Source organism: Macaca nemestrina, chromosome 9 (genome assembly GCF_043159975.1).
Source record: "Macaca nemestrina isolate mMacNem1 chromosome 9, mMacNem.hap1, whole genome shotgun sequence".
Taxonomy (NCBI): Eukaryota; Metazoa; Chordata; class Mammalia; order Primates; family Cercopithecidae; genus Macaca; species Macaca nemestrina.
The window spans coordinates 80326772-80387702 of NC_092133.1; the positions used below are offsets into that span (position 1 = coordinate 80326772).

Consider the following 60931-nt stretch of genomic DNA (forward strand, 5'->3'; position numbering starts at 1 on the left):
AAATTCTGTCTCTACTAAAAATACAAAATTAGCCAGGCATGGTGGCACATGCCTGTAATCTCAGCTACTCAGGAGGTTGAGGCAGGAGAATTGCTTGAACCCGGGAGGAAGAGGTTGTGGTGAGCCGAGATTGTGCCATTGCACTCTAGCCTGGGCAACAAGAGTGAAACTCCGTCTCAAAAAAAAAAAAAGAAGAAGTTCATCCTTATTAAGGCAAAGGACAGGTGGGCACCACGTCACAAGGGCAAGCACAGTTCTGTGCATGACACAAAATTCACATTTTTTTCTTTTTTTTCTTTTTCTTTTTCTTTTTGAGACGGAGTCTCGCTCTGTCGCCCAGGCTGGAGTGCACTGGCACGATCTTGGCTCACTGCAACCTCCGACTCCCGAGTTCAAGAAATCTCAGCTTCCTGAGTAGCTGGGATTACAGGCACGCACCACCACGCCCAGCTAATTTTGTATTTTTAGTAGAGATAGGGTTTCACCACATTGTTCAGACTGGTCTCCTGACCTCGTGATCCACCCACCTCAGCCTCCCAAAGTGCTGGGATTACAGGTGTAAGCCACCGCACCCAGCCAAAATTCACACTTTTTCTTCAGCCAGGGACAACCCCCAACCCATGCTCAACAACATAGAAACAACCTCCCACGCATCTTAGCATTCTCATTGCTGGAAGGGAATTTGCATGCTCCTCAATTCTTATATCCTCTAAGCATTTGGCTGCGTTGCCTCCTCTTGCCCAAGTCTGACCTCCCGGATGACAGCTTCCTGGGGCCAGATGGGCAAGTGTCACAGTGGACCTTCAGCACACCCAAGACATTGCAGAGCTCTGCACTGCTCACAGCTGACCAGAGAGGCTCAACCAGGCATAAAGGTGCAACTGGCTCACATGGCCTGCCCCAACTCACAGGGATTCTGCCCATGATTTGCCCTGGGCTCAGGTCTTGAGTTTCCAGGAGCCCACCATCCAGTGGCAAACAGCAGGCTGAGGTAAAGGTCATAGCATGCATTAACACTACCTGTACCAGGGGCCAGGGAAGGCTTCAAGGTAGGGAGATTCTTGAGCTGGGGCTGGAAGGTTGAGTAGAGCTGGTTTGGGAGTGGAGGTTTGAGAGCAGCCCAGGCAGAGGCTCATCAGGGTGCATGGGAAACATCCTCATTTCTCCCAAAAAATATTCCTCCTACCCACCATCTCTCATAGGCCCAGGGGCTCTGGATCCTCTGACACCATCTGAGGCCAGAGCCTAGCAAGTGTTCAGGCACCCATGCACTATTATTAAAGGGAACTCAGACCCGCTCTGATGGAAAAGGAGCCCAAAGCACTCCTGGAAACAGTCTCTACCTGGCTAAAGGATCCCCCAGCCTCCCTTTTGCCAGTCTGATTCTTCTGCTGGTCCAGGAAGCCCACCATGACCTGACCTACCATGCCAGGCCATCCCCCACCCAATCTCAGTCCATCTCTGCAGAGCGTCCCCTCCCTCCCCTTGCTGACTTCATCTGACTGAGCAACCTACCTCCCCTTCCTTCAGTATAGACAGCACTTACAATGCTGTGAGACAGTCACTCGTCTGCACAGCTTCCTCCACCAACAGGAGCTCCTTGAGGCAAGGCACAGTGTCTTCTGTGTCCCTGGAGCCAAGTGCACGGCTCAGCCCAGGTCACATGTCCAGCGAATGGCTGGCGTCTGAGTCTCCTGCACCTGTGGTCAGACTTTCCCCATGCCTGCCCTGGGCAGAGGCTCCTCTCCTCCAGGCCTTATTCAGTGTGATCCTGTACTTGAAGTGCCTTCTCATTTCATCACTGTCTTAAACATCAAAGTCCAGCCGCGGCCTCACCTCCTTTAAGAGCTGTGTGAACACCTTGATGCAGATGGCTTCTCATACATGCCTCATACAGGCTTGTAAGAGAGATAGTCCTGTGCCCATTTCACAGATGGGAAGCCGATCCAAAGACATTCAAGGACAAGTTTGAGGTCACACTGCTAAGTGGCAGAGCCAGGACTCAAACCCAGGTCATCTGACTCCAGGGCCTGTGCTCCCTACATCTCATTGGTTACTCAAGGCTCATCCTTGGATGAGAACCTGCAAGGGTTTTATGATCCTTTTCCCAGACACAGCTGAGGAATGAGCAGGAAGAGCTGCATTTGATAGGATGATTACTGACACTAAAAGTTAACGTTCAACTCTAGACAGTGGCTTTTCCTGGACAGTTGGTTCCTGCTCTCACCACTGACTGAAGCCAGTGCTGAAACCTCTCTGGGCTGGGCATTTACAGCTTTCTGTGTTACAGGTTACTAACTGCATCTCGAAAGGCTGGTTTTCCTCTTGGGAGGGGCTGACTTCACCGTTTAGGAGAATTGCAAGGCTACCAGGGCCCTGCCCATTGGGAAACGCCTCTCTATGACTCTATAAACGTCCAAGGTGGCCCCAAGGAGGACTTCTGCAGCACAGCTCCCTTCCCAGGACGTGAGAGTCTGCCTTCTCACCATGAGGCTTCTAATACTTTCCAGCCTGCTCTGCATCCTGCTTCTCTGCTTCTCCGTCTTCTCCACAGAAGGTAGGGCAGCCCCCAGGGTGCAGGTCCCTGAGCAGGATTTCAGCATCTGGGAAGACTCTGATCAGGAATTGTTGGAAGGCAGGCCTTGGCAGGCAGTCCTGAGCCCTGGAAAGACGAGCTCTTGCTCCTGAACCTATAGGTTTGGGGTTCGGAACTGCCCGCAGGTGGCATGGGGGCTCCATTCACAGCCCCTGTACCCCCAAATACATACCCAGCCTAAGTAAAGTGGTGTATTCACCATGCAAACACATATACAAAACCTCTCATCTAGATTATTGTGCTTAAGTCCTACCTATCTAGAATTTCTGGAGCCACTCTCTTGTACTTGTACTTGTATCATGCTTGGAGCAGAGTAAATTAGTGTTGGGCAAATAAATACATTAATTAGTAGACTATCTAAGTCTGAACATCCCAAAACCTCATGCACAGAAAATATCCATGAGCAGCTGGAATGAAGGTGTGTGTGGTGGAGAGGTGGGGTATGTTTACGCATGTTTAGAAGAAGGGGACACCATCTTTTTACCTCTATAAATATGAATATTTAGCTCTGTTGCCTTTCTTTCTTTCTTTCTTTCTTTCTTTCTTTCTTTCTTTCTTTCTTTCTTTCTTTCTTTTTTTTTTTTTTTTTTAGAGATGGAGTCTTGCTCTGTTGCCCAGGCTGGGGTGCAGTGGCGCGATCTCAGCTCACTGCAAGTTCTGCCTCCTGGGTTCATGCCATTCTCCTGCCTCAGCCTCCCAAGTAGCTGGGATTATGGGTGCCCACCACCAAGCCTGACTAATTTTTGTACTTTTAGTAGAGACGGGGTTTCACCATGTTGGCCAGGCTGGTCTTGAACTCCTGACCTCATGATCCACCCACCTCCGCCTCCCAAAGTGCTGGGATTACACGCGTGAGCCACATCGCCTGGCTGCCTTTCTTGATTCAGTTAGCTGAGTGTTTCAATCCGTTTTTCTCTTGTCTTACCCTCTAGAGGCTGCCTACACTTGTTTTTTGTTTTAGTGGTTATGGTTATTTAAACTTTTTGGTGGGGGGAGCTGGAGCTATATTAATATATAAGGAGAAGAAAAACGCTTATAATTCCATGATTCAAGAGTAGCCATGTTCAACATTTTGTTTATTTCCTTGCATGTAGAATTTTAAAAACTTAATTGATGTACCTCTGTATGTTCAAGGTTATATCTTTTTTTTTTTTTTTTTTTTTTTTTTTTGAGACGGAGTCTCGCTGTGTCGCCCAGGCTGGAGTGCAGTGGCCGGATCTCAGCTCACTGCAAACTCTGCCTCCCGGGTTTTTATGCCATTCTCCTGCCTCAGCCTCCCGAGTAGCCGGGACTACAGGCGCCCGCCACCTCGCCCGGCTAGTTTTTTGTATTTTTTTAGTAGAGACGGGGTTTCACCGTGTTAGCCAGGATGGTCTCGAGCTCCTGACCTCGTGATCCGCCCGTCTCAGCCTCCCAAAGTGCTGGGATTACAGGCTTGAGCCACCGCGCCCGGCCAGGTTATATCTTTTTTATTTATCACTATATATATTGTTATAATCACCCAAAATACTTAGGATTGAAGATATTCTGGAAGCATTTACAACACAGTGTCAGCAGCAGCCATCTCTGAGTAGTGGGATTATAACAAGTGTTTGTTTTACAAAGTTTCTGCAATGAAAATGTGCCACATATATAACAAGGAAAACAGTGATTAGAATTCCTCATAAACACAGCCCATGACATGCAATTTATCAGACCTCTATTTTTGGACATGTTGGAGGTTGCCAGTGATACCCTAGTGACAATTAAATGAGGATAGATATCTTCCCCCATAAAGTTTCCTATCCGTTTAGAACTATCTGTGGCAGATTGTTGAAGTAGCATTAATCAACTGATATTTTCAGGTATAACTTGCTATCAAGTGAATGTACTATGATGAATTTACATGCTTAGACATTTAGATAGTTCACAATTGTGTGCTTTTCTTTTTTTGAAGCAAGATCTTACTCTGTTGTCCAGGTCGGAGTGCAGTGGCATGACCATGGCTCAATGCAGCCTTGACTTCCAGGGCTCGAGCGATCCTCCCACCTCAGCTTTTCCAGTAACTGGGAAAACAGGTGTGCACCACAATGCCCTGCTAATTTTTAAAATTTTTTGTAGAGACAAGGTCTCTCTCTGTTGCCCAGGCTGCTCTTGAACTTCTGGACTCAAGCCATCCTCCCACCTTGGCCTCCCAGGGTGCTAGGATTACAGGCATGAGCCACCACACTCAGCCTACTTTGCACATTTGAATTATGTGGTAAAAGGTATATGTGTACATAAAATATGTCCTTTATTCAGGCTTATTTTCTTCTTTCTTTCTTTCTTTTTTTTTTTTTTTTTTTGAGACGAAGTTTTTGCTCTTGTTGCCCAGGCTGGGGTTTAATGGCATAATCTTGACTCATCACAACCTCTGCCTCCCAGGTTCAAACGATTGTCCTGCCTCAGCCTCCCGAGTAGCTGGGATTACAGAAGTGTGCCATCATGCCAGGCTAATTTTGTATTTTTAGTAGAGATGGGGTTTCTTGTTGGTCAGGCTGGTCTCGAACACCCAACTTCAAGTGATCCGCCCGCCTCAGCCTCCCAAAGTGCTAGGATTACAGGAATGAGCCACCACACCCGGCTCAGGCATATTTTCTTAGACTAGATTGCCAAGGGGAGAATTATTATGTCAAAGAAACTACTTATTGGACAGAAACCTGAGAAGGATGTGTTTTGGGGCCATTGTGTCTCTCAACACTGTTATTTCTGAAAAGTAAACCACAACAAGGCCCACCCTTTCCCTGGGACCTCTCATAGCCTGGCTTATCCTGAGTTTCTCTGGATAAATATTCCTGAGCCCTGTGCCTCGGAAGGGGAAGCTCACTCACTCACAGACAAGCCTGCTAAGGACAGTCTCTCTCTTTCTTCAGGAAAGAGGCGTCATGCCAAGCCCTGGCCAGGCAAGAGAGCCAGGCTCTGCTGCCACAGAGTCCCCAGCCCCAACTTGACAAACCCGAAAGGTAAGTACCCGCACGTCGTCCAGACTGTGGGGGAGAAGTTCTGTAGTGGCCGTGGGACCAGCCACACGTGCTGATCAGCCCCCACCCATGGCTAGCATCAGGCTCTGGCTGGGAGGACATCTTTGTTTTGTTGATTAATTTGATAACTCCCCCTAAAAAGTCAACAAATTAATCATTTTAAACTGAATACATTCTACCATGGAAAGAAAGCAGGGTGCAATTAGAAAACGTTGTGTGGAAACACCCTTACTTTAGGTGGGAGGTGTCTGAGGAGGTGACATTTATGAGACCTGAGCAAAGGCCAGGAGCCTGGCTGAGGACTGTGGAGGTGGGGGATGCAGGCAGAGGAGGCAGCAAGGGTGAAGGGCAAGAGGCGGGTATGGAAGACAGAGGGCAACAGAGCTTGTGAGGTGCTCCCAGAAGCTAAGGACCAAGGCTGTCTGTGGACCCTGTGGACCTGAGGCTCAGACCAGCATGCAGGTCACCAGCAGGGCAGTGGGCGTGAGGATCCAGAGAGCCACAGCTTGGCAGGAGGTAAGGCAGTCCCAGAGATGCCAGCAGGCAGCATCCAGGCTGCATGACCAGGGTGAGGCCCAGAAGAGCAAGGCTGTCCTCTCTCTGAGCCTGGGGGCACTGGGAGGCCTGTGGCGGACAGGCCCAAGCCCAGGAGGGCTGTGGGCACCCAGTTCCCTGCACAGGGGCTCCAGGCCAGGGCAGGCATTCACTGGAGTTGCCCAGCCTAGGTGGAAGAGCCAGGCTGCTGGAGCGTGTGTGGGACAGGCAGATCTCCAAGGGGAGGCTGTGGAGCCTGAGTCAGACAGCCTGACACCAACCTGGGGCTCCTGCCTGGACTCTGCAGCCCCAGTGCCCTCTCTCAGGAGGCTGAGGAGGTCCCAGCTCCACTTGCTTCTCTGGGACCATGGCCCATGGGGTCCAAGACCAGCGCCGGAGCCTCCATGCCTTTCCCAGCTACCAAGGGGATGCTCAGCTGTGATGCAGGGGAAGGACAGAGGGAAGAAGCAAGACAGGAGCAGCCGCAGACCTTCTTCCGGAGATGTTGACATCCTCTTCTTCCAAACTGGAATCACACCCAGCTGGCCAGGGTAAAAATAACCAGCTCTCACACACCTCTTGCTGAACCAGTGCGAGGTGCTAGCCCAGGAAGGATGCAGGGTGAACGCAGGCTGTGGCTCTGCTCCCCCAGTCCCCTGGTTCTGTGAAAGAAGGTAAAAACCTTCCAGAGAGAGGTGAAGGTGAGCCCCAAGAGCTCACACACCCTACCCCTCCTCTTCCCCTCTCTTGCACCGACTGCTCAGAGGCAGGAAGTTGAGGGAGTGTGTGAGCTCCCACCACGCACACACACACAACAAACCCAAACACACAAACACAAATACCTACACACATAAGTAGATACACACCACACAACCACACACACACACACAAATACATGTGCACACAGACTCACACCATTCACTACAGATGCACAGACACATACACACTACACAACTACACATAGACACACAGCATATACACACAATACACAGTATAGTGATAGACACACACAGCACAAACACACACCACACAACTACACACACAGACACATACTACATGCATTCTACACACACACACCAGTCACTATACATACAGACACACGGACACATACACACTACACAACTACACACACAGACACACACTATACACACAAACACACTACATGCATATACACACTGCACAATCATACACATATAGACACATGCACACAGCACACACACATATACCACACAGACACATACACAAATACGTCTACACACAAACACAAACACATACCACACAACTATACACACAAACACACATAAATACACACAAATACGTAACACTACACAACTATACACACAGACACACACACAAATACATTCACACACAGACACACACCACACTACACACACAGACACTACACACAGACACACAATCACACACACACGCTACACAACTACACACACTACACTCCTATGCTACACACAGCACACACACACTACACACACAGATGGACAGATATACACCCAAGCACACACAGTGCACAGGAGACGTGGCCAGGTTAACTCCTGCGCAAGTACACATGCATCCATTTTCTCAATTTTGTTACTTCGGGAGAATAAATCTAGGTGTGTGGCTCCTGTGCTGAGACTGGATTTCTTTTTGTGTGTATGTTTTTAAAATTCCATTGTAGAAATATATGAACAACTTAGAACAAGAAGAGCAAAACAAACATATGTATGGGGTCCTTGTCATGTGATCTCATTTAAATCCTTGAGACCACCGTGGGGAGGTCTTGTCACCATTGTATAGATTGGGAAACCGAGACTGAGAAAGAAACTGAGGCAGAGCCAGAAACCAAGATCTTTCCACTACAACAAACTTCTTCCCCTGTAGACAGAAAGTTTCCTGCAGCCTGTGTATGAAGACATGCACTCGCAGGCCAGACGGCTGACTTCCCGGAAGGAAACAGCCCTTCTGGGCTGGGATCTCAGCTCCACCGCCCGCTGGCTGTGTGCCCTGGAGCAAGTCACCCATCACTGCTAAGCCTCAGTCTCCCTCTCTGTGAAGAGGGAGTGATAATAGAATCTCCTTCACTGGACCATGATGAGCAGTGAGTGGGGTCATGGCTACATAGGACTTGGCATCAAGCCTGCCACGTAGTGCCCTGTAAACATGTCCTGCTGTTGCTATGGAGACAGACCCAGCCCTGCCAGGGCTGCTGGCACAGGAGATGAGCAATTCCAACACTGACAACCAAAGCCTGCACGTTCTTGTCCAGGCTTGGTGGTTGCACCTTGTGTCTTATGGACTGATGCTGGGGTTCAACAAGGATGGAGAAGATGAGTCAGTGTTCGCAGGGTGTTGTGTAAGCAACAGCGGGATTGCTGAGTGTGCCAGGCTCCAGAAATCTGGCCTCGTGTGCTCCAGTTCACTGATGTATGACAAAGCCCATGCGTCTGTCTGTAGAAACACAAATTAACTCAGGGTTGCCTGGAGGATGTTCCTGAGCCAACAGCAGCAGCTATGACACACACATTTGCTAAATACTGACTACTCCTCATTCTGTGGTGTCTTTCTTGAACACTGCTTTATATCTCAGCACCGTGGTAGGTCCATGGGGATGACAATATGTGGAAGGCCCAGGACTCTGGGTCAATGTGACAAAACCATCTTTGAAAATCAACATGCTAAATGGCTGATTTGCTGAATGAAGGGGTGACCTGCCCCTCCACACCTGTGGGCGTTTCTCGTTAGGTGGAACGAGAGATTTGAGAAAAGAAATGAGACACAGGCCGGGCGCGGTGGCTCAAGCCTGTAATCCCAGCACTTTGGGAGGCCGAGGCGGGCGGATCACAAGGTCAGGAGATCGAGACCACAGTGAAACCCCTTCTCTACTAAAAATACAAAAAATTAGCCGGGCGCGGTGGCGGGCGCCTGTAGTCCCAGCTACTCGGGAGGCTGAGGCAGGAGAATGGCGGGAACCCGGGAGGCGGAGCTTTGCAGTGAGCCGAGATCGCGCCACTGCACTCCAGCCTGGGCAACAGCGTGAGACTCCGTCTCAAAAAAAAAAAAAAAAAGAAGCAGGATCTTGCTCAGTCACCCAGGCTGGAGTGCAGTGGCACAATCATAGCTCACTGCAGCCTCAAATTCCTGGGCTCCAGTGATCCTCCCTCTTCAGCCTCCCCAGTAGCTGGGACTACAGATGCATGCCATCTCACTCAGCTAACTTTTCTATTTTTGTAGAGACAGGGTCTTACTATGCTGCCCAGGCTAGTCTCGAACTCCTGGCTTCAAGCAACCCTCCTGCCTTGGCCTCCCAAAGTGTTTAAAGTACTGGGATTACAGGCGTGAGCCACTGCATCTGGCCCGGTTTTTTTTAAAGGAAGTTTCAATGTGCTGACTCTGTTGGCTCTTTACGGGCATCAAGCACTAGCCCCAAGCCCAGGGGCTGCTTAGGCTTAAGCTGGGGTCAGAATGATGGCTGTGAAGGCCCCACCAGCCAGGAAGTGCTATGGTCCTGAAGCCTCAGTCAGGCCACCTTCCTTCTATGCATCCTGGGCCCACTGTGAGGAAGCTATTTGGGAAGACTGGGAGGTCCTGAGGGAAGCCTGGAGCCTGAGAGGCTGCCTAGGTCCTGAGAGCTCCATGCCACCTCCCTGTTTTTGAAACCCAGCAAAATGGCTGAGCCCATAGTGGGAGACTCAGGCTGGAAGGGGCACAGCGAGGTTCCTCCCTCACCATAGGGTTGTCTCTGCCTTCAGGAAGGGGCTCGGACTGCATGGACAAATGTTACCCATTGAGGACATGAGGTTTTCAGCAACAATGATACCAGGATGGACATGAGTGCCCAGAAAATAGACCCTTGAAAGGAGGAGGTGAAGAGGACTGGCAGCCCATCCTGCCCAGTGGCTCCATCAGAGGGGCCTCAGACCCGTGGTCTTGCTCCTCGTGATTATATCTGTTAGCCATAGCTGCAGAACAACCCACTCCCAATTTTAGTGACCCAAAGCAGTATTTATTATTTTCCATGAGTCTACAGGTCAGCTGGGTATTTCTTCTAGTCTTGGCTGGACTCATTCTTCTAAGATTTGGATAGGCAGCTCTACTGATCTTGGCTGGGTCTCTCATATTTTTGGTGTCTGTGAGTGTAGAATGGTCTTGGTTGGAACAGCTAGCCTCTCCTCCGTGTGGTCTTCCACGCTCCCTGCAGGCGAGCCCAGAGTGTTCACATGGTGTCTGCCGAGTTCCACTTATATAAATGGAAACACGTCAGGCCTCTTGAGATATGGGCTCTGAACTTCCCGCCTTCATCTCTACCACATTCACTCTGGCCAAAGCAAGTTTCAAGGCCAGTCCAGATTTTAGGAGCAGGTAAATAGACTCCATATCATGATGGGAGAAACTGCAAAGGAGAGATGGAGAATTGCAACCATATTTGCAACCAGTCAACCACAAAATTTATTGTAAGAGCCAGAGAAGATAGTCTTGGGATCTGAGGCGAGGAAAGGAGGTGGAGGAGGATCAGGGGTCAGGAAATCATGTGTCTCCACCAGAAACGCTGGTGGAAAATGCTCATGAAATGATATTAATGGAAAAGAGTAAGTTATGCTATATATTACTAAGATTATCACTCTGGGAAGAGCAAAGCATTTACCAATAGAAAAAAAAAACAGAAAAACACACCAATATTATCACTTATTTGTGGTTAAGACATGAGTGGATGGATGAATTATAATTAAATGTATTTCTTTGTATAGCTAGTGCTTATATAGCAATTACTAGGTGTGGCACTTACATCCACTAACTCATTTGATCCTTACAATAATCCTAAAAGTTAGACAGTATTACTCTTGTCACTTCTACAAATGAGGGACCAAAGCACAGAAAGGCTAAGTAACCTGTTGCAGGTCCCACAGCCAGTAAGTAAGTGATAGATCCAGGCTTTGAATTCAAATAATCTGGCTCTCTTCAGATTTCATGATCTTAATTACCACACCACATTGCATATAGTAATAATCTGAAAACAGAAGGAGAAAAAAGTAATCTCATGGTCATAACTTAGTAACCCTTCTCATTCATTTGTGTGTCCTTTGCTTTCCGTACAAACATGTTTACCTGGTTTTATTTTTTATTAATTATATCTCATTTTTTCATTTTTCAATTTAAGTCTGCAGCGTTTTTCTTCTTGTTGCTACGCGGTGGTCATAACCACAGGGTTCTGTCCCCATAAACATTTCCATCATCATGAATTATCATTAATTTTTTATTTTTTTTTTAATTATTTATTTATTTATTTATTTTTTTGAGACGGAGTCTCGCTCTGTCGCCCAGCCCAGGCTGGAGTGCAGTGGCGCGATCTCGGCTCACTGCAAGCTCCGCCTCCCGGGTTCACGCCATTCTCCTGCCTCAGCCTCCCGAGTAGCTGGGACTACAGGCGCCCACAACCGCGCCCGGCTAATTTTTTGTGTTTTTAGTAGAGACGGGGTTTCACCGTGGTCTCGATCTCCTGACCTTGTGATCCGCCCGCCTCGGCCTCCCAAAGTGCTGGGATTACAGGCGTGAGCCACCGCGCCCGGCCAATTTTTTATTTTATTATCTATTTATTTATTGAGACAAGGTTTCACTTTGTCACCCAGGCTGGAATGCAGTGGCTTAATCATGGCTCACCACAGCTTCGACCTCCGAGGCTCAGGTGATCCTTCCACCTCAGCCTCCTGAGTAGCTAAGACCACAGGTGTGCACCCATGCCCGGCAAATTTTTGTATTTTTGGTAGAGATGGTGTTTCATCATGTTGTGCAGGCTGTTCTTGAACCCCAGGGCTTAAGTGATCCGCCCGTCTCAGCCTCCTGAAGTGCTAGGATTACCAGCGTGAGTCACTGCGCCTGGTCAAATTATCATTACTAATGAACAAGTTCTCTATTATAGGATATTCAGATTGTTTCCAAGCATTTTTTTTTTCTGCAATTAAAAACAAAACTATGGGCCAGGCATGGTGGCTCACACCTGTAATCCCAGTACTTTGGGAGGCTGAGGCAGGAGGACAACTTAAGGCCAGGAGTTCGTGACTAGGCTAGGCAACATAACGAGACTCCTATCTCTCTCTCTTTTTTTTTTTTTTTTTTTTTTTTTTTTTTTTTTTGAGATGGAGTCTCGCTCTGTCGCCCAGGCTGGAGTGCAGTGGCGCGATCTCGGCTCACTGCAAGCTCCGCCTCCCGGGTTCACGCCATTCTCCTGCCTCAGCCTCCCGAGTAGCTGGGACTACAGGCGCCCACAACCGCGCCCGGCTAATTTTTTGTATTTTTAGTAGAGACGGGGTTTCACCGTGGTCTCGATCTCCTGACCTTGTGATCCGCCCGCCTCGGCCTCCCAAAGTGCTGGGATTACAGGCGTGAGCCACCGCGCCCGGCCCTCCTATCTCTCTTAATAAAAAAAACAAAAAAACAAAAAACAAAAAAAAAAAACCTATAAAGAATAGTTTAATGCATGCAGCTTTTTCTTTCTTGTGGATGATTCTTCCCATAAATGGGACTGGTTTGTCAAAAGATGCAAATGTAGTTTTGGGACATATTGCCTGGCATGTGCCATCTGGAAGGAGACAGCCAGGGGGCCCAAGGGCACACATCCATGTGCAGACCCTCCTACCAGAGTCATTAGACACAGGCCTCCCAGACCCGAGGCTCTTAGGTGGGCTCCACTTAGGATCATCCACCTTCTCTTCATCTTCTACCAATCAATTAGATTCCCTTTGATGGGACTGAAATAACCTGGGCTGGTCATGTTTGCCATGAAAAGCCACTCCTAGGCCTCTAGGGAAAAGGATAAGATCTAATTCTTGCTTTGATTTTTTTTTAAATGTGTTTGAAAATGCATCTTAATTGTGTTTTCCTCTCTCTCCCCCCAACCTGGCTCTGACCTTGCCACCTTCCTGTCCTTGTCCCTCTTGTCTACTCATTGCTCCTCCCAGGACATCATGTGAGACTCTGCAAACCATGCAAGCTTGAGCCAGAGCCCCGCCCTTGGGTGGTGCCTGGGGCACTCCCACAGGTGTAGCACTCCCAAAGCAAGACTCCAGACAGCGGAGACCCTCACACCTGGCACCTGAGGTACCCAGCAGCCTCCTATCTCCCCTTTCAGCCTTCACAACAGTGAGCTACAATGTTGGAGGGCTTCATCTTGGGCTGCAAGGACCCTGGGAAAGTTCAAGAACTGCATGTCCTTGTCTCAATTGTGCCATCAACTTTCAGAGCTATCATGAGCCAACCTCAGCCACAGGGCCTCAGTCGCCACCACGTGGGTCTGTCCAGTGCAAACAGCCGAGCATTCCACCATGACTGGTCACAGCTACACATCCAGAGACCATCAATCCTGCTAGGGTGCAGGGTAGCAAGCACCCAAGGGTGGCTGACTAAGACTGCAGAGTCTCCTCCATCTTCAGGTCCATTCAGCCTCCTGGCATTTAACCACCAGCATCCAGTGACCCCCCAAGGAATCCCCTCCTAGCCTCCTGACATGAGTCTGCTGGAAAGAACACCCAAACAAACAAGTAATAAATAAATCAATCAACTCAATGCAGACACATCCTTGTTTGACAAGGTCAGTGATAGAGCCTGAGGCACAACTTTCTGCTAGAACAAACCTGTCCCTAAAGCCTTCCCTGCAGGCCACTCTTGGCCACAACACAATGTAACTATGTGAGGAGCAGGGACAGAGTCCCTGGGTCTGGCACATCAGGGCTTGAAGCCCTGCCCTGCTAAGGGTGTTTTGTGTGAGCTGAGCATGTTGGGTCTTTTCTAGAAAACTGAGATTACAGGACCTACTCAGAGGGCAAATAGCCAGGTGTGAAGTGCCCGCAAAGGGCCTGGCACACCGAGGGACTTGGTTCAGGGAAATCCTTGCCTCTCCTTCCCCATCCTGGGGGAGGGTGTTTATGCCCACGGTGAACACAGCGCTGCAGGGCTGAGGCTCAGAGAGCACAGATGGCTCAGGTCTGAGCAGCTTATCTCTCAACAAAGCTCCCTTCTAATCCGATTCTCACAGCAAGGTTGGAAGCCCCATCGCTGCACCCTCCACAGCCGCGTAGGAGAACGCCAGGCCCCCTCTGGGCTGATGGGCAGAGGTTCCCTGGCCCAGGGCTCTGGGGACAGTGGTACCCAGGGCAAGTCAGAGTCTGTCTTGTCACAGGCCAGACTTTTCACATCCCTTCCGTATGTTCCACTCTCAGGCTCACTCATTCACTCACTCGTTCCCAGGCTCTGCAGTGCTGTGTTCACCACGGGCATAAACACCCCTTCAGGTGGAGCAGGGGAGGCGGGGACTTCCCTGAACCCAGCCCCTCTGTGCTCCAGGCCCTTTGCTGCACTTCACACCTGCCTACTTGCCCTCTGAGCAGGTCCTCTAATCTCCATGTTCATCTATCCCGGGGTAGTAATTGTCAGGCCCTGAGCTGGGTTCTGAGGCTCGGAGATGAACAAATATGGTCCCTGATGTCTGAGAGGCAATCATTTGTTCCACAAAGTTGTGGGATACCCAGGTAAGAACAGAGGGCTGGGACTGTAGGAGAAGGAGTGGAAGATGAGAGGGAATGCAAAGACTGCTCAAACTTAGCAGAGGCCAGCCAGAGAAGGGGCGCAGGGTGTGTGTGTGTGTGTGTGTGTGTGTGTGGGGTGTGCAGAGGGGTGTGGAGGACGTGGGAGGTGTAGGGGGGTTTGTGTGGTGTATGTGGTGAATGGTGTGTGTGTATGGTGTGCAATGTGTGTGCGTGATGTGTATGTGAGGGTATAGGATGTGTATATGTGATGTGTGTGTGATGTGTGCTGTGTGTGTGACAGTATGGACTTTGTGGTGTGTGTGCAATATGTATGTCTCTAGCGTGTGTGTAGTTTATACAGTGTGTGTGATGTGTGTTGTGGATGTGTGGTCGATGGTGGATGTGTGGTTTGCAGTATGTATGGTATGTGTGCATGTGGCATGTGTAATGTGTGGTGTGTGGTGTATGTGTGTAATATGTTGTGTGTTGTGTTGTGTGTGGTGTGTGTGATATGTGGTGTATGGTTGTATGTGTGGTGTGTGTTTGTGATGTGTATGATGTGTGGTGTGTGTGATGCATTTGTATGGTGTGTGGTTTGTGTGTGGGTTATTTGTGTGTGTATGGTGTGTGGTGTTTGTGTGATGCATGTGTGTGTTGGGGCATGTGGTTTGTGTGTGTGTGTGGTGTATGTGTGCTGTATGGTGGATGTGTGGTTTGTGGATATTGTTTGTGGTATGTATGGTGTGTGTGTGGCATGTGTGATGTGTGGTGTGTGTGGTGTATGTGTGTAATGTGTGTGGTGTGTTGTGTGCGTTGTGTGTGATGCAGTGTGTGAATGTGGTGTATGGTTGTGTGTGTGATGCATTTGTGTGGTGTGTTTGTGTCTGTGGTGTCTGTGTGATTGTGTGTGTGTGTGTGTTGGAGTGTGTGGTGAGGGGTGTGTGTGTGTGGTGTGTGTGTATGTGTGTGTTGGGGTGAAGTAAGGATGTAGCAAGGGCCAGGCAGGAAGCATGAGTGTTGAAGGAGAAGTCAGCAACTGGACAGCAGCATCAGGACAAAAGGGAAGCAGAGGGTTCAGCCGGGACCTAGGGAAGGGCCTGGAAAGTTCTCAGTGTTTGGGGTTTATCTTAAGAGCAATGAAAAACCAGAGATTCAGTAAGCAGGAGAGAATGCCATGAGAGAGGGCCATTAAGAGACAGAAGGAAGGGAGCTGAGGCAGGAGTGGCAAGTGTGGCACCAAGGGCCAAGGCTAGGGTGTTCAGAACAGCAGTGGAGAGGCTTTGGAGACGTGTTAGCTGCGGGGCTAACAGGTCCACACTGGGAACTCCGTGCTGTGTCAGACCCTCACCAGGAGCTCCTTTGGCAAGGTGGATCACCTAGCAGCAATGCAAGAGCTGGCCATTTCTGTGTCCTTCTCTCCCTTCTCTCTTCTCCACCCCAAGCCCAAAAAGTAAAGAAAAAACCCACAGACAAAAAAATTAAACATGTGTGCTGGAGAGTCAACCAAAAGGAAGACTCAAAGGCCGTGTTCCCCACTGATGAGCTGACCTCCTTCTGGGAACCATGGAGAGGAAGGGGAGCAAGAGTTCTAGAAGCCTCAGCCTCTGTGAGGGGTGCAGGTGAGGAAGACCAGATATTTAATACACGCAAATAAAAGGAAGACACAGCCTGGCCTGTGGGAAAGAAGGAGCACCTTCTCTGAGGGCCAGGATTGCAGGGTCACGGCTGTGAGCCACTCACAGTGAAATGGTGCTGCAAAGAGGCTGGCCTTGGGCCATATGAGCTGTATGAGCAGCGACTCCAAGACCCCAAGAGGCCCTCAAGGGACACCAGCCCCTCAAAACAGCCTAGGTCAAAGGTGAGAACATAAAAGGAGCAGAGGACCCTGCACCTGCTCCACCCCAGCCTGTTCTATCTGCCCTTCTGAGGAGGGACGGAAAGCCTGTGATGGGTTCCCAGGCCAACAGAGATGCTCATGCAGAGCTAGAGGGCCGTGGCTCCTTGGGAGCAGGTGCTGCTTCCCTCAGAAATGCCAAAAACTTTCCTTCCCACTCTCACTGACCACCTTCAAAATTTGCAACATGCAGCCAGGCGCGGTGGCTCACGCCTGTAATCCCAGCACTTTGGGAGGCCGAGGTGGGCAGATCATGAGGTCAGGAGATAAAGACCATCCTGGCTAACACGGTGAAACCCTGCCTCTACTTAAAATACAAAAAATTAGCCGGGCGTGGTGGCGGGTGCCTGTAGTCCCAGCTACTCAGGGGGAGGCTGAGGCAAGAGAATGGCAGGAACCTGGGAGGCGGAGCTTGCAGTGAGCCGAGATCACACCACTGCACTCCCTTCTGGGTGACAAAGCGAGACTCCGGCTCAAAAAAAAAAAAAAACTTGCAACATACACTTTTAAACTTTCTCAGCATCTGCTTGAACCCGGGAGGCGGAGGTTGCAGTGAGCTGAGATCACACTGTTGCACTCCAGCCTGGGCAACAGAGCAAGACTCCTTCTCAAAATAAATAAATAAGTAACTTTCTCAGCAGTGGAAGAATTTTGCTCTAAAAGGGAGGTTGAGACTAAAGGTAAACTCTTGTGAATAACATTTTTTCCAGCTTGGAGAGAAAACCCAAACATCTGGAAGTGGCTTTAAAATAATAAAAGTGGAATTCTTATGTTGCCCTGGTTGACTCTTGAAGAATCTAGACCAGTTTGCAGGTTACAGTACCACCAATAGAGGAAGTGTACAGTCTCCATGGCAACTGAAGGGGTCCATATTCCCTGAAAGGGTGGGACACCGCTGTAATTGATAGAGCATGAGCTTCAAAATCAGATTTGGGCTCATATGATGATATGATGGCTCTGTCATACACCCACTTTGTGACATTGGGGAGGTCAGATGACCTCTCAGAGTTTCTCCCCATCTGTAAAATGAGGCTAAAACTGTCTATCGCACCTCCCAGCTCATCTCTGGGCAAATAGCCAATGGTAAACCACCTTCTGGAGCCCTGCAGGGGCCATACCCTGGCCAGTTAATGCTCACACAGTGACTCCCCTTACCGACTCTGCGGCATTTTCCCTGCTTTGGGAGCATAGGTGTGTCCAGGGCTCAAGTCTGGTCTCCCCAGCCATGGCTGGACCTTGCCCATTTACTAGGAGCCTGGTAACATGTAGGTGGCTCTAGAAGCAATGAGCAGACTCATGCTATCAACAGCTCCATCTCAGGAAGAGGTCTTTGGCACTCATCTGCTCTTTAACCTCAGTTAAACTACACTGTCCCTCAGGACACGCAAAGTTCAACCAGAATATGGGGGACGGTGTCAAATTATAAAATGTCCACTCTGAGAAGTCCCTTTCCACATTAAATGCAAGAATTTCAACTCAATGTTTAAATATGCTGTGAATGTAAACATTTATATATGTGCCATAGTCTCCACCACTCCCTATTGCCTTTCACCCAGCCATTTCACACATTTCCATTTCCTGCCTGGTTCAGCAGGGATTTTCAGTGTATACCCCTGGTTGCTCCACTCTGCCAATTTATGGATGGATGGATAAGGAGCATGACAAAGGTCACGACCAGGAACCAACGCTTATGACATTGTCAGATGTCTCTTCATTCATTCATTCATTCATTCATTCATTCATTCATTCATTCAATGTTCCTCTATTTGGCTGGGCACAGTGGCTCACTCCTTTAATCCCAGCACTTTGGGAGGCTGAGGTGGGCGGATCATCTGAGGTCAGGAGTTCAAGACCAGCCTGGCCAGCATGGCGAAACCCCATCTCTACTAAAAATACAAAAAAATTAGCCACGCCTGGTGGCGCACAGTTACTCGGGAGGGAGAGGTATGAGAATCACTTGAACTTGGGAGGCGGAGGTTGCAGTGAGCAGAGATCATGTCACTGCACTCCTGCCTGGGTGCAGAGCCAGACCTCGTCTCAAAAAAAAAAAAAAAAAAAAAAAAAAAATCTATCTATCTATCTATCAATCATCTATCTATCTATCTATCTATCTATCTATCTATCTATCTATCTATCTATCTATTCCTCTATTCATTCAGCCAGTCAATAATAAAATAATTACCCATTGAGGACCTACTTTGTGCCAGACCCTATGCTAATGCTGAAACACACTATGAATGAAACACAGCCTCTTCCCTGGTGCACAGCCTTCTAGGGGAGACACACAAGCAGACTGCACAAAATACTTTTTCTGTTTTTTTTTAAGACAAGGTCTTACTGCACTCACTCTGGAGTGTAGTGGTGCAATCATGGCTCACTGCAGCCTCAACCTCTCAGGTTCAAGCAGTCCTCTCATCAGCCTCCCGAGTAACTGGGACTACAGGTGTATGCCATCACACCCAGCTAATTTTTTTTTTTTTTTTTTGGTAGAGACAGGTTTTCATGGTGTTGCCCAGGCTGGTCTTAAACTCCTGGGCTCAAGTGATCTGCCCACCTCCGCCTTCTAAAGTGTTGGGATTACAGGCGTGAGCCACTGAGTCAGGCCTACTAAAGTCTTTTAAAGGCTCTGTTGAGGTTCCAAATAAGGAGCAGTTCTGCTTGGAGGCAGAGGTATGCTGGGAAAAAGAACCTTCTGGAAAGAGAGAGATGTTTCGATGTGTTCCTCTACTCAGGCTCAGTCATGTGGCAGGCTGAGAAAGCACAGGAGACTACTGTAGGATGGAAACAGGCAAAGTCAGGGTTAGAGGAGGCTCTGCCCACCTATGTGAATGCCCATACAAGCCAGGAGTCACAGTCAGTGGGCAAAATGGTTACTGGAGCCACTAACCTATTAGATGGGTGTAAGGAAACAGGTGGCACCACAGAGTCCCTCAGTTAAAGAGATAGGCAAGGTCTCAGACAGATAGGAAAGGAACCCCATCTTCATGTCAGAGGAAACTGAGGCAGCCACTCTACACCTGGCCTGGGTACAGCAAGGGGGCAGGGGAAGTCACATGTCACAGTAGATGGGTATCCAACCTCCCCAGGCACACTGAGCCCACAGCTGAGCTAGTAACATCAGAGCACACTGCTGTGGGGCGGGACTCTCAATTTCCAGCCAGGGGAGGACATCCTGGCCCAGACCTGCAGACGAGAGTCTTCAGGACCTCACCTGGACTGGGACAGTACCTGACGGAATTGTATCCAGAGACAGTATGTCCAGTACACAGTTGACACATCCAGGCCTACTCAGAAACCCTGACCCTATTCCGTCAAGCTCAGTACCAAACTCTGCCTTGGGCCAGGACTTCCTTATCATGAGCAATCACTTTGTTGAAACTTTGGACAGAGCAGCTCAGGATGCCAACACACCAGGACAGAGGTCAGTCTGTCAAATGGTCTCACCATCACTGTCTCAGACTGCTGAGGCAGAAGCAGGGCACTAGAGACCTACTGCGACTGTCTACCTGACTTGCTCCCTCCTCATATTGTCAGGAAATGAGCCTGAATCGCAGGCACGTGCTGCTCACCACATCCTCAGTACCAGATGGAGCCTGGAAGGCACCTGGCCCAACTGCTGTCAGTGCAGGTATGCACGTGTGTCTATGTGTGGAGATAAGACGTGAGTGGATTCACACATTGTTGGATATGTGTGTATGTGTGTACAAATGGGACTATGACTCGTGTGTATGTTTGTGGGCAGCTGTGTGAATTTGTGTCTATGCACACGGGCAAGGGACTTTGGGTTGGCACACTCAGGTAGATCAGATAAAGGCAAAGACACGGATGTACACGTGAGCCTGAGTTGGCATGTTGGCAGACTTAGAACACACGCGTGCCCAGGCTAACAGCTGACACGCACTTTCTTGCTTATCAATAGCTGGAGCAGAGGAAGAGGTCCATCCACCAGAGGAAGAGCTGTCAGAAGTTGACTTTAAGATGACACTATGTGGTACTGCACTGCAGGTACCATGGCAGGGAGGTCCCAGGAGACAGGGAGCTCACCACCCTTCAGGGGTGATGGGCATTTGCAAGACAGGGTGACTGGTGTCCCTGAGGCTGCCCAGGCTCTGTAGGTGACAGCCAAGTCCCATGTCTCATGACAGATGAGTCCTACTGAGCCTTGACAAACCAAGACCCTCCACACTGCAAGGTCAAGATCAGGGTCCATGGTGAGAATCACCATAAAGAGCTGCTGTTTTCCCAGGTCCTTAGGTGATTTGAGGACAGGGTTGTATCTAGGGTGACCGCCAAATACCAGGTTACCCTAGGCTTTGCTGGTTTTAGCATTGAAAGTCCTGCATCCCTGGAAACCCTCAGTCCCAGGCGAACTTGGGCAGCTGGTCACGTTAGCAGATCTAAACCCAGTACAGCTGAAAGAAGCAGCAGGAGCTGGAGTGGGGGGTGTGGAGGGTCTTTCTCGGAAAAGAATAGAAGTCAGATGTAATGGTGCTGCCTGTATTCCCAGCTGCTCAGGAGGCGGAGGCAGGAGAGTCTTTTGATCCTAGGAGTTCAGGGCCAGCCTGAACCCCATCTCTAAGAAGAAAGAAGAAGAAAATACAAAGCAAAATACAAAACTGGAACTCTGGAAGGAATGTGTGATGTGTAAGTGAGAGGCCCAGAAGCTGAAGCTTCAGTAGCTTCAAGATCATCTACTTCTGCCATGAAAAGGGTTTGAACTGGGCAGGCACAGTGGCTCATGCCTGTAATCCCAGCACTTTGGGAGGCCCAGGTGAGTGGATCACCTGAGGTCAGGAGTTTAAGACCAGCCTGGCCAACATGGTGAAACCGTATCTCTACTATTAAAAAAAAAAAAAGAAAAACAATTTGTTGGGCATGGTGGCATGCATCTGTAATGCCAACTACTTGAGAGGCTGAGGCAGGAGAATCACTTGAACCCAGGAGACGGAGGTTGCAGTGAGCTGAGATCGTGCCATTGCACTCCAGCCTGGGTGACCGAGTGAGACTCCGACTCAAAAAAAAAAAAAAAAGAGTTTGAACTTTGGAGCCAACCCAAACTGTATGTGAATCCATGAATCCAAGCTCTGCACCTCAGAGAGGGAAAGTCACTTGCTTGGACTCACACAGCCAATGAGAACATCTCCTTCCTCTGTAAAGCAGACAAAATCACATTGGGAGTGTGGTGCGGGTCAAATAAGATAATATGGGAGAATGTGCGTAGGCGCGTATGGCGTGTAGGCTACTCCTTCCCCTTCCCTCTCCAGTGCATGGCTGTTGATAGAGGGAATGGAGGAGAGAGAAATCAACAGCCCTAGATTGGTGAGGAGCAGGGCTAACAGGACCCAGGGAAAGCTGGCTCTTCTCAGCACACCGAGACATCTTGGCTCTGCCTCTGGCTCCTGGGAAATCCACAGCAAGCCTAAGTCTCCACATCCCTATATCGGACTTGCAGAATACTTGCCTTAGCTTTGTCCCAGCACTTTGTGAAGCAGATTCAGAAATGTCTGTGCAATTTAAAGTGTGTCTTTTCAGCAAAAGAGCCAAGCCCGAGGAGACTCAACAAGGGTTTTGGCCAATTAGGCCTGAGAACTGCTGCACATTCTAAGACCATTGATTCATCTTCCTTCTTCTCTGCAAATCCCTGACCCTTGCTCACAGTAGATCAGGTAGGGCTAGACCAAGGGATGGGGGGTGCTCTGTTCCCTCAAAGGCCCCTGGCAGGGAGAGGGGGAAATGCTGAGACCTCAGCTGTGGAGACCTCTCCCAGGATCCCAGGAGCACACAGAAGAGGGGTCTCCTCTATCTGAGAACACAGCCACCCAAGGGCATCCTGGGAAGTGACCTGGCTTGGGCTTGAAGTGACCACCCTGCACCCCCCCATAAATGGCCCAACCAAGAGAAGGAGGACAGGCTGCATTTCCAAGCACCCTCCAGTGTCAGAGCAGGAGAATGAGGGTCTAGCCCAGGGAGTTTTACCAGCAGCCAAAAAGCTTCCTGGGCTTACCTGTGTCTTCAAGTTATCAGCATCCAGGACCCCAATAGTGCCTTGCTTTGTGTAAATATCCTCCAGGAATGAGATCTCACGCCTCTCAGGCAGTTCAGATCTACTTTGGCCAGCTCTGTGCAAGTCTGTCCTAAGATGGGGCTTGACTCTGCCTTCAGGCCCTTCACTCTTCATTGGAAGGTTTGAAGAGTGGGTCAGCTGCCCCTTCATGGTCCCAGACTGGGCACTGACTGGGGATGGGGAGCAGAACTGCCTCTCACCCTGGTGGAGACTCGAGGGTCCTCCCTGCTGCCCACCACACAGATCAGACCCTTTGGGAGAGGTGGTCCAGCCTCGGGAACACAGCAGGAATGGGTTGAGATCACAGAGAGGGGGTCCTGATAACCCCTCACCATCTGCTGCCCACTCATCACCCTTTCTCTTTGCTTTGGTCTCAGGCCGCTCATGGAACCTGCTTAGACTGCTAAGGCAAGGCCCTCCCGGCCGCTCCACTAACTTTTCTTCTGGAATGCTTAGCTCAGAGAGGATGGCTGAGCCCCTGAAAGTCACAGAGGAAGTTCATGAGAAAAGAAAATTCCCATGAAGCCCAAGCCCCACCAGGACTTAGGGACCCTGGGAAAGCCCAATTTTCGAGCGCCCTCCTCAGGACAACTTGGGGAAAAGACACTCCACTCCTCCACGGTGTCCTGTCCTGCACTGGGGACCCCGCCAAGGGGGCGTGGTGGGCGGGGAGTCCTCTTGTCACGCCCTCCTGCCCCCGCCCGCGGTTGGGAGCCTGTCTCTCCGCTCTGCACCGCTAATTGGTCTTGTCAGGTGGCCGGCAGGAGCAGATCCGAGCCGTGTCATCCTCTTAGCGCCCTCACACCACCCGCCGCTCCTACCCCACGCCCCCACCCGCCGCGGCTGCAGTCGCCGCTACCTCCATTGTGTTCTCTGCCCTCCCCGCGGGCCCAGGGCATGCTCTGTGCCCCTGCGCCGGGCCTCGGCGGCGGCAGGAGACACTCCGCGCCGGCGGAGACATGAGGCGTGGCCGGTGGGCCGCCCTGGCCCTGGGGCTGCTGCGCCTCTGCCTGGGTGAGTGGCCGCTGGGCCCCGCTGGCCGCGTGGATGGCAAGGGAGGTGGGCGCCGGCGTCACCCAGGTGGCCACAGGGTCATGGTCCTGGACCACTTCCAGAGTGGGACTCGGGCTGGTGGACGGGAGCGGAGAAATCCTTCCATCTTCCTGGCCCATTCGGTAGTGGGGAGCGGGGTAGCGCAGTAGTGGGGAGCTCCGGGGCGCTTCTCCAGAGCCGGCATCCTAGATCCCCAGGGTTTGGCGTCCGGACCCCCGCTGCTCTCCGCTTGCTGGGAAGCGGAGCTGTAGGCTTGGTGGCAGCTCCAATACTGCGTGGGGCAGGGGATAGTGCCCCGACTCGCGGCGTGACCTTGGCTAGGGCACTGCCCCTCTCTGAGCGCGGGTGCAATCTGCCCATTGATGAAGGAGGGGTTGGATATAGAGCCCACATGCTAGTGTCCCTGACAAGCCCGAGCCCACTGGAGGTGGAGTGGGGGTCAGGGGCATCCTCTGGGCGGCGCCCCAGGGGGGTCCCTCGGTGCACTTGGGTTGGGGAGGCGGAGCGCCCTCCTGCCCAGTAGCGGGACCTGACGCGGGACCGAGCTGGTGTGAAGCTCCCTCCTGGTGTCTGGGTGTCCGTTGTCTGGGTGTCCGTCTGTTCTGTGTTCTTTTCCCAGCTCAGGCCAATTTCGCCCCGCACTTCTTCGACAACGGGGTCGGCAGCACCAACGGAAACATGGCTTTGTTCAGCCTCCCAGAGGACACCCCTGTAGGTGAGTAGCCCTGGCGCCGGCTCCCGATAGGTCTCTCTGAAGGGTGACTCGCATTCCCCTGGACGCAGGGACCAAGCCCGTGATTCACCCAAGCCTATATATGTGCCCAGCGCCAAGTTGCTGCGCAAGGCCGGGGGCTCCTGGTTTTTCTCCGAATTCCCCTAGGCAATGGCGGGAAAGAAGGTCATTGCTGCCATGGCGACTTAAGCCTGGCCAGTCCTGGAGACCAGGGCTCCCGCCCACAGACAGGGTCGCCCTGCGAGGCAGGCCGCTGTAGGAAGTAGGTGATAAGGTGCTGCCCCTTTATGGCTGTGTGAACTTGAACAAATGTATTTACCTCCCTGAGCCCCAGGTCTCTAGGCTTTAAAACGGCCGAAGAACATCCAACTTGCTGAGATCTGCAGACAGAGGGGAGGAGAAAGGGGAGATTTCACACTCCCTCTCTCTCACTTTGTGGGCATTGGGAACCCCGGGAAAATGGAGAGCAGAGCAAAGCAGGCATCTGGCTCAGAAATCCCTGCAGAACCAGGTCCAGGCATCGGGGACAGTGCTGCACTGTGGGTCACCCCTCCTGCCTTAATGGCTGCCTTATGGCCTCTTAAAGGCCTTCATTCCCCTTCCCTAAACCCAGGAGTCCCTCAACCTTGGATCCTGAGAGCAGAGTTATTACCAGGCAGGGCAGAACACAGGCACTACAGTTAGGCACAGCAGACCTGCACCTGCTCTGTAACCCGTGTTATAGATTACAATCTGGAAAGTGGCTGATCATCACATCCAACCGCTGTGAAGAATAAACATACAAAGAGGCAAGCAGCCAGCAGGGGTGAGGCCAGCGATGAGCACCCAGTTCAGGGCAGTACCTTTGGCACTGAGTTGAATTGTCACTTTATAAACAGCTGAATCGTTGGTCCTGAGCAGCTGCCACTTTTAGGAAAAAGTTGGGTCTCAGATTCTATGTCTCTCCACTGTGTTTCCTTCCAGGCTCTCATGTATACACCCTGAACGGGACAGACCCAGAGGGAGACCCCATCTCCTACCACATCAGCTTTGACCCCAGCGCTAGAAGTGTCTTTTCTGTTGACCCCACTTTTGGAAACATCACCCTGGTTGAAGAGCTGGACAGAGAGGTATGGGGAGGTGTGGGAAGTGCTGCAGGGCCGCTGCCTGTAGATAGACCTCAGTGGGCTGAAGTTCCCCTAGAGCACTTTGGTTAGAACCTCTCCGTAGAGTAGGGGATGAGGGGGCACACCCCAGGCACATCCAGTCTGTGAGATCTCTGGGCCTTTTCCCATCAGCAGAGTGGGCTTTACTTTCACACTCCTCGTTCACACAGAGTGAAGAGTGGGCTTCTTTAATGAGCACCTGCCAGTCCTGCTAATCTTTTAAACATGTTCCATTAAAAATAAATCTGTTTGCACTTTGAGGTTTCTGAAAGAAACCTCACAAAGTGATTTTTCAAGCCTGTCCTGGGAGAGGTGCTATGCTGCACAGGAACTCAGAGCAGGTCAAGGCTTAAAAGGCTGGTTGGGAGTGAGTCTGAGTTCGGCAGGGCTCCTTCGCTCTACACATTCGTGAACTTGCAGGCGACAGGGCATGGCCTTTTTCAGACCGTACAGCAGCCTAGTGTGTGGCTAACTGGACCTCAGCTGTGGGGATGCTGCCAGTTCTGGTGACAGCCTCCATTAGCTGCAGGCCAGGGTAGAGAAAGGAAAGGGAGGTCTCAGGGACTGCTGTGGGGACACAGCAGTGGAGCCTGACTGTGCTGCCAGTACCCCACTCCCTGGCACCCGCAGGATCTGGCAACCTCCGATACCCCACCCCACTGAGGCCTCACTATATCCTGGGGAGCACTGAGCCACCATGGATGTGAGCCTCTGCAGAGACCTGGAATGTGGAGAGGTGTGGAGAGAGAAGGGGAGAAAAGGGAAAAGAAAGAGGAAAAGTCTTTATGGGACCTTGAGCACACTAAGGTCGGCGTCTCGCCTCACTGTGGCAGGAGAGTATTTTCTGTTGGAGCCCCAACAGACCCTCTGGGTCTCCGAGTTTATAAGAACCCCGGACACAAAAGTCCCAAAATAAGGCCTCAAGCATGGGGGGAGGCAGCTTTCTACTCTGCCAGGCATGCTGTCGCCACCACTCACCCTGCTCCAGGGATCCACTGGCACGCCCAGGCCTCCTCTGATGGGTGCGTGGGGCAGGCAGAGCTCCACCCAGCCACGGGGGTCCTGTGGTGTGTCAGACCCCTGGACACTCGCTCAGTCCCTGTGCTTCACAGAGGGAAGATGAGATTGAAGCCATCATCAGCATTTCTGACGGCCTGAATCTGGTGAGTGCATGCCCAAGGCAGTCCCTGGCAGCCTGCAGTATTCAGGCCTGAGAAGGGTGAGGCTAGCATGATTCCTCCCCAAGCCTTCGTGGGGGCTTTTCTGCAAGTTTAAGCCAGGGCCCCGCAAGACTTGCCCAAAGTGCCCGCAGGAGAGGGCTGCAGCAAGGCCAGAGAGAAAGGAAGGAAAAGAAGGAATGGAGAGATCAGGCTCTCCGAGCTGAGCTTCTGATGTGTCTAACCCACATTCCACAGCATCTCCTCAAACTTGCCCTCCCCATCTGCCTCCCTGACCCAGGTCTTGGCCTCCTGCTCAGTCACCTGAGCTGAACACCCCACAGCAACCACTTTCTCTCAGCGATCATCAGTGCTCCCTGGATAACTCAACAAACCCCAGGGGCTCACTGGCCTCCAGGCTCCCCAACCCCAATTGCCTGAAGTTGTCACTACAGAACAGAGTCAGATCTGCCCACTCTGAGGCTCAGAAAGCACTAACAGCTGGCCTCTGCCACTGGCAGGATGAAAACCAAGTTTCGGTCTGGCGTTCCGGGATTCCCCGTTGGGCACCATCTGCCTCGCTGCCTTTTCCCTCACATCCACCCCACCCAGGCCATAATCTAGCCATAAATCTACTTCCATCCTCTCAGCTCACCATGCATTTCACTCCTCTTTGCCTTTGCACATGCAACCCCTTCTTCCCGGCACACCTTTCTACCTCTTTCCTTCTGGCAAACCTGTCTCATAGACTAATTCTCACTCCTCTGAGAAGCCCACCTGCTCTCTGCCACCACAGCCCAGGAACTCTCAACCCCATTGGACGCATTTCCGCAGGCCATGTGTGTGCGCTGGTGCAGTGCAGGGGCCCCGCCCTCTGTGCCTGGCATACTGCTGCTTTCACCTTGAGGAGATCATAACGTATCTTTTTAATATGCTGATCTTTGCCCTGATATCCCAGCCACCATGACTACTGCAAAATAATACACCATTAGACTGTCTCCTGCCTTCAGGATGAAACACAATGTTTGGCACTAAGAGGCTGCTTAATGTTTATTGCATTAATGAATAAAAGAAGGAAGGGAGGGAGAGAGAGAAAGGAGGGATGGGCAGGGACGTGTACCTTGGAGTGTTAGAGGTCACTATCCATTCAGCCCTCAGAAGGTCTCATTGCGCTGGCTCTTGACCCCTCTGCCCCTTCTCAGGTGGCCGAAAAAGTCGTGATCCTGGTGACCGATGCCAATGACGAGGCGCCCAGGTTCATCCAGGAGCCTTATGTTGCCCTGGTTCCTGAGGTGAGTGAGTAGCTGCTAGAGGGGCCAATGGTCCCACCCAGGCCCATAGCCTACCCCTGGGGCTGCTCTGTGGCCTGGCCATGGCTCACTGCCCTGTGGAGAACCTCTCTGTCACCACCTACTCCCTCCCACATTCGCTTTTATTCCAAAGGCATGTTCATTTACTTTTTTCCATTATAGTCATAATACATGTTCAGTGTAGACTTGTGAAATATGTAGAAAAGTAAGAGAAATGAGAGTTTCCAAAGTCACCCTCACTTTCTCCAACTTGAGACATTGTTAAATTTTGGTGTATTTCCTTCTAGTCTTTTTGTCATTATAGAGCTTTGTTTTGTTCTGCTTTGTTTTGTTTTGTTTTGTTTTTCTGTTTGTTTGGCATAGTTGTGATTATACTAAACATATGCTTTCTATAACCTATTTGCACTTAAGTTATAACGTAAGCATTTTCCTCATTAATTGTAAAGTTTGGGCAGCTATTGTTTTTTTTTTTTTTTGAGACGGAGTCTCGCTCTGTCACCCAGGCTGGAGTGCAGTGGCGCGATCTCGGCTCACTGCAAGCTCCGCCTCCTGGGTTTACGCCATTCTCCTGCCTCAGCCTCCTGAGTAGCTGGGACTACAGGCGCCCGCCACCGCGCCCGGCTAATTTTTTGTATTTTTAGTAGAGACGGGGTTTCACCGTGGTCTCGATCTCCTGACCTTGTGATCCGCCCGCCTCGGCCTCCCAAAGTGCTGGGATTACAGGCGTGAGCCACCGCGCCCAGCTAAGCTATTGTTTTAATAGCTTCCATCAAGTGAACGGTCTATCATTTACAGAATCATTCCCTGATGTTTGGATATTTAAGGTGCTCTAAATTTTGCTGTCATGGACACATCAACTTCTGAGCATCAATTTTGTTTTTCATTAATTAGGATTCTTTCCTTAAGATACAGTTCAGGATCTGAAATTACTGCATCAAAAGCACACATGCCCATAGGGTGTTGCCAGACTACTTTTCCAGAAGGCACCTGTTTTCTCCTTCCCTGCAATGGGAGGGTTTTTCTCCCCTGCCCCTTGACAACACTGAATTCTCAAAGTTTAAAATGTTTGCTAATTCAGGCCAGGCGCAGTGGCTCACACCTGTAATCCCAGCACTTTGGGAGGCCGAGATGGACAGATACCCTGAGGTCAGAAGTTTGAGACCAGCCTGGCCAACATAGTGAAACCCTGTCTCTACTAAACATACAAAATTAGCCTGACATGGTGGCGGGCACCTGTAATCCCAGCTACTCAGAAGGCTGAGGCAGGAGAATCGCTTGAACCCAGGAGGGAGAGGTTGCAGTGAGCCAAGATCACACCACTGCACTCCAACCTGGGTAACAAAAGCAAAGCTCCGTCTCAAAAAAAAAAAAAAAAAGTTTGCTAATTCAATAGGAGAAAGATATCTCATTCTTGCTCTAAAATGTAGGTACATGGTCCCTGGTGATCCTAAATATGTCTGTGGTTATGAACCATCTCCTCCTTTTTGAATTGCTGTTTCATAGGTAGACCCTTTATCTGTTTGGGGTCTTGGTGTTTTCTTCTCCCTCTCTCCTTGAGTGCATCTCCCAGCCCCTCACCAAGTCTTTTTGCTCAAATTTCCCTTCCCTCTTTCCTGCACCTCCTCTGAGCCCCAGCCCCCATTAGGTGCTCACACACTTAAAAAAATTTTTTTTTATTATTATACTTTAAGTTCTAGGGTACATGTGCACAACGTGCAGGTTTGTTACCTATGTGTACATGTGCCATGTTGGTGTGCTGCACCCATTAACTCATCGTTTACATTAGGTATATCTCCGAATGCTATCCCTCCCCTCCCCCCACCCTACAACAGGCCCCAGTGTGTGATGTTTCCTTTCCTGTGTCCAAGTGTTCTCATTGTTCACTTCCCACCTATGCGTGAGAACATGCAGTGTTTGGTTCTCTGTCCTTGTAATAGTTTGCTGAGAATGATGGTTTCCAGCTTCATCCATGCCCCTACAAAGGACGTGAACTCATCCTTTTTTATGGATGCATAGTATTCCATGGTGTATATGTGCCACATTTTCTTTATCCAGTCTATCATTAATGGGCATTTGGGTTGGTTCCAAGTCTTTGCTATTGTGAATAGTGCTGCAATAAACACACGTGGCTCACACACTTTATCCTCAATTGTTCGCCTCTTTTTGGTGCTTCACTCCCCTGACCCCACTGCTGCATGCCTCTATGCGTCTGTCCCCCTGAGAATGCTGTCACTGTCTCTGACCCTCCCCTGTGGCTGTGACCCCCTTAGGACATACCTGCTGGGAGCAGCATCTTTAAGGTCCATGCAGTGGACAGGGACACAGGCTCTGGAGGGAGTGTCACCTACTTCCTGCAGGTAAGGCGGGACACACAGGACCTAACCTGGGGCTGGGCCAGAGGGGACTCCTGGGTGGCCCCTACCTCCATCACCCAGGCGCTTAGGTCAGTGCCTCTACGATTCCCGAGGAGCACACGAAGGGGTGGCATGGGCTGTAGGGGATGTGAGAGGGACAGAAGCCTTCTTCCCCTGATGGGCCCATCGTGGCTTTCTCTAAGTCAGTCTGTCCCCTCCTTCTTCCCACATCCCCAGGACCCTCAGCCCTCCACATCCCCAGCCCTTTCCCCAGGGACTGCCACATGGGTGGAGAACCCCGTGTAGGCCCAGAATGGTCAATAGAAAAAAAGAGCAGAAGAGACAACACTCAAAAGAGGCAGAGCTCTGATGCCCCTAACAACACAGGCCCAGAAGTCCCCTGGACTGCACGGGTGCTGGAGAGACCCCACCCCTCACCACTCACGTGACCTTCAGCGCATTATCTAACTCTCCCAGCTCAGTTTCCTCATGTTTCACAGGGGAGAGATAAACACACATCCTTGTTGCATTGTTGTGAAGACTACATACGTGTAAAGCCCCCACTAACAGCACCTGGCACAAGCGCCCGACACTACCCAGCCAGAAGGGCCCCCAGGGACCCCACCAGAGGCTGGTGCTCCCTGCCAGCCTCCTTCAGGCTGCACACCCTCTCCCCCGATGCCAGGCTGCTTGGGACTGCCCCACAGTCACTTGCTTGGTGTAGGGTTTGAAGGCCCCAGCGTTTCTCTCCTTCACTGTGACTTTTAATCCCTGGCTCCCTCCAGGTTAGATCACTCTGCAGACGTTGCCACCTGCTGGACCCTCCAGGCCAGAGCTTAGCCCAAAGCTTAGCCAAAGAAAATTTGTTTTCCAGCTGAGCAGGAAGAAAAGCAAAGGCCCAAAAGGGAACGTTGTGTTTTTGACTGAGGGTGTGGAAGGGAAAGCCCCAAGTCCTATGAAGGAGAACCTGGGACCAGAAAAGCTGAGCACTCTGAAGCAGGAACCTCAGTCCTGAGGCCCTGTGACAAGGGGCTGTGAGGACTCCCTTCAGAAAGCAGAGCGGGCATTCCTGGGGCTGGCCTGAGCTCTTGCTGAGGTCCAGCTGGCCCCTAATTCTTATAGAACCTGCACTCCCCATTTGCTGTGGACCGTCACAGCGGTGTGCTGCGCCTCCAGGCTGGGGCCACTCTGGACTACGAGAGGTCCCGGACGCACTACGTCACCGTGGTCGCCAAGGTAACACAGTAGGACAGGAGAGCATCCAGTCTCTCCTCAGCCCTTGGGTTGGAACGGAGTTAGGCTCTGCAGGGGAGTGGGGGCAGTTTGGAAAGCAGGAGACATGATGGGCGTGGGAAAATAGGGAGCAGCTGCTCGGAATCTTTCCTGCCTGGACATATTCTCCAGGGAGGCTGGGATCTGTGGGCTGCGGGACGGCATATGCCTCGTCAAACCTAACAGGCCAGGATCCCCTAGGTAAGACCAGGTGGGATGTCCAAGAGAATGGTGTCCCCCTCACATCCTCAACAACATGGCCTCCAGGCACCTCCATCTTGCTGGCCAGGCTTGCTTACCCACCTCCTCCTCTCTGTGTGCCCAGTCACCCCTTCTGAGCCTCAGTTTCCTCATCTGCCCAGCCATGAAGCTCAACTAAGTTCCTCATATTTCTGAAGTGGTGGTGTGGGAAACATTGGAAACCAGCAGATGCCCACCAAAGCTTCTTCTCCTGCAAAGAGTGCAAAACCCCACCTGTCCCTCTAGGCCCAGCACTTTCTTTTGCAAGCAGGCCCTTGCTGGTCACAGCCTGGCTTACAGGCCATCCCACTGCAGCCTGTACCCGCAGGCCCGAGTCAGCCTCGCCTGCCCATAGCTGCACGGGCTGGGCTGGGCTGGGTGCACATCTCTGTTATGATGCTCAGTGCAGGGCCCAAGTCTTGCTGTTGTGGGTCCCTGACACTCAGCACAGGCCAAGCACAGAGTAGATCCTCAGGAGGTGCTTGAGGCTTGGTTCCTGGCTGGGAGGGGGAATTTAGCTGTGAATGCCCCCTCGCCTGCCACTCACCTGATATGATTTCTCTGGAGAGAGAACTAACCCCATTTGCAAAGGAATGGTGGCACTTTTACATTCCCAACACTCCCGTGAGAGAAGTATCTCTGGGTGACACAGAAGCAAACAGAAACTTGGAGAGGACAGCTGGCCTCGCAGCCATAAGGGGGTAGGAGCCAGGTTCTCATAGTTTCCGTCCAATTCCACATCCCAATTTGCCTTCACTCTCCGTCTGTGGCCCCCGATTCTTCCGCAGGATGGCGGTGGGAGGCTTCATGGGGCTGATGTGGTGTTCTCAGCCACCACCACGGTCACGGTCAATGTGGAGGACGTTCAGGACACGGCCCCTGTCTTCGTGGGCACACCCTACTATGGCTATGTGTACGAGGACACCCTTCCGGTGGGTGGCTGTGCCCCTCCACCAGCGTCCCCTCCAGATGCCTCCTGCCCTGACCCTTGTGATTTTAGGGACCCCCTGCTGGAGATGGCTGGGCTGGCCTCGGTCACCCTCCTCACACAGAGGCCAGCTCTGGACTCACCCAGCCTCAGGCCATGAACTGGACCTTTTGCTCCCAACTAGACCATGAGCTCCCCGTGGGCAGAGATCAGGCTGGAGCCTGGCCTCACTAAGCCACAGCTTAAGATCTCTGTGCAATTGAATTGCATTCTCAATTTGCATTTGTCTGATTATACTTTACTTTTCTTTTGGAAACGGAGACTCACTCTGTCACTAGGCTGGAGTGCAGTGGCACGATCTGGGCTCACTGCAACCTCTACCTCCTGGGTTCAAGCAATTCTCTTGCCTCAGCCTCCTGAGTAGTTGGGACTACAGGTGCACACTGCCATGCCCAGCTAATTTTTTGTATTTTTAGTAGAGATGGGGTTTCGCCATGTTGGCCAGGTTCGTCTGGAACTCCTGACCTCCAGTGATCCACCCGCCTTGGCCTCCGAAAGTGCTGGGATTACACGCATGAGCCACTGTGCCAGGCCTAGTATTGACTTTATAAAGCAAAAGGAAACACTTTTTGAGGACCCAGTGGTGGAGACAAGCTCAGAGTGAGGGAGAAAGATGCTGGACTGCCCTGGGTGGGGGCTGCAGGGTGGGCCAGGGTGGGTCCAGGCCATCCCACTGAGGAGCTAAAGGGAGAAGGAGGTGCTGAGGGACAGGGCTCAGGGCAGGCTCCAAGGGAGGAGGCAGCACCTGGGCTGGGTTAAGAAGTAGCCTGGAGTTGACCAGAGAGAAGGGCCTGTGTAGGGGGCTTAAGAGGGGACAGCAGGCAGAAGTCAAGCAGGCCTTATACAGTTGGGGCAGCCCTACCCTAAATCCTTCCAGCAGTACCAAAGGCCCACAAGATAAAATCTTAATTCTGGGACCTTGCATTTGCGATCTGGCCTCTCTCCCATCTGTCTTTCCCCTCTCCCCTCATGCACGTCAGGGGTGGGATGAAAGCAAAAGGTGGAGAGGGCAGTGAGAGTAAGGCTAGAGAGTAGAGAGCAGTAGAGGCAAGGGCTGAGTGTGATGTGTGGGCCAGAAGTTGGTGCAGGAGGCCTGAGAATCCCTGGGCAGCCCAGTTACTGACCCTTACTGGCAAGGAAGAAGCAGGGGCTCAGGTTATCCCTCCAGCCCTGGAGGCCAGTGGGCGCTTAGAGCCCCTGCAGAGGAGAGGAGGGCCATGCTCCACGGCCACACAGAGGCCTGACTCTTTCCTGGGTAGGGGTAGCACCTCCTTTTCATCACGGGGACATTGTTTGGGGAGGGGAGGGTCCCCATGTTGCCCATCAGGCAGCGGCTGCTCCTATTTCCCCGAGGGCTCGGAGGTACTGAAGGTAGTCGCCATGGATGGAGACCGGGGCAAACCCAATCGAATTCTCTACAGCCTTGCGAATGGTGAGTCTGAGCAGCTTTGGGGGCTGCAACTTTGACTCTCTAGGTGACCTGAACAAGGTTCCCCAACCTCTCTAGATCCCAGCTCCCTCGCCTATAGGACCAGGAGTACAAGATATACGGAGAGGAAAGGCTGTGCCCAAGACAAGCAAGTGTCTGTGTTGTGTGCTTTGGCCCCTGCCTGTCATGATATCCAACAGCCAGGAGAGCATGGGCCAGGGGCGCTGAGAGCAACATGGAGGTGCTCACCCATGCTCCTCTCCCCCTGGATATTTGCTCCTTGATGGGAATGCATGGCAATATTTCTCACACTTTTTAAGTGGCTATATATTTTCCTCATTCTTTTTAAATGTTATCCCACAGCATATAGATGAATTAAATGAATCAAATGCAGTGGTGATGTGGCATCTCCCTAGTGCTAGCCCTATATATGGACAAGAAAAATGAAGTTCAGAGAAGCTAAGTAGGCATCCCAAGTTTCCATCATTGTATTTGAACCTGAGCCTGCTAGCTCCACAGTCTGTGCTCTTCCCACAGCTGGGCAGCAACTGAGCCAGATGAGCTGTCCCTGGGCTAGGCCAGGGCATTGCACCTGGTGCCTGGTCCCAGACGTGTGCATGTCTATGTGCCCCAGCCTTTCTCTAGGACATGCCTGTGCATACTCACCTTCCAGCAGCTCACATGTGGGCAAACCTGCCAGCCTCCTTTCCCCAGCCTCACAGGACCTCAGCTGCCTTCCCTCCCATCACCACTGCAAACCTTTACCCAGTCCCTTAGCACCCACCCCATCTCCTGCCCGTCCCACTCCACACCCTCCCTCTCCTCTCTTTATTCCCTCCCTCCTATCCCTTCTTTCCCCACTCCCCTTCCATGACCCTGTCTCACTGTATGTCCTCCTGATTCCTTTCTCTTTTCTTCACACGCACACACACACACAAACACACACGTGCACACATGCACACAGGCACACATATTATTATGCATAAGAGAAGGGATGCAGTATGGAACCTGGGAGCTGGACAGAATTGAGTTCAAGTCCCAGATCTGCACTAACTGTGTAGCCTTAGACAAGTTACTAAGCCCCTCTGAAACTGTTTCCATGTTGACAAGACACAGATGACAGGATTTCAGTCTATGAAGACTTCGCTAGGCAATGCAGGAGGAGCCTGCGGCATGACTCCCCTGCGCCTCCCTGTGGTCCTGTGCAGAACTTCAGGGTGCATCTCTCTGTGACAGGGAGCGATGGAGCCTTTGAAATTAATGAGACATCTGGAGACATCTCCATCACTCAGAGCCCGGCCCAGCTGCAGAGAGAGGTGTATGAGCTGCATGTACAGGTACCCTCCCTCTAGCTTTGTCTTCCCTGCCCACCTTTGACCCTGGAAGGCTATAAAGGTGATGAGACCCAGGCCCTCTTTCCTGGCACCCATAGTCTGGGGAGTGGGCTAGATGTTGTTCTAAAAAGCACCTGTGCCAGACATGAACTCACAAACAGGGAGTCACAGAAAGGCAGGAGAAGGTGCAACTGAAGCAGCAATGCCTGAGCGTGGGTGGGATCCTGCAGGTGCATGCTGCCAGAGATTGGCACTGGGTGGGTCAGGGTGGAGTGAAAGCATTCCAAGCCAGGAAAGTGCAGCAAGCCCAGGCTGGAGGGGAGAGCACTGATATATTGGGGGAACAACAAGGAGTCAGGTGAGGCCAGAGCAGAGAAGCATGGGCAGCCTGGAGAAGGAGGAAAGGTGGACTCCCAGGCTGGGGTCAGAGAAGCAAAGGTCCTGAATGGGAGGTATGGATCTGTCGCTAGAGCTGGGCATGTGACCTGTGAAGTCACACGGGGACTATACTTAGGAGGATCCCACACTAAGCTTAATGCTCGCTGTTTGCTGTCTTGGAATTCTTTTTTTTTTTTTTTTTTTTTTTTGAGATGGAGTCTCGCTCTGCCGCCCAGGCTGGAGTGCAGTGGCCGGATCTCAGCTCACTGCAGGCTCCGCCTCCCGGGTTCACGCAATTCTCCTGCCTCAGCCTCCCCAGTAGCTGGGACTACAGGCGCCCGCCACCTCGCCTGGCTAGTTTTTTTTTGTATTTTTTAGTAGAGACGGGGTTTCACCGTGTCAGCCAGGATGGTCTCGATCTCCTGACCTCGTGATCCGCCCGCCTCGGCCTCCCAAAGTGCTGGGATTACAGGCTTGAGCCACCGCGCCCGGCTGGAATTCTTAATAATTTCACCAAGGGACCCTATATTTTTATTTTTCACTGGGCTTGCAAATTATGTAGCTTGTCCTACTCAAGAGCAATAAGGAGCCATTGGAAGGTTTTCAGCAGGATTACAGTCACTTGGAAAGTTCACTTGGCTACTCACCAGACCAGTGGGGTTCCCACATTTGGAGAGTTGGGTCAACCAAGATTTTCAGGATCCACTCCTGGGCATAGGAATTCAGTGTGTTTGGGGCAAACCCAGAAATCTGCATATTATAAGCACCCAGGTAATTCTGGCACCAGTCCCAGCCAGAATTTGAGGACTCTGGTCTCAACTTGTGTTCAGAGGGAACTGGATAAGAGGTAGAGCCATTGGCCAAGGTAACAGAGGAAGAGAGCCTGTGAGGCTGAGGGGAGGTGGGATGGAAGAAAGGGACAAATTGAAAAGTATGCATGAGGCAGATTGCACAGAAAGAGGAAACTGGCGGATCTTGAGGGAAAGGGATGGGAGAGGGGTAGATGAAGCCCAGGTGGTCCCGTGCCATCAGGAGTACAGGACAGCACACAAGTGAAGTAAGTGAGGAAGGATGCATTTGAATGCTTGAGGGACATGCAAGTTCAAACATCGAAACTTGGGCACATAGGTTTGGAATTGTGGGAGAGAATGTCAACCTACAGGTAGCTGTGGAAGGCATGGGAGGGAATAAAAGCACCCAGAGGAAGAAGAAGAGAGAGAACAATCGACCAAGCACAGCTGTGGAAGCTGTGTGAAGAGACTGAGAGTGAGGAGGAGGAGAGGGGCAGGTAAAGGAAACTCAGGAGGGATCAGAGAGGTTGAGGAGATGATGTAGAGAGCAGAGTCATATTGCTGCGAGAATAGAGCACTTGAGAAGGAGAAAGAGTAGCAGTGCCAGATGCAGTGTGGAAGTCAGAGTGAAGTATCTGAATGAGGGGTGGGGTGAGAAACAAGAGGGATAGCAGTGAAAGTGTGAAGGAGTGGAGTACAGGGATGGTTATTTTAGGATACATAAGACCAGAGCATGCTTACAGAACAAGGGAAAGGAGGTCTTGAAGAGGTTTGTAGGATATCTGCCACGTGGTTCACAAGGTGCCTATGGGCTGTTGGCCCTAGCTTTGTAGGCTGTATTAGTTATCAGTTGTGTAACTACCCCGAACTTAGCGGCTTAAAACAATACACATTCATGTCTCATAGTTTCTGTGGTTCAAGACTCCAGGCTTAGCTTGGCTGGGTCCTTGGTCTCCAGGACCCTCACATGGTTGCAATCAGATTGTCAGCCAGGACTGGGGTCTCATCTGCAGACTTGACTGGGAAAGGATTGATTTCCATGCCCACCCAATTATTGGCAAAACTCAGTTCCCTGTGGGCTGTTGGACTAAGAGCTTCAGCTCCTTGCTGGCTGTTGGCTAGAGGTCACCATTAGTCTCTGTCAACCACAGCTGCCTGCTTCATCAAAACCGGCAAGAGAGAGTTCACAAGACAGAAATTGCAATCTCTTATCATCTAATCATGAAGTGATAGGTTGCCATCTCTGTCATATGTTATCAGTTAGATCTAAGTTGCTAAGCCAGGACACACTGAAACAGCGGGGATTATACATTCTACAAGGGAGGTAGGACCTGGACCATCTGAAGGGTCCACCTGTCACACAGGCCATAGCCACTTGTGCCCGTCCCAGGTGACCGAGATGAGCCCTGTGGGGAGCCCAGTTGCCCAGGCCACTGTCCCAGTCACCATCAGGATTGTGGACCTCAACAACCACCCGCCAACATTCTATGGAGAGAGTGGACCCCAAAACAGGTTTGAGCTGTCCATGAATGAGCACCCGCCCCAGGGAGAGATCCTGCGGGGCCTCAAGATCACCGTCAATGACTCCGACCAGGTATGTGGTCCTGCCCCCGACTCTGCTTTCCCACAAACGGTATGGAGCCAGGGTCCCAAAGCTAAGTGGGTCTGCATCAAACTGCCCTGCGTATGTAGCAGGGGCCAGGTGGGCCACAAAATGAATGAAACAGGAAGTTGTAACCAAGGGGGAGAGGAGGGAGAGTAACCAATCAAAGACTATCTGCTTAGCCTAAAGGCACTCACAGTCCATTCAGAAGGAAAAGTCAGATGCAGAAACTCTCTTAATAATATCTCCCAAGGTTAAGGGCGCGTGAAGACTTCTATATAGTATGAATATAAATTTCTATCATCATTCATCTTCCTTGTTTCCACTCTCCAAATTCTCTAGGGAGCCAATGCCAAATTCAACTTGCAGCTGGTGGGGCCCAGGGGCATCTTCCGAGTGGTTCCACAGACAGTCCTGAATGAAGCCCAAGTCACGATCATTGTGGAGAACTCAGCTGCCATTGACTTTGAAAAGTCTAAAGTATTAACCTTCAAGGTAGGTGGTGCCCTGAATTCACTGCCCTGAATGGGAGGGTCCCAGGAATTCATACCAGCATCTTGGTTCATTCCTGAGGGGGTCTCTTGTTACTCTCTGCCCTTCCTGGCCCTACTCTTTTCTTCTCCAACCCTCTGCCCCTCCTGCAGATTGCTCACAGCCTCAGCCTCACTGAGCTTCCTGGTTTCCACACCACAACCAGCCCCAGGAATGCAGGTGGTGGTGTGGGATCAAAGGATAACTACCAGTATAATTTGCCGTGTTAATAGATTGAATGAACTATTTTATTATCACAATAGATGTTTTATCTTATGCCTTGACATTTGTCATCTCTTCTGATAACAATCTTAGCTGAAAAGGAAAAAAATACTTCTGTGATATCATTTGTAATTACGTAAAATCATAAATGTATTATGAAATGCATATTATATATGAACATTACTTTCCTATTATATTGTATATTATATATGAACATATATAATATGTTAATAGGAAAAGTAAATACTTCATTGACACTATTAAAATTATCTTATTTATAATTATACACATATATGCACACTCTCCTATAGCCTGCATCATGCTTAAAAGTGAAATACTATTATAAAAGCAATCCATGAAATTAGGAAAAAAACACGGATGCCTGCTAACACCACCATTATTTAGCACAATTCCTGAAATAACATTGTTCCTGGATAAGGAAAGGAAATAAGAAGTTCAAACTTTAGAAAGGAGGAGACAAGACAGTCATTATTTGCAGGTGATGGTTTCTTGCTTAGAGAATCTGAGAGAAAAGCCAAAAAAAAAAAAAAAAAAAAAAAACCAACTCTTGGAAACTCAGCCACATGGCTGATTACAAAGTTAATGCACAAAATCCAGTAGTTTTCCTACATACAAAAAATAATAAGAAAATATGGGATAAAAATTATCTTTTACAATACAACACATAAAATTTATAGTAGTTACCACAAGAAATATGCATCATGCAATGATGAAAAATGCTAAATTTTACAAAGAGGCATAAAGAAAGAGATGTAAAGGCACACCTTGTTTAAAAAGTTCAAATTCTCCTTAGGTTAATAAAGAATTTGGTTGGGCATGGTGGCTCACGCCTGTAATCTCAGCACTTTGGGAGGCTGAGGAGGGCAGATCACTTGAGCCCAAGAGTTCGAGATCAGCCTGGGCAACAAGGCAAAACCCCATCTTTACAAAAACTGCAAAAATTAGCCAGGCATTGTGGCGCATGCCTGTAGTTTCAGCTACTCAGAAGGCTGAGATGGGAGGATGGCTTGAGCCTGGGAGACAGAGGTTGCATGAGCTGAGATAGCACAACTGCACTCCAGCCTAGGCAATAGAGCCAGGACTCGTTTTCTTTGTTTTGTTTTCGAGACAAGAGTCTCACTCTTTCTCCCAGGTTGGAGTGCAGTGGCGCGATATTGGCTCACTGCAACCTCCGCCTCCCAGGTTCAAGTGATTCTCGTGCCTCAGCCTCCTGAGTCACTGGGATTACAGGCACACACCATCATGCCGGCTAATTTTTTGTATTTTTAGTAGAGATGGGGTTTCACCATGTTAGCCAGGCTGGTCTCGAACTCCCGACCTCAGGTGATCCACCTGCCTCAGCTTCCCAGAGTGTTAGGATTACAGGCGTGAGCCACCGTGCCTGACCCGTTTTTTTGTTTGTTTGTTTTTATTTATTTTTAAAAAGAATTTAGTGTCCCCAATTAACTCTTCCCTGGAATTTCATTTGGACAGGTGGCAACAAGGCTTGACAAAATGAAACCGGTTTTTATATGGGGCAATAAACTTATGAGAATAGTTAAGACAACTGGAACTGGAAAGGATATGCAACTCAGTGGAACAAAATAAACTGACCCCAATACAGATGGGAATGATAAGAAAGCTGGCATTACAAGCCAATTGATGGAGTAGGGGGTGATGCCAGGCCTTAGAGGTGACCCTTGCATGAGTAGCTAGTCGGCAGCTGCGATGAAGATTGGGAGACATGGCAGATGGATGCCAGATCAGTCCTGAGGAGATGAGGTGGGAAGGCCCTCCACAGGGTGAGTGCCCACCCAGACAAGTCCTCATTTTCCTCCCTTCCCAGCTCCTGGCTGTTGAAGTGAACACCCCGGAGAAGTTCAGTTCCACAGCGGATGTTGTGATCCAGCTCCTGGACACCAATGACAATGTCCCCAAGTTCGACTCCCTCTACTACGTTGCCAGGATTCCTGAGAATGCCCCAGGGGGTTCCAGCGTGGTGGCTGTCACAGTGGGTTGGGAACTGGCCCAGGGACTGGGTGGGATAGGAGGCCTTGTGAAGCCAGACAAATCTGGAAGGTCATTCCAGTTTGAGTGGCAGAGCCCACACTCATTAGCTGTCCTTGGACAAGCTACTTGCCCTCTCTTAGCCTCAGTTTCTTCATCCATACAATGGGTATTACAACACCTCACAGAATGCAATGAGGATATACATGTAAACAATAATTACAGGGCATGGGACCCATCCCCTCTTCCTCATTTATAAAGGAGGGATGAATGTTTTCCAGATCTAAATCTCTTGGCTGTTTCAATACTTAAAGCTTCTTGGAGGAAAACTAGGACTCCCGGGCAGGTCTCTCCATCAGTTTTTCCCCAGTTGGGCAAACCTCAAATCCCCTTGCTTTGTGGTTGAAAGCAACCCTCAGGGCATGGGAGCTGCCAACATACCCTGACAAAGAGGCGAGTGCCACCTGGGGCTCTTTCTCTTCCAGGCTGTGGATCCAGACACAGGACCCTGGGGTGAAGTGAAATATTCCATCTACGGGACTGGGGCAGACCTGTAAGTAGATCCAGAATCCAGGACAGGGACTTGGGCAAGGGGGTTGGAAGGCTGAGGGTGGAGGAGGTCTGTGGCAGAGGCAGGAGGGGCCTGGGAGGGGCAGGAGCCTGGGTGAAGAGGAGTGGAGAGAGGCAGTGGAAAGCTGAGGCAGAGGGTGAGGAAGGTCAGGGCCCAGAGCCTCAGGAGCCAGGCAAGCAGGGCTGGCTGGGGAAGGAGCAGGCCATAGGAAGAAAGAAAGACTATAAATGGAGTTGTTAAGCTGGATAGTGACAGATAGGTGAGTGCACGGGTGGATCTACCTCACTTAGACTGCAAGGATAGGAGGGAGCAGGTGGGATACTTTGGAGGAGCTGCATGACACCTCACTGCTGCTTCGGGAGGCAGCTCATTGTTGCAGGCATGTGCGTATATGCACATATGTGTGTATGCGTGCACACCCATGCCTATGTGCTCTGCCTGGCAGCTTCCTGATCCACCCATCCACTGGGCTTATCTACACCCAGCCCTGGGCTAGCCTGGATGCTGAGGCCACTGCCAGGTACAACTTCTATGTGAAGGCAGAGGACATGGAGGGCAAGTACAGCGTAGCTGAGGTGTTTATCACACTGCTGGATGTCAATGACCACCCCCCTCAGTTTGGAAAGAGCGTTCAGAAGAAGACGATGGTGCTAGGGACCCCAGTGAAAATTGAGGTGAGTTTCGGAGGCAGCTGAGCTCCCCTAAAAGCCTGGGTCCAGCAGCTGCAAGAGATACTGGGGCATAAGAATTTCATTGAAGATAAAATTTATTGGCTTCCCACCATGGACAAGGGACTTTAAGACATTTTATGTATCCCCATCCCCACCTCAACACGGAATTCAACTCTGAGAAGGAAGACGTTGCTACTCAATAAATGAAAAAAACAGGCCATGTGGATTAAGTGTTTGGCTTGCCTTCACATAGCTGGTCTGCCTGCTTTCGAAAGAGTGGTTTTCTCACTGCACTTTGTCATCTTGCCAATGTGGCAAAAAGGATGAACTCTGAAACCCAGCAGACTTGACTTTGAATCCTGACTCCCTTTCTTATACCTCTGTATCCATGGACAAGCCACTTTGCATCTAAGCTTTCATTTCTGCATCCGTAATCTGGATTCACCAATACTTGCTTCCTAGTCTTGTTCTGAGAATGGAACTGGGTAGCACATGTGTAAGGCCTACGTAGACCCTGGCTTATAGGAGGGCACGCATTCTATTCCTTTCCCAACTCAATCCTCTCAAAATAGGATCAGGACCATTTCCCATCAACCCAGCAAGCCCCATACGACATGCTGATTTAGCCAGTGTACACAAGGATGGTCCCTAAAGCCCAGCTCTGTCTGTCTCTCCCTGTGCACAGGCCATAGATGAGGATGCAGAGGAACCTAACAACCTGGTGGATTATTCCATCACCCATGCAGAGCCGGCCAATGTGTTTGACATCAATGCCCACACGGGGGAGATCTGGCTCAAGAATTCCATCCGCTCCCTGGATGCCCTGCACAACATCACACCTGGAAGGGACTGTATATGGTCCCTAGAGGTGCAGGCCAAGGACCGGGGCTCCCCATCCTTCAGCACCACAGCCTTACTCAAGATTGACATCACAGATGCTGAGGTGAGTACAAAGCCATGGTCAGGAAAAAGGGGTCTGAGGGCCAGCTCCGACCTCTCTGCAACGTGGGCAGACAGAGAAGGACCATCTCCAGGCTTCCTTCAAAAGACACTCAGTGTTATCAAAGGCAGCCTGTGCCATCAAACACAGGCTTTGGAAGGGGGCTGAGCTTCTAGTTTAATACTTATTAATGGTGTGACTTTGGGCTTTGCTAAGCCTCTGTTACCTTTCCTGTGAAACGGAGGTAACGATGGCTTCTTCACATGGGTGTTGAAAAGCAGAGTGAAATCATTATGTGTAGCTCTCAGCTCAGTGTCTGGCAGAAAAGTAGCCACTTAAGAGGTTTCTGATATATCTGGGCAAATGGGCCCCCCAGCCTTTGCCACAATCAAAGGCAGGTGATCTCCTACTATCTCAAGGACAGAGTCCAGCTAAAGCAGGAGTTCTGAATCCAAAAGAGGCTGTTCGCATTGCAGTCCGTCTGAGCTTATTGTACTTGAGAGTGGTCTGCACCATGCTGTGTCTGCGTGCATTTTTCTGGAGAGCTGCATGCATCATGCTCTCTCTGGGTCCATTTTCCTGGACAAAAGCCCATAGTGCCTATCAGATTCTCAAAGGGACTCCTGACTCCAGAAAGTTTAAAAACCATTAGGCTTAAGGAAGCACAAGCCTACTCTGTACTCCAAGGACCAGGTGGGAACTGCTGAGTGCAGGGGCTGGCTCTCTCTTTCAGACCCTTTCCCGGAGCCCCATGGCTGCCTTCCTGATACAGACCAAGGACAACCCCATGAAGGCCGTGGGTGTGCTGGCCGGCACCATGGCCACCGTCGTGGCCATCACTGTCCTCATCTCTACCGCCACCTTCTGGCGCAACAAGAAGTCTAACAAGGTCCTGCCAGTGCGGCGGGTGGTCCGCAAGCGGCCCAGCCCTGCGCCCCGCACCATCCGCATCGAGTGGCTCAAGTCCAAGAGCGCCAAAGCCGCTACCAAGTTCATGCTCAAAGAGAAACCTCCCAATGAGAACTGCAACAACAACAGCCCAGAAAGCTCCCTGCCCCCGAGAGCTCCAGCTCTCCCTCCACCACCCAGCGTCGCGCCCAGCACTGGCGCAGCCCACTGGACCGTGCCTACTGTCTCTGGCTCTCTCACCCCCCAGCCGACCCAACCCCCACCAAAACCCAAAACTATGGGAAGCTCCATCCAGTCAACTCTGATCTCTGAGCTCAAGCAAAAGTTTGAGAAGAGTGTGCACAACAAAGCTTACTTCTAGTGCATTCCCTATGGTCCCCACTCTTTCCTTCACCCCTGACCCACACCACCCTGCTGCTCAGACAATGCTGCCCTTCCTCTCCTCCTTAAGGTCATCCCTGTTTTTTACAATGGTGTAATCCCCACTGTCCTCATCTCTACCTCCACCTTCTGGCACAACAAGAAGTTGCGCTGTGACAGGGCTCTGGTCAGGGCCTTGGGCAAGATATTGGGCTATAGGATGCAATTGGCAAATACTTCCCCATTACTCAAATCCTTGGCACTGCTACAATGCTCTCCATTCTTCAGGGCTGGGAATTGATGAGAAGACAGCTCTATATGTCTTCTACTCACCAACCCCAGACCTCACAGTCCCTCAGGTCCTACTGGGAGCTCATCATCCTTAGTCAAGCAGCAGGGCCCTGGCCATGTGGAGCAACGTGGACTGGAATCTGGATCCTGATGCCTGCAGCTGACAGCAGAGCAGGAAAAAGAGGCTTAGCATTGTTTCAGGCTGGAGGTCAGCGAACCTCGTGAGCTGTAGGAAAGCAAATGTAGGTAAGGGGAGGGCAAATGTGTGCTGAAAACACACTGACTGCGGGACTGTGCTGGGATGCATTTGGAAAGATAGACCATTCTGTCTGGGCAGAGACTGTGGTCCCTGGTATGCCCATGTGGGACAAGGGACACAGAGGTGGAAGACGGGCCTTGCCAAGAGTGAGGGCAGATGTCTCCAGCCAGAACTGCCATGAACCCAAAATTGTCAAAGCTGGAGCTATCGAGGTAGCCCTAAAGGCATCTAGAAGAGCATCAGGGCCCCTCTCTGAGGAGCTGCCCCACCGGCCATCCTTGAAGAGACAATTTAGGGCAGTCGATGAATATCAGGGCTGAGATGCGGGGAGACTTCCATTTTTATCCAGCTCTTCTGCTCACATCACGTGACCTTGGGAAAGCTGTTTAAAGTCACTGATCATCTTCCTCATCTGTAAATGAAGAGAGAAAGCCCTGTCTGCCTCACTTGCAGGTCTAGGGTGAGGATTGAAGAAAATGGTGGTGATGAGGGCTTTAACCAAAGAGGCATGAATGCAAAGTATTTTTTTGCAGCCCAGTTCTCTGGGTGCAGCTCTTGCAGAAAGTATTAGGAGCCTCACAGCTACTCTGCCAAGCGCCCCAGCAGGCACTGTGCTGGGCTTAGGAGCTACCACTGGATGATGTCATTGCCGTGACTCACACACCTCTCCTTCCATTCTTCCCTCACCCCATCCCCACTGTGGTCCTGGCCAGCTACTGTCAGAGAGAACCAGAGCTCCAAGTCTCCAGTTTGCCAAGATGAAGAAAATGAGTTCCCAAGAACGGAATGCTTTGCCTGAGGCCACACAACAGGCTGGTAGCAAGGATCTGGTCTAGCCAGGGCAGACCTCATCAGCTTGTGACAACCTTCCCCAGGACAGAAGTCGTACCAGGCCTCTGGGATTAATACAAAGAGGTTGTGCCCTGCTTTAAGGAACCTGCTATCAGGAAATCTAGACGTGTGCACAGAGAGAGAAAAGTAGAACAGTCTGCATTTGACTCCACTCACTAACAACCCCTCTAGAATACAGTGATGATTTTATTTAAAGAGATTGTATGCACATGTGGCTTTCCTGATTTCTGAGTCTATTTGGAGGTGTTACTGAGATGTGCCAGTGTGCAGAATCCTTGCTGGAGTTTCTATAGTCCCTGGCTTGAATGGTATTAAGTAAGAGGTGGACTCTAGCAATCCAGGAGCCCAGAATGAGCAAACAGGTACTTTCCAGCCCGTGTTTCAGGAGAGGGCTGTGCTGGATCATGCTTGGCCTCCACAGGGAATACAGCATCCTTAAAGCTTGCATGCAATCAACCTCTTTTATAAATGGAAAATAAAGTCTGTTACCCAAAGGCCATGCTGATCCCCTGCTCCCTGCTTTCATTTGTGTTTGCTGACCTGTGGAGACCAGTCTTACTGACACACAGCCAAGCTCAACTTGCTTCCTGGCTCCTTCAGCAGGTGGATCCATTCTTTCACCCCTAGATCTGACTCTAAAGAAGGCTGAAAAGTTTTGTCCAAATTGCCATGCATATATCTTGAATAGGACATTTGTGGGCCTTGTCTACTGGACTTTTCTCCCAAACAGGACAAGCCCAGGCAGGGCTGCATGGAGAGGAATGGAACCTGGAGCTAAAATTAATTGCCCACTCTCCCACCCTACCAGTGCAGCCCAGCAAGGGCAGGAATTGGGAGGCCTAGGGTGGGCGTGAAAGCTTGGGAAGCACTGTCATCTCTCAGACAGGGGTCATAAAGACCTCTGGACTGGAAGCTCAGGCTTGCAAGTGGATCCGGGACCGAGAGTATTCTCTTGGACAACCCCAGGAACTTGAACCAAGGCAGAGCCAATCTTGCAAACTGGCCACAGATGGGGAAATGCCCAGTAGCCAGCATGAGCCACACTGGGAAAGAGGAGGAGGGTGCAGCCAAACCTAAGGCACCCGCAAATGTGGTCAGCACTGGAGGAGGCCCTGCCAGTGGGGTGAGGCCAGTCAAGTCCCTGTGTTACGAATGGTGGGCCACGGGGCTGCCTGCTCAGTCCCAGTAGGACAAGCAGAGTTCCAGGCTGGCACCATGGTAGGCCTCCAGGGAAAGAGCGGGGAGGCAGGAAAGGCACACTGGGCAGGCTTGCCCATTCCTGGCCCTAAGAATGGAGCTGTAGCCTCATGGACAATAAACAGATGTGACTCCAAGGACTCTGTAGAGTCATTTTCCTCCTGCGCCTGAGCTCAGATATTCCGATCACATGATATAACAAAGAGCTTTACACTTTGACAGCCCTAGGTCTGAATTCTGGTTCTGCCATTAATTGTGACTTTGGGCAAGAGGTCAAGTCTCTCTGGGCCTCACTTTCCTCAATAACACAGGTGCAAAGTATGGTTGCAGAGAGGATGACAAGAGCTAATACATGTAAAGTGCCTAGCACCAGCTTTGTACCTACTTACACAAGCTCAGTAGACACTTGCTGTGACTGTGGCCCACATACTAGAACACCATGTCTTGAAAGAGAGGACCCCCTCCATGCATCCTCACCCCCTGGGATGTTTCCACCCACCTATAGGTCCAGAAGCTTTTACTTCATGCTAGGAGAAGGGAGGAGAGTGGGTCTGGAGGGAAGTGGAGAACAGGGCAGTTGCCACAGCATCTGTGGCTTGTGCAGCCGGCAGCCTGCACTGAGATTCCAGGGGGTTAGGAACAATGAGATGTCTGTAAGAACCTGTGGAACTTTGTCCTCAAGCAGCTCTCACTCAGAATCCAGCTGGAGAAGTGTGTTCAGAGATGGGAAGGAACTACCATGCTCTGCTTCTCTAAGGATTTCGGCGATTCTGTCTTTAGGAACTAAAGGCTTTGAGGGAATCCAAGGCCAGTCCACCTGCCAGGGGTGTTGGCATCTGTTGACAGGCAGTGGCACATCCTGACAGTCTTCAAGGGCTTTGGCCACCAAGGGGTGGAGAGGGAGAATGGAGAAGATGCCACATGAGGAATGAGGCAGGAGACTGGCATGTGCCACATGGAGGACCCCTTAGGAGACTCACAAACAACCTGGGGAGGGGTTCTCTGAAGGTCCTAGTTTCCAGAATGAGGCGGTCATGGCTTAAGCTACCATCATTTGATCAGTAAAGGAGAGTAACAACAGGCTGATGTTGTGGACATCGGTTTGATGTTATAAAATCGTGCACACGCACTTCTTTTAAGGCCTGAATGAGGTTTGGTTATTTATTCATTTCTCAATAATTTACTCAGCCATTCCTAGGGTGACACATTTGGAGTATATCATCTGTGCCAGGCTCTCTTCTAGGTGTTACGTGTACATCTCTAACAAGATAGAAGGAAAGAAGAAAAGAAAAAGAACAACATTCCTCTCTTAAATTGCCTGGGACTAGAGAGGCTTCATTTTAAAAGCAAGTAGCTCTGCTTACAAATGTTTCCTCAATCAAAGGCATTTACCTTGAACATGTATGCTCTAAGCTCTAAATAAATAAGCTTCTCAAGGGCATGACAACTACATCTGAAACTGTAGCATCTTTTCAACATGAATTAAACAGAATATGTGAAGGATATTAGCCTAGATATCATGTTATTACATATATATATTTATAAATATACACATGTGTGTAGTCCTACTAAGATCTAATATTCCAAATGGCCCTGTCTATGTGCTGAGTCACATTCAAAGAAAGCACAAACTGACGTAGATGCCTGAAATGATGGTAACATTTATTACTGTGACATTTACTGAGGGTTTACTATGTGCCAGCTATTGTTCTGAGAACTTTACATGTTTTTTTTAAAAAAGCCTTGTATACTTATCAGAATAACCCTATGAGGTAAGGACTGTTATTATCCCCATTTTACAGGTGAGAAAACTAAGGTACTATTATTACTCTATTTTATAGGTGAGAAGACTAAGGTACATGAAAAGAGAGTAACTTCCCTGGTACAACAAAGCCAGTAAGAAAGCCAAAATTTAAGCCCAAGAAACCACATTCAAGTCAGGGTCTATTCTTGCATCCCCACTATGAAATTGCCTTATTCTTTTTTTTTTTTTTTTTTTTTTTTTTTTTTTTTTTTTTTTTTTTTTTTTTGAGACGGAGTCTCGCTCTGTAGCCCAGGCTGGAGTGCGGTGGCCGGATCTCAGCTCACTGCAAGCTCCGCCTCCCGGGTTCACGCCATTCTCCGGCCTCAGCCTCCCGAGTAGCTGGGACTACAGGCGCCCGCCACCTCGCCCGGCTAGTTTTTTGTATTTCTTAGTAGAGACGGGGTTTCACCGTGTTAGCCAGGATGGTCTCGATCTCCTGACCTCGTGATCCACCCGTCTCGGCCTCCCAAAGTGCTGGGATTACAGGCTTGAGCCACCGCGCCCGGCCGAAATTGCCTTATTCAATCTGAGTAACATGAATCTTTACTTTAGGGTTTTTCAAGGGGCAGCGCAAGCATCTTAAAAAGTATCAGATTCTCAGAAATCCTCCCTAGACCATTTTCCCTCTCCCTAAATTTCCATGTTTACAGAAGCAGCTGAATACTGCCCTGCCCACCAACATGCTCCTGGCTCTCCCCCTGCACTGCTTTCTCCTCTTCCACAGCCCTTCCCTGCTCCTGACTCCTCTGTCTCATGTATACCACCAAGCCTCTTTTGCTTGGCATGAAGGTCGGAACATCCACTCTCACCTTCATGGTAGCCCAGGCCATTTCATGATGGCTGCACCCTCAAGATCCATAGACCACTGTATTAGTTCATTCTCATGCTGCTAATAAAGACATACCTGAGACTGGGTAATTTATAAAGGAAACAGGTTTAATTGACTCACAGTTCAGCATGACTGGGGAAAACTCAGGAAAGTTACAATCATGGTGGAAGGGGAAGCAAACATGTCCTTCTTCACACGGCGGCAGGAGAGAGAAGAATGAGAACTGAGTGAAAGGGGAAGCCCCTTATAAAACCATCAGATCTTGTGAGAACTTACTCACTATCATGAAAATGGCATGGGGGAAATGGCATGATATGTACAGATTATGGAAACTACAGTTGAAGATGAGATTTGGGCAGGGACACAGCCAAACCATATCAACCCCCCTTGATGCTATGGAAGGAAGTACACAGAGGTTACGAGAAGTACAAGTTCTTTTCTTGCTCCAACCACTTTTCTTCAAAAATTTATCATAGCAAATTCCACATAAATAAATTCTCCACTACATTACATGTATGTGTGTGTTGTACACATGTGCATATCTAAATATATATATGTCCATATAATTTAAAAATATATGTTCTTAAGAGTGATAATAACATTTTGGTTATGTTTTTTTAAAACTCCATCTGTTAGACCTCAAACTAGAACATTTACAGGTAAACTGGTGTGAAGCTTTGTATTTGTTTTAAAACACTCCAGTTAAGAAAACTGTTGAGGGCAAGGACAAGATTAAAAAAAGCTTGGAAAATATTAAAACTTGCTGAAGCTGACAGAAGAGGAGGAATGAGATTCTCTCTACTTTTGGCATGATTAAAAAATTTCTTTTAAAAGTGATTTTTGCCAGGTGTAATCCCAGTACTTGGGAGACTGAGATGGGAGGATAGCTTGAGGCCAGGAGTTTGGGACCAGCCCAGGCAACATAGTGAGACTCTGTCCTGAATTTTTTTTTAATTTAGAGTTTTTTTTTTCTAGTGCCCAGAAGAAAACAAATGAGTAGAACCTGAAGAAATGAGTGGACAATTAGTCTGAAAATGAGAGCCGTCTTCAATTTTTAAAAATTTATTGTAACTAACATTGATTATGAACACAATCCAGGTATTAGACGAGTGCAGTGGCCACAGTGAGGAAGGTCAGTCTTTGCCTGTAAATGTCTCACAACCGAGGGACACACTGTGCATACTCTCCTTTTCACCAGAGGTGTGAAGTCAAGGAAGGCTCTGTGGAAGACGTAATGTACACACTTAAGAGAGGCCTAAAAGGATGATGAGGAATGGGTAAAACTCATGGGAAGGAGGAAACGTGTGATGTCACAACGAGGCTAGTTCATGTTTACACTCTTCGAAAGGCTTCCATGTGGCCAGTGAGGGAAACTGCAGGGAGACAGATGTGGATTAAATCCTGGGAATGGTCTCCCCTAGAAGGGCTGTTCAGAGGGACAACGAGCTGATGCTGGGGTTCTTGGGGCCCCTCCATTCCACATAGGTCCAGCTAAGAGGAAATGACCTCGTCTTATGGATTTCATACGAGGGCTTGAGACATTCACTAGGGGAAAGCAGTGGACATATGTGTGCTCTTCTTTCTGGGTATGGCCCTGCAGAGTCTGCTTTCTACCAGACCCAGGGCTACAGCCAATCCCCTGCACTTCCTTGGTGCTGATGGCACCAGCCTGCCCAGCAGCACCAAGGGCTGCTCACAGGGGAACAGATACCCACAAAAAGAGACTCCCATTACCCAACAGCTCTCATCACCCTGATGGGCACTCTTTTGAACATTTATGTGATCTCATTGGGAGTTTGTCATGAAGAGAGAGGGTCACACTTTATAAACAATGAAAGGCATAAGAATACTGCAAAACAGACATTCAAGGAAACAACGGAATTGGAACCTCTTTTGAGTGGGGCTTCTGCCTCCTGCCAGATGCAGACTCTGGGCATATCATTGAACTGTCCAGGCTGCAGTTTCTTCATCTATAAAAAGTGGGTAGACGTCTACCTTCCTTTACAGGATAATATATGTAAAATGTTATACGTCGATGTTACGTGTAAACATGCAAATGTTTTTTTTTTTTTTTTTTTTTTTTTTGAGACGGAGTCTCGCTCTGCCGCCCGTGCTGGAGTGCAGTGGCCGGATCTCAGCTCACTGCAAGCTCCGCCTCCCGGGTTCCCACCATTCTCCTGCCTCAGCCTCCCGAGTAGCTGGGACTACAGGCGCCGCCACCTCGCCCGGCTAGTTTTTTTGTATTTTTTAATAGAGACGGGGTTTCATTGTGTTAGCCAGGATGGTCTCGATCTCCTGACCTCGTGATCCGCCCGTCTCGGCCTCCCAAAGTGCTGGGATTACAGGCTTGAGCCACCGCGCCCGGCCGTAAACATGCAAATGTTATAAGGCTATGTATATGCAAAGAGTAATATTTAGCGGTTTCTAATCACCATGTATAATAAAATGATTAATTTGATAGGACAAATCTTCAATGACTTTAACTTTATGAAGATAATGACTATGTCCCCTTTATCATGAAGATAAAGACTGTGTTTCCCTTTTTACTCTTGAACCCCCTGTGTCAAGTTCAGTGCTTGGAACACAGTGGGTGCTCAATATATACTTGTTGGATAAATGGATGGAGCTGCTGCAGAGGGTTAGTTTCAGAGGCTTGAAGCCCAAGCCGTTTCCACCCCATGGCCTGGGTTGTTCAGCTGTTTTCTTCCATTCCTTCTTTCTCCTTGTCCCCCTCAGTGTCTATGTGCCCTTCACCATCATCACAGACAGCTGGATGTTCTCTAAAGGAGCCATCCCTGCACTGCGGGGCTGCAGGGGGGCAGCTGGGGGCTTTCCTGCAATGAAGACAGTAGCACAGGACCCACTTGCTGCAGCTGCAGGGGCCCTGGGCTGCCCAGGCATAGGCGCCCACAGGCACTGCAAGCAGTACCACACACAGGACCACTGTGACATGCAGGAGGCGCTCACGTGCCTCTAGCCCACCACCATCTCTGCCTGTTACAAAAACTACACACTGGCCCTGGTGTGGAGGCTGGTCCTCTAGGCTGAGGCAGGCTTTATATTTTGTGCCAGGAAGGAGGTTGTCCACAGCATAAGTATTGATTCCGGGGCCGATGTGAACCACCTCCTTCCTGAAGGCTTCATTTGATGCAATGTGGAGGGTGAACCACTCCTCCTCAGAGGTGTCAGCCACTGCAAGCCACTCCAGCAAAATCCCATGCACTGTCTGTTTGACAACCCGCAGATCAATGTAGGCATTGCCCTCTGAGGGGATGGAAAGAGAATCAGGTGCATGTAGGGCCTGGGCAGGCTGGACATGGAGAGAGATTACAAGGGTGCTCTTGCCAATGGAGTTGGAGGCCATGCAGGTGTAATTACCACTGTCTACCAGGTGGGCAGCAGGTATGGCCAGCTCCGACAGAGCAGTGTCTTCTCCAGTAGAAGATGTCAACACTGGGTGGAAAGAAAAGGAAAACAGCTGTGCATTTATCTGATAGACTGCTGCAAAGTATCTAGCAATGCTAGTTTTTGTTTTGTTTTGCTTTGGTTTTTGTTGTTGTTGTTGTTGTTAAAAGATGGTGGTAACCTCTTATGAACCTTGTACCTGGTGTCAGGTGTTTGCCTCCCAGCAATCCTGTAAGATAAGTAACTGATTTTTACACATAGGATGTTGAGGATTGGAGCAATCCATCAACTTGCCCATAGTGAGAGGTGTTCAGAAGCAACAATTCGTCTGGGACCTGGCTCTTCAATCTATGAAGACCATACTCTTTCAACTTCACTAACTGCACCCACCAAACCACCTTTGCCTTCCTGAGCCATGGCTTTCAGGAGAGTTCTTGCAACTATGTGATTGTGTAATATTATGAGCTTCAAGAAGTACCTTCTTACCTTCCAAATGCACAGTTTCTCAGAACCTGGAGCCACATGCCTGGGCTCCTATCCCTAATGGAGCTCCTATCCTATGTGGTCCTGGGCAAGTTGCTTAAATTTTCTTGACATCAGTTTTCTTGTCAATAAAATGGGATGATAAGCAATCAACTACCTCATTAGTTTGAAGGTAAGTGTTCAGTCTTAGCTTATATTTTTACGGAGAGATTATATATAACATGTTGCCAAAGAGTGATTATAGAGCACCACAAAACACAACACCTGGATGCATTTCTTGGTTTTCAAAGAGGATACAACAATAAATCCCATATTTTTCTTTCATCGATATTGAATGTAAAACCAATAAGGTATCATCAAAACAATATAAAAATGTGAAAATTCAGTTAATTGGGTAGTTTTTGAACCATTCAGAGGTTTGTCATAATGTATAACAAATGTCTGGGCAAACGACTATATTTCCCAAGTTTTACCCAGCTATTCCTAGTTGTCTTCTAGACAGAGAACAGAAGACAGGACACGAGGAATGTACAAAGATTTTTCTTTTCAGCTTCGGGATACCCCCAAGGAGGTCATCCTTGGCTTTGTGATGTGCCCAACCCTACAGAGTAGCATGAAAGGTAATCCCAGCTGAGGTATGAAAACAGAGCACAGGGTTCCAGGAAAGAAGAGGCAGGTTTGAATTCCAGCCCTGGGGCCCACAGAGGTCACTTCCTTTCCCTGGGTCCTAGTATTACAAATTCAAGCCAATAAGGTCTGAACAATTTTATGTCAATGTTATTTCAAACAAGCACCCCAGGTGATTCAGTTCAGGCAAGTTAAGGAAATAAGTAATAGATCATCTCTAGAATCAGTCCTAATAAAAAATTCTAGAATTCTAAAATACATGGTCCAGTGTTTTGCATCTAGAAGATTCCCAAAGGCTATATCTGCTCATGTAAAATTTTATATTATTTACATAAGATATTAAATTAGCCCTGAAATGTGTATTTACATAGGTGTATGTGTTCTAGAGAGATCTGTATGCAAACATTTAAAATAATGCCAATAATAGAACACTACCTTGGAATCTTTTCTGTTCTAGTGAGCATAATTCAGGGCTATCCCAGGCTTACTTGCACCCATCCTTCGTGATTGACCCAGCTTTGAACCTCTCTAATGAGGATGGGATTGCTACAGACCTCTCCATTCCCTCCAGATACACTGAGAGGGTGCATGTGGCTTACCATCAAATTCTCTCCACATACTCAGGGGATAAGTCCATGCAATGGATGGTGAGGGGCTGGCCTGTGCCAAGCATCGCAGGGTTACATTCTGTCCCACCCGGATGGTGACATTGGCACTGGGGGTTGAGATCTGTGGCTTCATGCAAGTACTAAGCTCAGTTTCATGAAAAAGCTGCCCTGCCTTGGAGAGAGGGCCCCGGCATATCAGGTAGGAATTCACCAGGATGACTGGGAGGGTAATGGACTTGACAAACTGGACAAGCCCCCTTAGGCGACAGTCACATACCCAGGGGTTGTCATGAAGCGCCACCACCAGGCTGGAGAGAATCCCGGCCCCACAGTCAGGTTGCCGGCGTTTCAGGTAGGCTGGCCAATTCAGGAAGACACTTCTGGATACAACTGTAAGCCTATTGGAGGATAGGTCAAGGTAGGTCAGGCTGACCAAGAATTGAAGAGCCAGCTCAGGGAGTGCATCAATCTTATTGCGTTTGAGATCCAAGACCCTCAGGAGAGGGGTGGCACGGAACGCTGTCCATGGTACTGAGCGGAGCCTATTCCCTTCGAGTCTCAGCTCCCTCAGTTCTGGCAGATGCTCCAGGGCTCCCAGGTGGATCACACTAATATTGTTAAAGTTGAGCCAAAGGTATTCCAAGGTGCTCATGTTGATGAAAGACCCTTGGGGCATCTCAAATAAGGGTGAGTTTTCAATTCTCACTTGCTTGAACTCTTCAGAAAGGTTCCCAGGGATCTTTCCCAAGGAGACAGATATGCACTGCAGAGTCCTGTATAAGAAACCAGAACAACTTTAAGACAAACAACAAGGAACTGGAAAGTGGGGTCAGGCTGATCCTGGCATTAGACATGTGAATCAGAATAAAAATATTATTATTCATTGAAATAAAAGGGTTAGACTCATTTTGGTAAAAATGCAGAGTTCAGCAAAGTTCAGTCCCAACTAGAATGAGTCTCATAGAGATTTGCTGATTTCCTGCCAATTCTAAGCCTGCTTCCACTCCACATCATCCCCAAAGAAAACCCATTCCCCGTAACCCTCTAACATCTGGCCAGCAGAGCGCACCTGCCAAAACTCTCCTCTGAACAAGTGCATCCTGGCAGACAGAAAGGCTGAGCTGCGTGTGTATCCAGAAAGACCAGAACTAACAGGAAGTGATGAAAAACTGAAGCCATATTTCTCTGTAAGAAAATACGTTGTGAGTTTTGAATAAGTATTGCCCCAGCTTCCGAGTGGCAAATCCTATTATTGGTAATCCATGGTGATGTAGGTCGCACAGCAGCAGGAAAGCTCCTGGGAGCTCTGAGGTCTGTTACAGCCCAGATCACAGGTTCAGTCAGAACACACGAAGGGGGATCAATGTCTCTTAACTAGCATCAGGAAATTCAACATTTGTGTGATTCTTGAGTCTGAAAAGTAAACTCCAAGTCAGATGTCCAATTCCATACAGATTCTACATTTCTCAGTGTCTTAAAAAGAAGTCTGAGAAACAAGCAGGCAGTGCTATTCTGAGCACCACTGTTCAGGGGATTTGGCCAGAATCCATCTAATGCTTCATCATTTGCAGTTGATTCCTGAAACCTAGAATTTCCAATCATTTTCTCAAAGTGAAAATAGGTAATGAGTAACAAAGTAATTCTGTGTTCATTTCCATCATTTGTTCTCTTCCCAACCCCACGGGTGGTGTAGTCATGCTTCTACTGCATCAAGACAGCTGCCTCTGCAGCTTGTATCACCAGTTTCAAATACAAGATGGTATTTTCTGATTAAACCAACATATTATTTTCTTGGACTTCACAACCTTTCCTTAATACTGTGTATTTCTCTTGGTCAGAATGAACAACCTACATTTTAAAAAGAGATATATGCAATTTTACATGCTTGCTCTTTCACTCTTCATTTATTCCACAAATATTTATTGGTCATTTGCTTTAAGCTATACTCTTGCTCAATGAAAGGAACAGGGTCGAGGGCAAACCTATTATAGACCCTGTCCCAAGGAGTCTTATCTCTTGCTTGTGCTTCTGAGTCTTGAGATCTTTGGAATGTAAAGTAATTTCTGTGATTCTCCTCTGCATAGTGAGAATAGTAACAAATACCTCATTATATTTCCAGGAATTTATTTTTCATTATTTTTTAATTTTTATATTTTTTCAGAGACGGGGTCTCACTCTGTTGCCCAGGCTGTTCTCAAACTTCTCAGTCTCCCAAGTAACTGGGATTACAGGTGCAAGCCACTATATCCAGCCATATTTTTAGAAAATTTTGAGATTATGTTAAATACAACACCTAGCACACAGTTGGTGCCCATGAATCCTCCTCCCACCGACAAACTCTTTAAGATCTGAAAAGTCTACATCCCTATTAACTAGGGCACTTCCAGTTGAATATTGAAATTCCATCAGTTCCTTTGAGACTCATGATATACATCGTACCCTACAAAAGGCCTCAGCAAAGAAAATCCGCTTAGCTAACCAGTGAGGGGGGAAATGGGTCACCAACTAAGCTGATTACACTCCAAGCTTTCCATCCAAGCCAGATATATTTGCAGGAGTTTCCAAAGAGTCTAACTCTAAAACCTGGCTGGATCACTGGAGTCTGTCTCAATGTAAAAATCCAAAACAAAACGAGAGCTATCGGCACAAAGTTTGTCATACATATGGCGATGTGCTGCCTAGATCCCCCTTCAAGGGATGAGTGGATGCTTAGCTGCAAGGAGTGGTTGCATGAGGTCATGTTCTTCCCAAGGCAGCCACATCCCACATCCAGTGACTGAGGGTGGTGAGGGCCTGGCCAGTTTGCCCTGATGGGGGAAAACTCTGATGAGCAATTATCACTCCAAAGTACCCTACCAGATTTGCTAAGGCTTTGCCAGGCTTGTTTCATGGAAATATGTGATTTAATTCATGACTATTCTAAACCACTAGTGGATTCCTTTCTCTCCCCTTACCCCAAAGCATAAAGATCTTAAGAGTTCTCCATTCCCCACAGTTTCCTGTCTTTCCTTCTCATGCCAGCCTTTCCAAATGAATCCAGCTCCAACCGACTTCCCAGAAGTCTGCAGGAAGCTCGTGAAGCACACCCACTGGCATGCTATCTCTAGAATCATCTAGGCCACTTCTCTACTGCCCCCTACTCCTTTCCTGACCGCCTTATTCTCTGGTTTCCTTATTTGGCATATGAACACAGGGAGTGGCTCTCTTGGAAACGGAGGCAGGAGACCAGGACAATTAAAGTTAGCGTGGGTCAAGTTATTTATGTTAAACAACCTGTGGTTAAGTGTAGTCTCTAAACTCAAGAGACCCTAACAAAAATGGCAAGAGGGTCTGGGAATATTATAACCCATCTTCCCTCTTGCAGGATGCTTTTCAGAACTAGGCTCTTAAAATTCTCCATAGAGACAGAGTCATGGGGGAGGAATTACTCTGTGCTTGTGAATTGCTTAGATATAAATGGCTTCAGGAAGGCAGCTCCCTGGCTTGTCTTAATAGAATCTTAATAGGAGAGTGTCCTGTCTATTCAATTGGAAAATGCCACTCACCTTCCCAATATTAGTAAAACACTGGGATACCTCAGACAGAGAACTGGGCATCCTATCAGGGAGCAGACATGCTGTACTCCCTTTCTCTAAAGCTAGGACTCTTTCCCACCCCCATCCTCTGCTGCTAGCATGTCTGAGATGCTGCCTTAGCTACCCACATTCTGAGGTATGCCTGTGGCAGACATACAAAAGATGACCTTTCAAAGCCTCCTTGAAATAGGTGGGCTACAAGATTCTTGATCTGGCTATTGAAATGTTACAAGAAATGAGGTTTGAAAAGCCCTAACCCGATCTTCCAATTTATCTTTTTCCTTATTGTGGCAATCACTGACATTCCAAATGGTAGAGTCTTCCCAGCCGTGTCCTTGAGTAAATAAGTGAAGCAGAGCCCTCCCTCCTTCTGCATTTCCCAAACTTAAGTAGAGTCTGTGGAACAGGAATACATTTTTCTGTGTTAAGCCGGGGACATTTGGGAATGGTTGCCTAAGCATAAATCTAACCTATCTTAACTACAATGCCCTTGTGAATAAATATGCTCAGGTACTTGTATGTTGATTTTTGTCCTTGTTAGATTATATGATAATCAAGACAAAAATTTCCAGCTCTTGTCCTCTAGACAAACTGCTCACTGAATCCCTTGATTGATAGTCTAGGTTTGATAGCCCACATTCACTGTCCAGAGCACAATTTCTGTATTTGCCTTTTTGTGCCCAGCAACTACAATGGGCAAGTGACCTTGGACATATTCTCTGCTTAATCATGAAGACTATAACCTTGTTGCAGTCATAAAAAGAAATCATGAGGATGCTATGATTCCAACCAACCTCCAAACCAGGCTTCCAAGGCCAGCTATGCTGCAGCCTCACCATGGCCCAAATTGGTCTTCAGCATTGGAAGGCCAGAAATTCTTTTGCCAGGATACTCAGAGGGCATTCAATTTTCAGGGACTAACTCATACTCATCAGACTCACATACTAAAAGACTAAGGTAAGCCAGACATCGTTTTATTATTTACAATAAGAATGTGTTTCTTCCCATGACTTGAATATTCATGGGCATAATCCAGGATGATTCTTCTCTACAAGAGCAAACCAGGGATGACAGGATACACAAAGGAAGGTTGACAGATGAGTATTGGGAGGCTTATCATCTTGGAGGCTGTATTAGTCCATTTTCATGCTGCTGGTAAAGACATACCCAAGAATGGGTAATTTATAAAGAAAAAGAGGTTTAGGGGACTCACAGTTCCACATGGCTGGAGAGACCTCACAATCATGGCAGAAGGCAAGGAGGAGCAAAGGCATGTCTTACATGGTGTCAGGCAAAAGGACTTGTGCAGAGGTACTTCCAGTTATAAAACCATCAAATCGCATGAGACTTATTCATTACCATGAGAACAGTATGGGGGAAACTGCCCCCATGATTCAATGATCTCCACCTGGCCCCACCCTTGATTCGTGGGGATTATTACAATTCAAGGTGAGATTTGGGTGGGGACACAGTCAAACCATATCAGAGGCCTTTCCGTACAGACCATGAAAATAGGTCCCAATAAACCATTGGATTGTTGGCAAGATTGAACTCTCTCTTTCTCTCTCTCTGTTAACATCAGATAAATACTACAGATTTCTTGCTTTTAAGTTCCTGATTTTTCTTCAAACAAGACTCAGTAAAACTGGCTACATGTTACTTGTCTTTAGGTCAATAACTATTCCATCATGATTGTTCACACAATCATTTAAAGGCAACGCCCTGATCACTTCAACAGACGACTGCTTTCATCTACTGTGTTTACATTTGTCCTAATTTTGGGGGTGTCTATCACTCTCATTTTATCAAACAGTCAGAACTGAGTCTTGGGTCTCCAAAAACTCACCAGAAATGCCTTTCTAAATCTTCATAAGGGGTAAACAAATTACAGTCTCAGGGTCAAATCCAGCCTGTCAACTGTTTTTGTAAAAAGCGTCTTATTGGAAGACATCCATAACTACTAATTTACATATTGTCTATGGCTGCTTTTGCATCCCATCAGCAGAGTTAAGTAGTAGCAACAGAGCCTAAAATATTTACTATTTGCCTTTCTTTGCAGGAAAAAAGTTTGCTGGCTCCCAATGTATACAGTGTCTTTGTCATCTTTCAACAAAACCGCCTCTCTTACCAATGTCTATGGCCCACAAGTTATAGTCAGGTGCACCCTCCAGGTGGTGGCAGAAGATATCCAAGAATGGAAATTCCATGCTCATGTGCATAGGTGCTCTCATGGTTCTGATCCCAGGTTTCGGCGATTTTTAAAAAGTTAATTTCTGTAGTGAACCTGCTGTGGACCACACTGCAGGGACTGATACTGAATAAAGACCCTCAGCCTGATGAGAAAGTTGTCAGAGAACTGGATTCTGAAAGAGAATTCATCACTTCCTTGTATAAATCATTCAA

At 49.2% G+C, this 60931-nt stretch overlaps 3 protein-coding genes across 4 annotated transcripts; 2 read left to right on the forward strand and 1 right to left on the reverse strand.

The window, feature by feature from the left end:
* The first annotated feature begins 2349 nt into the window (after positions 1-2349).
* GPR15LG (G protein-coupled receptor 15 ligand) lies at positions 2350-13693 on the forward strand. The gene is made up of 3 exons (XM_011766025.3): positions 2350-2557; positions 5488-5577; positions 13080-13693. The coding sequence occupies exons 1-3, from the start codon at positions 2488-2490 to the stop codon at positions 13163-13165; spliced, it is 246 nt and encodes an 81-aa protein (XP_011764327.1). The 5' UTR covers positions 2350-2487; the 3' UTR covers positions 13166-13693.
* A 9642-nt stretch (positions 13694-23335) lies between these two features.
* Positions 23336-48650, forward strand: LOC105495996 (cadherin related family member 1). Its single transcript, XM_011766023.2, has 17 exons — positions 23336-23614; positions 24273-24368; positions 25350-25495; positions 26644-26694; positions 27891-27980; positions 30269-30355; positions 31475-31588; positions 32653-32796; positions 34206-34284; positions 35518-35618; positions 38175-38378; positions 38730-38882; positions 40987-41151; positions 41633-41700; positions 42164-42392; positions 43075-43332; positions 44063-48650. Exons 1-17 carry the CDS (start codon positions 23560-23562, stop codon positions 44597-44599), a joined length of 2577 nt encoding a protein of 858 aa, XP_011764325.2. The 5' UTR covers positions 23336-23559; the 3' UTR covers positions 44600-48650.
* A 3872-nt stretch (positions 48651-52522) lies between these two features.
* LOC105495995 (leucine rich repeat, Ig-like and transmembrane domains 2) lies at positions 52523-56132 on the reverse strand. 2 transcript variants are annotated; one of them, XM_011766020.2, is made up of 4 exons: positions 56023-56132; positions 54945-55726; positions 53435-53464; positions 52523-53283 (listed from the first exon to the last, which is right to left on the reverse strand). In XM_011766020.2, exons 1-4 carry the CDS (start codon positions 56130-56132, stop codon positions 52523-52525), a joined length of 1683 nt encoding a protein of 560 aa, XP_011764322.2. The 2 variants fall into 2 exon arrangements, with proteins under 2 accessions (XP_011764322.2, XP_011764324.2); XM_011766022.2 differs by lacking the exon at positions 53435-53464.
* Positions 56133-60931: the final 4799 nt, after the last annotated feature.

Excerpts from the sequence above, each read along its gene's own strand:
- GPR15LG (XM_011766025.3), top strand. The coding sequence starts at position 2,488 with ATGAGGCTTCTAATACTTTCCAGCCTGCTCTGCATCCTGCTTCTCTGC. Across the intron at positions 2,558-5,487 it reads CTCCGTCTTCTCCACAGAAG|GAAAGAGGCGTCATGCCAAG; the intron begins GTAGGGCAGCCC and ends CTCTTTCTTCAG. Across the intron at positions 5,578-13,079 it reads CAACTTGACAAACCCGAAAG|GACATCATGTGAGACTCTGC; the intron begins GTAAGTACCCGC and ends TGCTCCTCCCAG.
- LOC105495996 (XM_011766023.2), top strand. The coding sequence starts at position 23,560 with ATGAGGCGTGGCCGGTGGGCCGCCCTGGCCCTGGGGCTGCTGCGCCTC. Across the intron at positions 23,615-24,272 it reads GCTGCTGCGCCTCTGCCTGG|CTCAGGCCAATTTCGCCCCG; the intron begins GTGAGTGGCCGC and ends TTCTTTTCCCAG. Across the intron at positions 38,379-38,729 it reads CCGTCAATGACTCCGACCAG|GGAGCCAATGCCAAATTCAA; the intron begins GTATGTGGTCCT and ends CAAATTCTCTAG.
- LOC105495995 (XM_011766020.2), bottom strand. The coding sequence starts at position 56,132 with ATGGCTTCAGTTTTTCATCACTTCCTGTTAGTTCTGGTCTTTCTGGAT. Across the intron at positions 53,465-54,944 it reads TATGTGGAGAGAATTTGATG|GATTGCTGGGAGGCAAACAC; the intron begins GTAAGCCACATG and ends CTTATCTTACAG. Across the intron at positions 53,284-53,434 it reads AGGCAAACACCTGACACCAG|TGTTGACATCTTCTACTGGA; the intron begins GTACAAGGTTCA and ends CTTTCCACCCAG.